We start from the raw sequence: 72,089 nt of genomic DNA on the forward strand, positions 1-72,089 counted from the left end.
CATCACTACCTGATGCTTTACACACTTCAAGCAAGGAAGGTCTCGAGAATCTAATATAAAGGCAATATAAAAATGCCTTTTGACACTTGGGCCTTTTCCAAAGTCCATGCATGGCCACCTCATCTTGCCACCACCTTTAGTGGGCTGGGAATTTACTCCAGATTTCTCTAAGAAGAAAGGAATACCTGCTACATGGATAAACAAGGACCGGGATTTTCCAGTTCTCCCCAACTACCCTCCCCTCCCCGAGACAAGCGGGTGGGGGGCACACAATGTGGCGGGAGCTGAAAAATCGCCAGTATGAAATGACGGTGGGAACGTGTGTTCCTGCCCATCATGGCAGGTCGCCATTCCCACCGGAGGCCGGGGTGAAGCCGTTTTGCCTACCGTTAATGGGAAGCAGATGAAACCCCCGGCCAAAACTGTTCCCACACCCACCACGTCCAATTATCCACGCTGCCAGTGGGATACCATGCGTCCGGAACACGTCTGCATCAACGCGGTATGGACATGTTGGACTCACCTGGGAGAAGGCCTGGAGCAGCTGGCGAAGATCGGAAGATGGAGGTTTCCAGCGACCGGGGACCCTGAAAGAGCACGTGCAGCAGCGGGTGGGTGGAGCATCTACCACGTGGGTGTTTGTGCTGCAGAAGCTTCCAGGGCGTGGGCCCTCGCGCCGCAGGCGATTGGCTGCATGAGGTACAGTCGGGCGGCGATGGTCTGTGCTGGGGTGGGGGATTAGGTGGGGAGGAGAGGAATGAAGAGATGGGGCAGGTATGGAAGCCAAGGAGGAGGGGGCGGGGCGGGGTGGTTGCGGCTGGCAGGGGAAAGAGACAGATGCTGCAGGGGTTGTGGAATGGGTGAGGTAGTATGGAGTGGGAGGGAGGGAGGGAGGGAAGGGCAGTGCTGCAGTGTGAGGGGGTTAGGGTTAGGAGGGGTATTTGGGTGTGAACGGGAATGGGGGGGTGTGCAGGTGTGAAACAGCATTGAGACTGTGAGGTATGAACGGGCATGGTGGGGAAGAGGGGAAGGGTTCGGAGGGAGGGGTCTGTGGTGTCAACTGATGAGTCCTGGGGACATGTTGAGGGAATTGTCGATAGGAAGGCATGGTGAGGGTTAAAGGTGGCAGTGGGAGCCGGTAGGGTGGGAGGGTGAGGGTCCTGTAAGGACGAGTGAAGGGACACTGAGCATTGTTAGAGGGGACACAGAAGTAAAACCGGATTCTGGGGGCAGGCAGGATGAGGGGGTGCTTGTCTCTTGTCACAGGGGTGTTCTCCTTGGGAAGGTAGGAGATGTGGACATTCATCTGCTCGGGACGGATGGTGATGCGGGAGGGTTGTAGGGTGACTAAGGTCACGCTAGGAGGCTCAATAGTTATGGGGGTTGAGGGTGTGGGTCACTGGGGGAGGTTGGAAGGTGTTGGACTCAGCCTGAAATGTCAGTAACTATCTAGAGCCTCACAGTGGAGATCTCAAGGTGCTGCATGGGAGTTGGGTCAGCAGAGGTGGGCAAAGCAGCAGGTCAGCTCAACTGGACAACTGAAATGGAATGCCAGCATGTATTACTGACAATGGATTTCAACAGATGAGCACATGAAGGAGACTTCTTGCACAAAGCTCGCAAGGGCCCTGGCAAAGATCCTTGCCTCCCTGAACATGCATGATTCCAGGGAACAAAGACCCAGCCAGGGGTGTCCCACCAAAGATGGGGAGGGTGTTGCACACAGGCTTAATGACTATGAAATGCATTTAAAAAAAGAAATTCTTTCATGGAATGTGAGCATCACTGGCAAGGCCTTGCATTTGTTGCCCATCCCTAATTGCCCTTGAAGTGAGTGGCTTGCTAGGCCAATTTAGAGGGCAGTTAAGTGTCAACCACATTGCTGTGGGTGTGGAGTCACATATAGGCTAGTCCAGGTAAGGATGGTAGATTTCCTTCCCTAAGGGCAGTCAAAGATATCTTCATGGTCACCATTACTGAGGCTAGTTTTCAATTCCAGATTTTGTTCTTATGTATTTTATTAGGTGAATTTAAATTCCACCAGCTGCCATGGTGGGATTTGAACCTGTGCCCCAAGAGCATTAGCCTGAGCTTCTAATTACTAGTCCAGTAACATTACCACTAAGCAGCCATCTCCCCCTTCAGCCACATCAGACCTCATTAAAGTGCAAGTGTACTCTATTTACAAAAGTGTAAGAACATTAGCAATTTGGTGCACCTGTGCAACCGCATGTGAAATCAAAAATTTTTAATCTTGCATTCCCTACCCCCTCCTGTCACAGCTTCTCCAGCATCTCGGGCAGGGCCAATCCCGGAGGCTCATCATGCGGCTCAGACGTCGCAGATGTCACTTTCCCAGCACTCCTCCAAGTGCTGGTGATCTTAGTTGACCCTGCCTCCTTGTGCCATGGACATGTGTTTACACGGTGACCACCAGAATGTGAGACACTTCCTACACTAGATTCTAATACCCACTGAGGTGTGTATCTCTGGGCTGGTGGAGGATGCAGGTGACTGCTGTAATAGCTCAACAGGCAAACATTCTTCCTCCTCCCCAGTGTTCTAGTCCTCTGTGGGATTCCCCTCTTCCTGCTGGCACCTGTAAGCAGAGAGAGGAGAGAGTAAGTGACTGCATGAGCTATTTCCAACAAGGAGGAACATATGACCCTTAGATTTCTATGTGACTACATTATGCATGGATCCTTGGACTGGATGGAGGCTGCCCACTGACCTCTCCATCTGCATAGCCTTGGTCCGGTTCCTCTCCTGGCAGCTCAGCTGCCCACTTCCCGAACTCTGTAAAGTTCCTCAATTCAGGCTGGCCCCCTCCTGTCTCCTGTCCTCTCTCCTGTTGTGTCTTAACTTTTCCAATGCAAAGGGAGAAGATGGAAAGAAGAGATAAAGACAATTTTATGCATAAAATAATGCATTTTATACAATGAATCTCATCCCTTTCTCGACTTCTTATCAACATAGTGCCTTCTCCATGTACTCTTCTAGCTTCCCCTGAAATCTATCTTTGTTACAGCCTCAATTACTTCATGTAAGCTCCAAATTCTCACCACTAAGAAAATTTTTTTTCCTGAATTTCTTATTGGATTTATTAGTAGCTATATAATATTTAAGGGCATTAGTTTTGGACTCCTCTACTAGTAGAATCAGTGCTCGATATGTACAAGTGATGCAGATCCCTTTCTATTTCAACACCATTTGTGAAGTCCTATGTACAGCACATTCTGCATTAATTTTAACTGCTATTGTTTGTCTATTTGCGTATTTTGTCCAATGCATTCTGTAATTTCTGGACTGCTTCCTCTGATTTCACTTTCACTCCCATCAATTTGGGCAATGACCAAAGCCAAAAAAACTGCTGAGCAATGTAGTCAAAAAAGTTGAATGTAAATATGGACTGCAGTGGCTCAAGAGGAAGACCCACATTTGTCTCAACCAGAGGCACAGATCAGGCGATATCAGCTCTGCTGCCAGTTGATGAAATTAAATATCAGGTGCTGCATAAAGCAGGTGGCCTATCTGATACTGCCAATTTTGCACCACTGCATAAGATGAATTACTACCCCAAGATTCCCAATCGATGTGTGTGGTCAGCATGTTGTTCATTATGCAAGTGCACAACTGCACTTTGGCAGACATTGAAGTCAGCAAGGTATTTATAGCTAAAGCAGGTCCATATTCCATGGCAGCTGAGGGGCAAGGTCATGCACGAGCCAGGAAAAGGAACCAGTAAATGCAAAGTGTTTTGGTTCCATCCTTTGATCTTTCCTTTGTTTCTTACCTTGAACTTGGCAAGACAACGGTTAATTTATTCCATTATCGCTTCCTTCTATCCAATTACATAACTCAAAGAAAGGGGAATGGAGGCCTTTTGCATTGTCACTGATTAATGTGACCAAGTTGAGTTGGGTTGTACTGTGCCCTATTTTCCTCTCCCCCCTCTCCCCCCACCCCCAGCCACTGCACTGCTTTCCATCTGCTGCTTGGCAGCACAATTGGAATTATTCCATTGCAGTCAAATTAATCACTACAAGGTCAATGTGTGGTTTGTGTGGTTGGAGTTCTCAGGTTGCCATAGGTCAATAGAACCAATGTAATGACAAGAGTTTTCTAAAATACCGTGTAGCATGACTAGTTCTCAATTAAAGTTGTTAGGAACTACTCAGATTGCCTTTGAAGAGTCAAATGCGCAGATTTTATTTTCAATTGGTTTACAGACAAATTAAAATGATGTATGACAGGACAAATATGCAGTTGTCATTAAAGGCGTACTCTCAGACTAGGGCTAGCTCAAATGGGTAGCTTGATATGAATCAATACCAGAGCAGGGCATTCATGCTGCACTTATCCTTTATTACTTGCCCACATACTTGCTTTAATGAGAATCAAAAGCAGATGACTGACTTTTATGCCTTGAGTCTGAGTTCACTAGTCGAGTATACTTGAATTGCACGCCTTCATGTACACTTGTTAGTCGATGCTTGCTTTCAATAATGGAGAGAGACTGACGTGAACAAACTGTGATAGTTTATTGCAACAGGAGGCAGAGCTCTAAATCCTTGCGTGCCCCTACAACTACCTCCAGCTCTAGACTTACAGTTAACCAGTAGCCCGCACTGTACATTGATTGGTCAATAGGGTCACATGGTTAGTCCACTTGCATTCTCTTAAAGGTACATGGCACTCCACTTTGCCACACTGACCCGCTTCTAAAGCTTCTCTAGATTATTGTAGCAAACAGATTTTCTCTCACTCTTTTTCTCTCTCTCATTTTCTCTCTCGTTTCTTCTTTCTAACATGTGACTTAGTCATTAAACTAGTTTGTAACAGATAGTTAATGGAGTAAAACTCAGAAATAATTGAAGATGAAGTTAGACGCTTGATGGAGGATGGCAAGTTCCTCTAGAAGGATGAACTAGGTGAGCAGAATGCCTTTTTTCATGAGTGCCTTTCTTTAGGGTTAGAGTCATTTTGCAATAGCCAATAGGAGGCCTGAATGGATCTAACCCCCGAACTGCATGGGTCCATTCCCTTTAACCGAACACCTCAGATAGCTTATTCCAGACAGGCCAAGCTCTCTGCCTAATGCATTCCATTTCTGTAAGACTAATTTGTCCAGATCTTCCCACATCAATGATGAAGTCCAGGACGGCCAAGCAGATCCAGTACCAAATCAAACCTCGGCCTGTTTGCTACCTTTATTCTATTGTCATCTCATGCTGAACTTTATGGTGTTGAGTCTTAGATCGAGTTTTGTTTTCTCAATGTATTTTACTAAAACTGCACTTTGCTTTATTGGACAAATCTGGACAAAGCTGGCCCTCTTACTAAATGAGATCCACAACTTAACGCTGACACCAGTTAGTTTAGTTGGCAATCTCGCTGGTTCAGAGTCCGAAGGTTGTGAGTTCACACCCCAATCAAAAACTTATTTGGACTAACTTTTCAGTGTAGTGTTGAAGGAATACTGCATTTTTGATATATGGTCTATCAGATAGACTGTACTTAGTTGTTCAGATGGTTAAAAACTTTGTAGCATCATGTGAAGAAACCTCTGCATACAAGTTTGTCCTAACTGCTCTCTTAGTATTTTTGGCAATCTTAAATTCATGCTCTCTAGTTACTGACTCACTTTTCAGTGGAAAGAGTGTTTCTCTGTTTACCTCATCAAAACATCTCATAGTTTTCCCCACAGTCTCCAAGGTATGCAAATATACAGGAAGAGAATGGATGCAGATCTCCTCTTATCCTTCTCTGGGCTAGTGAAAAGAGCTGTGGTTTCTCTCATCTCTCCTCATAGCTAAAGAATCCCATCCCTGGAATTTTAGATGAGGTGTTAAACCAAGGTCCCCTCTACTCTCCCAAGTGCTTGTAAATGATCGCATGGCACAATTTTGAACAAGAGTATCCCTGGTCCTGGTCAATATTAATTCCTCAATTAGCATCACTAAAAACAGATTATCTGATCTTTATCACATTGCAATTTCTTTAAACTGACTGTGAGCAAATGTGTTGCCCCATTTCCCACATTATAACAATGACTATGCTTCAAAAGTACTCTAATTGGCTGTAAGGGGCATTGGGACTTACTGATGTCATAAAAGGCGCTACAGATATGCAAGATATTTCTTTCTTTCATCTTAGTAAATCTCTTCTGTGCCTTCACTAATGTTGCTAAAGTTAATAGAAAAGCAAATTGGGTAGAGTGTAAAACAGGCTGCTGATTGACTGGCATCCACTTTGCGATGCAGACTAAGATGGCCATAATGTTCCCAGCCAGTCTACATTCATACCTTTTAATCCTTTTTTTATTCATTTGCTGGATGTGGGCTTCGCTGTCTGGGCCAGCAGTTATTGCCTATCCTTAAGTGTCTTTGAGAAGGTGGTGGTGAGTAGCCTTCTTGAACCGCTGTAGTCCATGTGGTGTAAGTACACCCAACAATGCTGTTAGGGAGGGAGTTCCAGGATTTTGACCCAGCGACACTGAAGGAACAGCGATAGATTTCCAAGTCAGGGTGTTGAGTGGCTTGGAGGAGAACTTCCAGGTGGTGGTGTTCCGGGGTATCTGCTGCCCTTGTCCTTCTAGATAATGATGGTCAAGGGTTTGGAAGGTGCTGCCTAAGGAGCCTTAGTGAATTCTTGCAGTGCAATTTCTAGATGATATACACTGCTGCCACTGTTCGTCAGTGGTGGAGGGAGTGAATGTTTGTGGAAGGGGTGCCACTCAATCGGGCTGCTTTGTCCCAGATGTTGTCAAGCTTCTTGAGTGTTGTTGGAGCTACACTCATCCAGGCAAGAGGAGAGTATTCCATCACACTCGTGACTTGTGCCTTGTAGATGGTGGACAGGCTTTGCGGTGTCAGGAAGTAAGTTACTCACTGCAACCTCTGACCTGCTCTTGTAGCCACAGTATTTATATGGCTAGTACAGTTCTGGTCAATAGTAACTCCCAGGATGTTGATAGTGGGGGATTCAGTGATGGCAATGCCATTGAATGTCAAGAGGCATTGGTTAGTTTCTCCCTTGTTGGAGATGGTCATTGCCTGGCACTTGTTTAGTACAAATGTTACTTGCCACTTGTCAGCCCAAGCCTGGATATGGTCCAGGTCTTGCTGCATTTGGACATGGACTGCTTCAGTTTTTGCGGTGTCACGAACAGTGCTGAACATTGTGCAATGATCAGCAAACATCCCCAATTCTGACCTTATGATAGAAGAAGGTCGTTGACAAAGCAGCTGAAGATGGTTGAGCCTAGGACACTACTCTGAGGGACTCCTGCAGTGATGTCCTGGAGCTGAGATGATTGACCTCCAACAACCACAACTATCTTCCTTTGTGCTAGGTATGACTGCAACCAGTGGAGCGTTTTCCCCCTCATTCCCGTTGACTCCAATTTTACTAGGGCTCCTTGATGCCATACTCGGTCAAATGCTGCTTTGATTGTGAAGCGAGTCACTCTCACCTCACCTCTGGAGTTCAGCTCTTTTGTCCACAGTTGAACCAAGGCTCAAATGAGGTCAAAAGCTGAGTGACCCTGGCAGAACCCAAACTGAGTGTTAGCGAGCAGGTTATTACTAAGCAAGTGCAACTTGATAGCACTGTTGAGATCCCTTCCATCACTTTACTGATGATGAAGAGTAGACTGATGGGGCAGTAATTGGCTGGGTTGGATTTGTCCTACTTTTTGTGCACAGGGCATACCTGAGCAATTTTCTAGGTTGGCGAGTAGATGCCAGTGTTGTAGCTGCACTAGAACAACTTGGCTAGGGGTGCGGCATCTTTAGTACTATTGCTGGAATATTGTCAGGGCCCACAGCCTTTGCAGTATTCAGTGCCTTCAGTCGTTTCTTGATATCACATGGAATGAATTGAATTGGCTGAAGACTGGAATCTGCAATGCTGGGGACCTCCCGAGGAGGCCAAGATGGATCATCCACTGGGCACTTCTGGCAGAAGATAGTTGTGAATGCTTCAGCCTTATCTTTTGCACATTTGCTTCTGCTCTATACTTTTCTTTCATCTTAATAGCCCTTAAATTCTCTTACACCTCTTCAATCTTACTTTAATTTTAATTTCTTTACTCATCAAATGAATTCCAGTGTTTGCTGCACTAATCCCTGTGCTTCTTATGGGAATGTTTGTATTCTGTTCTCATCATCTCTTGTTTGAAAATTTCCTGTCAAGTGTCTTAACTACCAATTTAGCTTCCTTCTAATCACATTGTGATTCTTTTTTCTTGTGTCAAGTGTTGTTATCTTTCATTTCTTTCTTTTTTACTTTTTATATCAAGCTTCACTGTGTTTAAAGGAATTGTGCTTATAGTACTGGGCTAGAAATCCAGAGCCTGTGAGTTCATAACCCCACTATTGCAAATAATGGCACTAAATTCAATAAATCTGGTCATTTCTGGGTTGATAACAAATGAAGTGACATTGAAGTCATTAAATCTCTATAAGAATCCATCTGGTTGACCAATACCCTTCAGGGGTGGAAAAGTGCCTCCATTCCTTGGACAAGCCGACGCCTGACCTGCAGTCCTCACTACCTTGTTGACTCCTAGGCCAGGATTTTCCGGCCCTGACGTGGCAGATCCTGCCGTGGGAGATTCGGCGGCCTAGCCAAAAGTCCATTGACTTTTGATGGGGCCAGACGATCCTGTGGGCGAGTGGGGCTGGAAAATCCCACCTCTAGTGTATAAGGACAACTAGGAATGGGCAATAAATGCTCCCTTGCCAACAATGCTCATATTCCACGGACAAAATTAAAAGGAATGTTATAGCCATTGTTAGGTAGATGTTTTCCTACCCCGGGTTTCCGCAATAGCTCCAAGATACTGTTGGAGGTGGTGCAAATGACTATCTTGCAACATGTAGGAGAGGTGGACTGTGAAGGACATACATTGGATAAGGACAGAATTATAATCAATGTTGCCCTGGCACTTAGCAATTCTATCATCTGTTCCAAGAATCATGACTGCAAGAACCAATTCTTTCTTTATTTTTTCCTGGGACATGGGCATCATTGGCAAGGCCAGCAATTTTTGCCCATCCCTAATTGTCCTTGAGTGGTTTGCTAGGCCATTTCAGGGGACAGTTAAATGTCAACCACATTGTTGTGAGTCTGGAGTCACATGTAGTGCTGAATGGGTAAAGATGGCAGATTTCCTTCCCTAAAGGGTATTAAAGAATCAGGTGGGTTTTCACAACAATTGATTATAGCTGTCATGGTTACCATTACTGAGATTAATTTTATGTTCCAGATTTTATTGATTGAATTTAAATTCCACCAACTGCCATGATGGGGTTTGAATGTATGTACCCAGAGCATTAGCTTAGGCTGCTGGATTACTACTCCAGTGATACTTCCAGTGACATTACCACTACACCACCATCCCCCCACTAATTAACACTGCGGGTTCCTCCTGCAAAAGTAAACAGTGTACAATGCCAGAGACTGCTAGGTTTCTGGGGGAGGTAAGGCTAGCATTCAGCATTTGATGCCACATGAAGACGAAGCAATGTTTGGTTCCCAATCTGACCTCCTGATTACATAGGGATGCCTTGGAGTCACTGTGCTTGCAGTCAAATGGAGTCGGAGATTTCCCATTCCTTTCCCCCTACCAATCTGACCACCTTTAATTTGCAACAAGGACACCTGATCCAAACTGTCCTCTTTAAAGATGGATTGAAGCTCAGAAGTGGCCTGTAAGGTAATTTACATTCTTTTCTTTTTGATTTATTTGTTGGCAAGTTGGAGTCCACAAGTAAGGGAGCCTGAGGTCAGGATTGTGGGGAGTGGGGCAGTAGGAGAAGAGATGGGGGTAGCAGGGTAAAGCAGGGCAAGTTCTCAGAAACTGAGAGATAGCCAACTGCCTCTCTCCCAAGGTTTTAAGGATCTTTGGGGGTAATTTTGACTTTAGCCAATAGTGTCAATATCAGATCAGCTGTTTGTTATACATCTCATATATATTATATAAGACTATGGAAATTCAAATCAGGAGAGATGTATAACAGGCAGCTGATACTATACCTCCTTTTTTCACACAGAAGTCAAAGTTATCCCCTTTCTGATTCTGTGTGGTTCTTTCTCTGGCTAATCACTGGCAACTAGAAACCACTTTCGATTGCCAGTGGAGAAACTTCAGTGGCTGGGTCCTCTCATGACAGAAGCGCAGAATAATATGAACTCCTGCAGAAGTTTTCATTTAATGGTTACAGCACAGAAGGTGGCTATTTGGCCCATTGAGTCCATACCAGCTCGCTTAGCTAGGCCTGCTAATCTGACTTTTCTCCATTGTCTTGCAATTTTTTTTTCCTTTTCAGGTGCTTATCCAATTCTCTTTTGAAAGTCACAATTGAATCTGCCTCCACCACACTCTCATATAGTGCATTCCAGATCCTGACCACTCAGTGCATAAAAAAAAATTTCAATCATGTAACTTCTGGTTCTTTTGCCAATCACCTTAAATCTGAGTCCTCAGGTTCTTGAACTTTCCACCAATGGGAGCAGTTTCTCTCCATCTACTCTCTCCAAGCCCCTCATGATTCTGAATACCTCTATCAAATTCCCTCTGAGCCTTCTCTTCTCTAAGGAGAACAGCCCCAGCTTCTCCAATGTAACTGAAGCCTCTCATCCCTGTAACTCTTTTCTATGAATTGGATGCAATACTCCAGTTAAGGCCTAACCAGTGTTTTGTGCAGGTTTATCACATTTTCCTTGTTTTTGTACTCTATGCCTCTATTTATAAAGCCCAGGATCCTCTATGCTATTTTAACTACTTCCCCAAACTACCTTGCTCCCTTCCATGATTCGCACACATATACCCCTAGGATTTCCTTGTTCCTACAACCCCTTTAGAACTATACCCTTTATTTTATATTGCCTCTCTGCATTCCTTCTTCTAAAATATATCACTTCACACCTCTCTGTATTAAAGTTCATCTGCCACATGTCTCCCCATGTCTATGTCCTTAAGACGTTTGTTGTTATGTTCTTCATAATTCACCATACTCCTAAATTTTGTGTCATCTTATCTGGACTTGGATGCCAAGGAGCCCATGACAAACCATCAGCCAGACCCACTCAGGATTCGGAACTATTAAAGAAAGGTCACCTGCGAGGTTCATGTTGTCCTGTGTCAGCTATCAAAGACACCAGACCCTCAGGTGGCCTGTAAATGAAGTTTAGAACAAGGCACAGAAAGGAAATCATGTGCTCACAAGATATGCACATGATGAGACAATAAACTGTACAATAAATCACTGGAATATTTGATGTAAGTACTGCTTCCCGCTTGGTTGTCTGAAAGGACAATGGGAAATAGGTAATATATTAATATTAATGCTCAGGATTAAAAGAAAGAACTTGCATCGATGCAACATCTTTCATAACTATATCCCAAAGAACTCCACAGTCAATGAAGTACTTTTAATTGTAATCACTATTGTGAATTATACAGCTAATTTGTGCTCACCGAGTGCCCACAAGCAACAATGAAATAAATGGGAAGATCATCTGCTTTTTGGTGTTGGTTGAAGGATGAATGTTGGCCAGGAAAGAAGGGAAAACTGCCCTTATGTTATTAAAATAGTGCCATGGGATCTTTTATGTTCGCCTGATAGGGCAGATGGGGCCTTGGTTTATTGGCTTATCCAAAAGACAGAAGCTCTAAAGTGCAAAACTCCCTTGATACTACACTGAAGTGTCAGCCTTGATTATGTGCTCGAATCTTTGGAAGGGGATATGAATCCATCTGCAATAAACTTGAAGAGTGCAGGACAGATTTCTTGTGAGAAACAATTAACTTTATTAGCAGACTTCAGAGGAGACTACATGCTTGTTCCCAGACCAAGGCTATAAAGCTCCTCACTTAAGATTCCCGTACTTGGAGCTGATTGGTCTTTAGAGTTACATGATCCCCCTAACAGTAAGAAATGGTTTACAATCATTACATTCCCCCCCCCCACCTTTACTTTTGTTTTACCCGCTTATTTGTAAAACATCTTAACCCATGTTATATAGATTTTTTTTCAAATACCTCCACAGGATATGGGCTTTGCTGGCTGGGCCAGCATTTATTGCCCATCCCTAGTTCCCCTTGAGAAGGTGGTGGTGAGCTGTGTTCTTGAACCGCTGCAGTCCATGTGGCATAGGTACACCCACAGTGCTGTTAGCAAGGGAGATCCAGGATTTTGACCCAGAGACAGTGAAGGAACGGTGATATATTTCCAAGTCAGGATGGTGAGTGACTTGGATGGGAACTTCCAGGTAATGGTGTTCCCATCTATCTGCTGCCCTTGTCCATCTAGATGGTAGTGGTGTGGGTTTGGAAGTTGCTGTCGAAGGAGCCTTCGTGAATTCCTGCAATGCATCTTGTAGATGGTACACACTGCTGCTACTGTGCGTTGGTGGTAGAGGGGGTGAATGTTTGTGGCTGTGGTACCGATTCAAGCAGGCTGCTTTGTCCTGGATGGTGTCAAGCTTCTTGAGTGTTGTGGGAGCTGCACTCATCCAGGCAAGTGAGAAGTATTCCATAACACTCCTGCCTTGTGCCTTGTAGATGGTGGACAGGCTTTGGGGAATCAGGAGGTGGGTTACTTGTCGCACTATTCCTAGCCTCTCACCTGCTCTTGTAGCCACAGTATTTAAATGGCTAGTCCCATTCAGATTCTGATCAATGGTGACCCCCAGGTTGTTGATAGTGGTATTTTAAGTGATGGTAATGCCATTGAACATCAAGGGGTGATGGCTGGATTCTCTCTTGTTGGAGGTGGTCATTGCCTGACATTTGTCTGGTGTGAATATTACTTGCCACTTGTCAGCCCAAGCCTGGACATTGTCCAGGTCTTACTGCATTTGGACATAGACTGCTTCAGTACCTGAGAAGTCTCAAATGGTGATGAACATTGTGCAATCATCAGCGAAATCCCCATTTCTGACCTTATGATGGAAGGACGGGCATTGATGAAGCAGCTGAAGATAGTTGGGCCGAGGACACTACCCTGAGGAACTCCTGCAGTGATGTCCTGGAGCTGAGATGACTGACCTCCAGCAACCATAACCATCTTCCTTTGTGCCAGGTATGACTCCACCCAGCGGAGAGTTTTCCCCCTGATTCCCATTGACTCCAGTTTTGCTAGGGCTTCTTGATGCCACACTTGGTCAAATGCTGCCTTAATGTCAAGGGCAGTGATTCTCACCTCACCTCAGGAGTTCAGCTCTTTTCTCCATGTAGAACCAAGGCTGTAATGAGGTCAGGAGCTGAGTAGCCCTGGTGGAACCCAAACTGGGTATCAGTGAGCAGGTTATTGCTAAGCAAGTGCCGCTTTATAGCACTGTTGTGGACCTCCTTCCACTACTCTACTGATGATCGAGAGTAGACTGATGGGGTAATTGGCTGGGTTGGATTTGTCCTCCTTTTCGTGTATTGGACATACCTTGGCAATTTTCCACATAGCCGGGCAGATGTCAGTATTGTAGCTGTACTGGAACTGCTTGGCTAGGGACGTGGCAAACTCTGGAGCACAAGTCTTTAGTACTATTGCTGGAATATTGTCAGAGCCCATAGCCTTTGCAGTATCCTGTGCCTTTTGGCTGTTTCTTGATATCACGTGGAATGAATTGAATTGGCTGAAAACTGGCATCTGTGGTGCTCGGGGCCTCCAGAGGAGGCTGAGATGGATCATCGTTCAGCACTCTGGCTGAAATTTGTAGCATATGCTTCAGCCTTATCTTTTGCAGTGATGTGCTGGGCTCCCCCATCATTGAGAATGGGGATATTTGTGGAGTCTCTTCCTCCAGTGAGTTGTTTAATTGTTCACCACCATTCACGACTGGATGTGGCAGGACTGCAGAGCTTAGATCTGATCCATTGGTTGTGGGATTGCTTAGCCCTGACTATCACTTGCTGCTTATGCTGTTTGGCATGCCAGTAGTCCTGTGTTATAGCTTCACCAGGTTGACACCTCATTTTTAGGTATGCCTGGTGCTGCTCCTCGCATGTTTTCCTGCATTCTTCAGTGAACTAGGGTTGATCCTCTGGCTTTATTGTAATGGTAGAGTGGGGATATGCCAGGCCATGAGGTTACAGGTTGTGTTCGAGTGCAATTCTGCTGCTGCTGGTGGTCCACAGCGCCTCATGGGTGCCCAGTCTTGAGTTGCTAGATCTGTTCGAAATCTATCCCATTTAGCATGGAGGTAGTGCCACACAACACGATGGAGGACCTCCTCAATGTGAAGGCGGAACATCGTCCCCACAACGTGAGTGGTGGACATGCCTCCCAATACTGTCATGGGCAGATGCACCTGCAGCAGGCAGGTTGGTGAGGATAAGGTCAAGTATGTTTTTCCCTCTTGTTGGTTCCCTCATCACCTGCCACAGACCAAGTCTAGCAGCTATATCCTTTAGGACTTGTCCAGTGCCTTCAGCTTGGTCAGTAGTGGTGCTACTGAGCCACTCTTGGTGATGGACATTGAAGTCCCCCACCCAGAGTACATTCTGCACCCTTGCCACCCTCAGTGCTTCCTGCAAGTGGTGTTCAACATGGAGTGATTCATCAGCTGAGGGGGGGCAGTACGTGGTAATCAACAAGGGGTTTCCTTGTGCATGTTTGACCTGATGCTGAGAACTCATGAGGTCCGGAGCCATTGTTGAGGACGCCCAGGGCAACTCCCTCTCAACTGTATACCACTGTGTGCCACCTCTGCTGTGCCTGTCCTACCGGTGGGACAGGGCATACCCAGGGATGGTGATGGTGGTGTCTGGGACATTATCAGTAAGGTATGATTCCATGAGGATGACTATGTCAGCCTGTTGCTTGACTAGTCTGTGAGAGAGCTCTCCCAATTTTGGCACCAGCTCCCAGATGTTAGTAAGGAGGACTTTGCAGGGTCGACAGGGCTGAGATTGCCAATGTCATTTCCAGTGCCTAGGTCAATGCTGGGTGTTCCGTCTGATTTCATTCTATTTTTGTGACTTTATAACAGTTTGTTACAACTGAGCGGCTGGCTAGGCCATTTCAGAGGGCATTTAAAAGTCAATCACATTGCTGTGGGTCTGGAGTCACATGTAGGCCGGACCAGGTAAGGACGACAGGTTTCCTTCCCTAAAGGACGTTAGTGGACCAGATGGATTTTTACAAAAATTGACAATGGTTTCATGATTATCATTAATTTTAGTTCCAGATTTTTAATGAATTCTAATTCCACCATCTGCCGTGGCAGGCTTCAAACCCAGATCGTTACCCTGGTTCTCTGGTGCAGCGATAATAGCACTTCGCCATCACCTCACTATATTACAACTATATACAGTTTATGCCATTATAAATTTAGTCTTCAAGGTGGTTTTCGAATTCGGGTAGAGGGACGCAACTCTGCAACTGGAGGTCGACTTGCACAGGAACTGCAGCTTCGGACACATTCCTAAACACTGGCAGTTAAAATTATTTACTTCAGCAGAGACATCAGGTATGTCTATTCTTTGTCGATCTGGCAACTCAGGTGTTGAAGTTTTGAATTTGATTTCAGGTGGATTAACTGGTTGTTGGAAAGTTTCTCGATTTCTGAGATGATCCACGTGTTTCCTAACCATCCTGTTTTCCAATTCTACCTGATAAAATAAAGGTCCAGTTTCAGAGGCGATTGTACCAAGGACCCATCTTGGTCCAGTTGCAAAATTTCATACAAAAACTGTCTCTCCCACAGTAAACTCCCAGCCTTTACTGTGAACGTCATGATGTACTTTCCGACTCCCCGGTTTCTCTCCACCTTCTCCTCTAAATTAGGGAATAATAGACTCAATCTCATATGAAGTTGGCACATCATCAACAATTCTGAAGGTGTTAAACGCATGAGGAGTTGTGTGATAGTTGAACAGGAATCTTGAAATTAGTGTCTCTAATGTTCCCTCTGATGGTTTCTTCATGCCTATTTTAAATGTTTGTACTGCTTTTTCTGACATGTTTAATTACATTTAGGTTCACGAATCTTTGGAATTCAGTGCTCGTGAAAGCTGTGCCATTGTCTGACACAATAACTTCAAGTAAACCATGAACACTGAAACTCTGGTGCAGTTTTTCAATAGTTGCAGACGAAGTAGGTGACCTCACTTCAAACATGTCCATCCATTTGGAATGTGCATCAATGTGCATGAGAAACATGGTACCTAGAAATGGACTTACATAGTCTATATGTAGTCTAACCCAGGGTCGACCAGACCACTCCCACTGTTGTAGTGGAGCTGAAATGGGCAATTTTTGCTGTTGCTGACACTGGAGACAGTGTGTCACCATTTTTTCTATATCACTGTCTATACCTGGCCACCAGATATAACTTTATGTGAACATCTTCATTTTTGAAATATCAGGATGCATACTGTGAAGTTCTTCTAATAATGGTTCTCTTCCTTGCACAGGGATAACTAATCTTGCTCCCCAAAATGAGATACCATCTTGACAATTCAGTTTGGATCTACATACAAAGAATGGTTTTAAATCTTCAGAAACTTGTGCATTTAGCCATCCTTTTCATGGACTGTTGCTAAAATTGGATCCCAATTCATCCAATCCTTTATCTGTCTCACGCAGACTGGTGAGGAGTCCAGGAAACTTAGTGCAAGTACTACCTCTTGAAGTACTAGAACATGTGTAATACTGTTGGGCAAAGGGAGACAACTGAGGGCATCTGCATTTCTTATAAGCACATTCGGACAGTGCATAAATGTGTACTTGTATCCCAATAAAATTAAAGCCCATTTTTGAATCCTAACAAGCTATCGGTGGGATTGCTTTATCTTCATTAAATGAACTTAACAGGGGTTTGTGGTTTGACACTATGGTGAAGTGTCGACCTTGTGAATATTGATGGAAATTCTTTACTCCAAATACGATAGCTAACCCCTCTTTTCAATTTGTGAACATCCTTTCTCAGCTGCAGAAAGGGTACAGATCCTTCCTCCATCTTGTGTGACAATACTGCTCCCATTCCGTAGGGAGATACATCACAAGTGAATATGAATTCCTTAGACGGGTCACAGTGCAACTTGTCATTGGCAGCAGACATGACAAGTGTAAAAGCTTCTTAACTTTAAGGGAGAGGTGATGCCTGGTGGTATTGTTGCTTGACTTGTAATCCAGAGACCCAGGGTAATGTTCTGGGGACCCAGGTTTGAATCCCACCATGGTAGTTAGTGGAATTTGAATTAAATAAAAAATCTGGAAATGAAAGACTAATGATGGACATGAAACCATTGTCGATTGTTGTAAGAACCCATCTGGTGTAAAAACCCATTTAGGGAATGAAATCTGCTATTACCTGGTCTAGTCAACATGTGATTCCAGACCCACAGCAATGTGGTTGACATGTAAATCCCCTCTAAAGTGGCCTAGCAAGCCACTCAGTTGCATCAAACTGCTACAAAATCTCAAAAATGGAATGAAACTGGATGGACCACCCACCACTGACCTAGGGTCTGGAAATGACAATGGCAAACTCAGCCATGTCGATCCTGCAAAGTCCCCCTTGTTAACATCTGGGGGCTAATGCCAAAATTGGGAGAGCTGTTTCACGGACTAATCACGGACATAGTCATACTCACAGAATCATATCTTACAGATAATGGCCCAGACACCACCATCACCATCCCTGAGTACGTCCTGTATCATCGGAAGGACAGACCCAACAGAGCTGGTGGCACAGCGGTATACAGCCGAAACGGAGTTGCCCTGAGAGTCCTCAACATTGAATCCAGACCCCATGAAGTCTCATGGCATCAGGTCAAACATGGGCAGGAAACCTCCTGCTGATTACCACGTACCACCCTCCTTCAGCTGATGAATCAGTGCTGCTCCATGTTGAACATCACTTGGAGGAAGCACTGAGGGTGGCAAGGGCACAGAATGTACACTGGGTGACTCTTCTGTTCTCTTCAATGTCAATCACCAAGAGTGGCTTGGTAGCACCATTAGTGACTAAGCTGAAGGCACTGGCCGAGTTCCAAATGACACAGCTGCTAGACTGGGTCTGTGCAGGTGATGAGGGGACCAACAAGAGGGAGAAACATGCTTGACCTCATCCTCACCAACCTGCCTGCCACAGATGCATCTGTCCATGAAAGTATTGGTAGGAGTGACCACTGCATAGTCATTGTGGAGATGATGTTCCGCCTTCACATTGAGGATACCCTCCATCATGTTGTGTGGCACCACCACCGTGCTAAATAGGATAGATTTTAAACAGATCTAGAAACTCAAGACTGGGCAGCCAAAAGACCATAAGACATAGGAACAGAAGTAGGCCATTTGGCCCATCGTGTCTGCTCCATCACTCAATGAGATCAAGGCTGATCTCACCATAACGCTCTGTGGGCTGTCAGCAGCAGCAGAATTGTACTTGAACACAATCTGTAACCTCATGGCCCAGCATATCCCCCACTCTACCATTACCATCAAGCCAGGGGATCAGCCCTGGTTCAATGAAAAGTGTAGGAGGCATGCGAGGAGCAGCACCAGACATACCTAAAAATGAGTTGTCAACCTGGTGAAGCTATAACACAGGACTATTTGCACACCAAACAGCATAAGCAGCAAGTAATAGACAGAGCTAAGCAATTCCACAGCCAACGGATCAAATCTCAGCTTTGCAGTCCTGACATCCAGTTCTGAATGGTGGTGGACAATTAAACAACTCACTGGAGGGGGAGGCTTCACAAATATCCCCATCCTCAATGATGAGGGAGCCCAGCACATCAGTGCAAAACGTAAGGCCGAAGCATTTGCAACAATCTTCAGCCAGAAGTGCCGAATGGATGATCTATCTCGGCCTTCTCTGGAGGTCCCCAGTCTTACAGATGCCAGCCCTCAGCCAATTCGATTCACTCCACTTGATATCAAGAAATGGCTGAAAGTACTGAATAGTGCAAAGGCTATGGTCCTGACAATATTCTGGCAGTAGTACTAAAAGCTTGTGCTCCAGAACTTGCCATGCCGCTAGCCAAGTTGTTCCAGTAAAGTTACAACACTGGCATCAACCTGGTTATGTGGAAAATTGCCCAGGTATGTCTTGTACACAAAAAACAGGACAAATCCAATCCAGCTAATCACTGCCCCATCAGTCTACTCTCGATCATCAATAAAGTAATGGAAGGGGTCAGCAACAGTGCTATCAAGTGGCACTTGCTTAGCAAAAGCCTGCTCACTGACGCACAGTTTTGGTTCCACCAGGGCCACTCAGCTCCTGACTCATTATGGCCTTGGTTCAAACATGGATAAAAGAGCTGAACTCCTGAGATGAGGTGAGAGTAACTGCCCTTGACATCAAGGCCGCATTTGTCTGAGGATGGCATCAAGGAGCCCTAGCAAAACTGGAGTCAATGGGAATTGGGGGAAAAACTCTCAGCTGATTGGAGTCATATATTGCACAAAGGAAGATGGTTGTGGTGGTTGGAGGTCAATCATCTCAGCTCCAGGATATCACTGCAGGAGTTCCTCAGGGTAGTGTCCTCGGCCCAACCATCTTCAGCTGCTTCATCAATGATCTTCCTTCCAACATAAGGTCAGAAGTGGGGATATTCGCTGAAGATTGCACAATGTTCAGCACCATTTATGACTCCTCAGATACTGAAGCAGTCCATGTCCAAATGCAGCAAGTTCTGGACTTGTGCTCTCAAGTGACAAGTAACATTCGCACCACACAAGTGCCAGGCAATGACCACCTCCAACAAGAGAGATTTTAACCATTGCCCCTTGAAGTTCAATATCATTCCCATCACTGAATGCCCCACTATCAACATCTTGGTGGTTACCATTGACCGGAAACTGAATTGATTGGCCATATAAAAACGTGTCAATAAGAGCAGGTCAGAGGCTGGGAATCCTGCGACAAGTAATTCACTTCCTGACTCCCCAAAGCCTGCCCACCATCTACAAGGCACAAGGCAGGAGTGTGATGGAATACTCCCCACTTACCTGGATGAGTGTAGCTCCCACAACACTCAAAAAGCTTGACACCATCCAGGACAAAGCAGCCCACTTGGCACCACATCCAAAAACCCGCACTCCCTCTACCACTAATGTATAGTCACAGCAATGTGTACCATCTACAAAATGTACTGCAGGAATTCACCAAAGCCCCTTAGACAGCACCTTCCAAACCCACGACCTTCACCATCTGGAAGGACAAGGGCAGATTGATGGGAACACCACCATCTGGAAGTTCCTCTCCAAGTCACTCACCATCCTGACTTGGAAATATATTGCCATTCCTTCACTGCCGCTGGGTCAAAATCCTGGAACTCCCTTCCTAACAGCACTGTGGTGTATCTACACCACATGGACTGCAGCAATTCAAGAAGGCAGCTCACCATCCCCTTCTCAAGAGCAACTAGGTATAGGCAATAAATGCTGACCAGGAAGCGAAGCCCACATCCCATGAATGAATTTTAAAAAACTAGAGATGGCTTCCTCTTGTTCTGCCTTCTAGGACCATCTGTGGTTCTTCTTCAATAATAAATGCAAAGGGGCTAATACTGTAGATAGATTAGGCAAAAATCGACAGTAATAGTTTACCATGCCCAAAAAAGACTTGAGCTCTGTGACATTAGTAGGAGAGGGCGCTTTCTTGATTGCCCTGACTTTCCCCTCTAATGGATGCAACCCTTGGGCAACCACTCAATTACCTAGGTATGCAACTTCCTTTGCTTGGAAGGTGCACTTTTCTTTTTTTTAAATGAACGCCAGCCTCTAAAAATCCCTTCAGAACCTCTTCCAGATTTGGCACATGCTCTGCTTCTGTGGATCCTGTAATTGGGACAGGAACCTGCTGCCGTGAATGGCTGCCTTCATCGAGTCCTGCACTGTTTAACAACATGCGCTTTTTTATGGCAATAGTGGCATTCTGCCTTCTTCAACCACTGCAGCTCATGTATCCTGAGAGTAGAACCTTTCTTTGAGTTTCCCCAAAGGTTTACCAACATCTTCCCCTTGTCTTCACTGTTGCATTTCTTTGCAGCACTGGTGGTCCGACAAAGAGGCAACATGAGAGGAGTGAGTGTTCTTTATCATCCACCTGCCACCCTGGCCCTTGCCCCTGCTGTTGAAATGGAGCCAAGACACTAGACTGATGAAGTATAAAGGCATCATGACAGCTCTCAGCATGTCGTGAATTCATATTCAGGAAGCTGTATCTGACATCACAAATAACTGCACATTTAGCTCATGGAGACCTCTGAGGTTCAGATAAATATTGTATTTTACATTTGGACCAGGCTATGCCACTTGGGTGCAATCAGTAGCCCTGACAACCATGGAAAACTCAACAATTTGATGGCCCTCTCAGTCATCTATGTGGGAGCACTGTCAAATTGTATAAATTGCTCTGGAAAAGAAGCATTGGTGACTTACATTACACAGGAGTGCATAACAAATTGGCTGATCTGATGGAGGTTCCCTGAGGTTCTCTGCATTGAGCTGGTGGCGTAAAGGATGAGGGCTGTCCATGCTCTGCATCTTAGCTGCAGACTGCCTGTAGCAGTGAAAGAGATTCCTCGAAAGCTTCATGAATTAAATGCAGACTCCTGCGACAGAGTTCCTGGGTAAGGCTTCGGGAAATGTGCTTAGGTCTATCTATCCTACTGGATGGCCATTTTTCAGTGGGATTAGGCTCTCACCTCATGCAACCTGATTAATATAGCTTCCCTTACAGCCTCCATCTGTTCCTCTTCCTTTAGCGTATCGATCATGTAAAGTGGGATTCCCATTGTGCGGCCTTCAAATGCTAGTTCAGGAATTCTTTAAATACAATGCTTTCTAAGGACAATGTAAAATGTAGGTGAAGAGTATAACAGTGATTTTTGCAGTGATTCTCAAGAGTCAAAGTCTCCGCCATCGATTTCAGTAAGCTGTGTCCCTTTAACAAAGAATTTCTGGTCTGATGAAGCTATCCTGTCACTGTGCACCTTTTAAACAGTGGTGTACATTCTCAAGGGGTGGAAGTCCCAGAATCTAGGATAGGGGCATCATTCTCTCCTAAACCCATCATTTGTGCAGCCACCAGTGTGATGGAGGACACTTTTTTGTCCCACATTGAAATTTGGATGGAATACCTGGCACAATGGAAGCTTGGTGGTGGGTGGCAGGGGTGCAGTTTTGGCTTGGTGGGCAAGGGAAAGGGGGCAGAGCAGCACAAGCAACTGAATGGATGTTCTTGATGGTAATGAGAAGAAAGAAAAACATTGCATGAGCACCTCACATATTTCTGGGGGCGAACGAGGCAGGGAGAGGGGGGTTAAAGAAATAGTTGGTTGTGGAGAATAGGACTCCTGAAAGAATTTTGAAATGCTTTGCTATTTTGGCCTCAGGAATGTTGCTGGTGGAATCTAAGCACTGCACTGCGCTGTATCTGATAATTTATTTTGCGTCTGTATGGATTTATGATCCTATATAAAATATTTGTATTTTATCCTGAAAGATATTATCTGTCAGCATAACATTCTGCCACCTGTAAAAGCGATTGAGAGAGTATAATGGGGATCTAGTACTGTACCTCAATCCATTCTACAAAAGGAGGGTTGTTAACTCTGTGACCCACTGACCCACTCACACTTCATCAGGTGTCAAAGTTTCAGCTCATACAATTCTCAGTCCTGCTTATTTGCTTTTGCTGCTGTTTGCACAATTAAAGAGTGTTGATGGAGTTAACTGCTCTCATTACTGCTCTCATTCTGCTGGAGTGGGTAGCCCTTGGGGAGGCCTTTACAATGAGATCCTCCCTCTCGCCAACCATACAGCAGACTTCCTGATTTCTCTTCCTGTCTTTTGGGCTGGGCATCATTTTGCCTTATGCGAACATGTCTTTTTTTTCTCTTGTGGGAAGCTTTAATTTGATGGGATTTGCAAAGAAAACTATTAAATGAGGAAGGAAGTTCCCACACTGAGTCAGTGGGTGATGCATTACCCGGCACAATATTCAGCCAAAACGACCCGGAAGGTCTAATGTTTGATTGCTGCTCTGTACTGAGTTAGCTGCTCGCAGTGGGACCAGCAGTGGAGGTGTTACAGTTGGCATCGATATCCTGGGCTGGAGAAAGGGAAAATAAAATCAGTGAGATTTCTTGTTCTTGATCTGCATCCAGTGACCTTCTATTGAAAAGTGTGCTTTTGTGCTTCGGTGATGGCAGGGGCGTGTTCATCTGCATTGCCTCCTGCAGTTGATTAGCTGGCTGACGTTCAATGAAGAATGGCCACCCCTGGGTGCAACAACAAGGGGTTTGGTGAGGGGGGCTGAGGGGAAGGGGTTGCTGCTAATGCCTCTGGAACTGTGCCTCAGGATGTTTCACTGCCTTCGGGGGGGAGGGGAGAAAACTGGAAAGAAAATGTGTGAGGAAGACAATTTGAAGAAACAATGTCAACTGGCATCTCCGATGCCTTAATGCACACCTCAAGCTTGGTTCAGGAGCTGACATATTGTAACCTCTGCAGACATAGGGGAGAGTTCCAGGTGATGGCACTGGCTGGATATATGCCATTTTTTCACACTGTGTTTGAAGAGAACGGCAAAATGTCTGTCTCCACTTTCATTTAGACCAGAAGTGAGAAGGGAAGCATGATGTTATGGTTGAACAATGGCATCCCATTGCCAGTGGCTTCATATATTATTTCTGTCAGCTATTTAGGCTTCACCTCATCGTCTTTTCTTCTTCCTTTACCCCTTCCATCTTTCTCCCTTCCTCGCAAACTGCCAGGAGATAAACAAAACAAAATGTGCCCTGCAAAACTGGAAAGAGAAAAAGAAAATGTTATAAATTCCTCTCGATGGCAAGCAGATACCAGTAGGATTACTGACTCTCCTGTTGCATGAATCACTAACGCTTCTGTTGAAAATGACAATAATGTGCATCATGAAGTGTTTTCTGTCCTTTAAAGAACATGGAATAGTAAAATTTTAATTTTTGCCTTTAATGTGCTACACACAGTGGTCTGGCACTTTTGGAATATATAGTATGAGAGAGAGCAAAAAAAACAACTTAGAAGTAGAGAAGGGAAACAAACAGACCCCTCCTAAACTTGACAGCAGTCGAGCCGGAATGTGAAACAGCTTGACATGCAATAAAAAATCACATGGGAAGCATTGGGCTGATTGGCACTGCAGACTGGAGAATATCATGCACTTTCCGTGCGAGTCCCTTCCCCGCAGCCTTCCAAGGCCCCCTTTGTTGACGGGATGGGGTGTTAGAACCCCCGTTGGCCCAACCTTTAAGGCACCGAGAGCTCGCACAGAACTCTGTGTCGATTCACTTACTTGCAGCTGCTTGGAAGCTCTCACCGCCAGCTCCTCCAGTTTTTTTGACACGACACCAAACAAAAAAATGACTTAAGCCAATTCAAACTGACATTAGATTACCACCTGCTTGGCCCATATGCTACTTGATTCGCCAGATGTTCCTGCTTGGCAGTAAGCCATGATAATGAGTCTTGCTTACAGTTACATAGCAGGAAGAAAACCCAGAGATGAAGGAACATATGGAACTGGGTGGCACAAGATGTTGAAACTTTGTCTTTTCACCTCACAGCTCAGGGCTTGAATCCAGACCAAACAGTTGAAATGCAGGTCTCCCTTTCTCTCTCTCTTTCTCCTTTTCTGACAGCTGTCAAAAACTTTAACTCAAATACTGTAAGTCTGTATAGTCTCACTCCAGTTCCCAAAGGAGATGATTCCACAGCACATGGCTGCCCTAAATCTGACATTATTTGGCTTCAACTCAACAATATTACTCAGAGAGGTCATAAGGATAGAGAGTGTGGGAATTAGAAATGTCAAACTAGTGCAGCATGGCAGGTTAGTCTGAGAGTGGGGGGAGTCGGGGAGGGAATGTGGGAAATTTTGTGGAGGGGAAAAGAGACATGCCAGCATTACCACAGAGATGGAAGTTCATGTGGATCCACTACCTCAAAGATTTGGGTTGATGGCTAGCAGGGTTGAGCGCTGGAGTTAGAGCTTGTCACTGGAGCATGCCTGCCTTGGTTGGCTGAAGTTCATCAACTTTCAACAGGGCCACTATTTGGAAGGTTGAACTGAAGTCAAGCATTTCACCTCCTGAGGGGGCAAAGGGAGAGGATGAAGGGATAACAAAGATACTGACATCATCTGTCTAGCCCTGTTTGAAACAGAACTCTCATGGACCAATTATAAAACAGCATCATCGGTATACATAGCACTGACTAAATGAAAAGAGGGAAAGACTTGCATTTATCTAGTGCTTTCCATGACCAGCGGATGTCTCAAAGTGTTATAAAGTCAACAAAGGGCTTTTGAAGTGTAATCACTGTTGTAATATAGGAGACATGGCAGCCAGATTATTGCAGACCAGTCTGTCTAGTCAGACTGGATTATCCCAGACTAGTGGCTAGAAGGAAAATTTTTGTATGCCCTGTTACCTGCATTTGCAATATAATCATTGAAATAATATATTGCTTACATAGCACAAGGTTATCTTTCTCTGAGGTCAAAAGACTTGCATCTACATAGCGCCTTTCACAATCTTAGAGTGCCCCAAAGCAATGTACAATAGTACTTTTGAAGAATAGCATCGATTGTAATGTGGGAAATATCTCAGCCAATTTTCACACAGCAAACTTCCACAAATAACAATGAGATAACAACCAGATAATCTGATTCAGTGATTCAATTGAGGAGTAAATTTTGGCTAGGACACCAGGGAGACTTCCCTGCTTGTCTTCAAAGTAGATTTTTTTATTCCTTCACAGGATGTGGACAGTGCTGGATACGCCAGCATTCATTGCTGATCCTGAGCATATAGCAATTGTGAAGGTGGTGGTGAGCCGCCTTCTTGCATTGCAGCAGCTCTGTAGTATAAGTACCCCCACAGCACTGTTAGGCAGGGAACTCCAGGATTTTTACCCAGCTATCTTGAAGGGACAATGATATCTTGGGAAATCAGGATGGTGTGTGACTTGGAGGGGAACTTGCAAATGTTGGTGTTCTCATGCACCTGCTATCTTGTTCTTTAAGGTGATAGAGGTCGCAGGTTAGAGAGATGGTGCACACTGCAGCCACAGTGCGTAGACAGTGGAGGCAGTGAATATTAAAGATGGTGGATGGGTGCCGATCAAGCGGGCTGCTTTGTCCTGGATGATGTCAAACTTCCTGATTGTTGTTGGAGCTACATTCATCCAGGCAAGTGGAGAGCATTCCATCACACTTCTGACTTGTGCCTTGTAGGCAGTGGACAGGCTTTGGGGAGTCAGGAGATGGGGCATTCACTGCAAAATACCCAATCTTAGACTTGCTGTTGTAGCGACTGTATTTATGTGGCTAGTCCATTTCTGTTTAGTGCCATCAGATCTCATATGTTCAGCTGACAGGGCAGGCTGGAACTCAGTTTAATATCTCACCTGAAAGAAAGCACTTCTGTCAGTGCAGCACTCCCTAAGTACTGTGCAAAGTGTCAGTCTAGATTTTGTGCTCAAGACTCTAGAGTGGGACTTAAATCTACAACTTTCTGAAAAAGGGATGAGCATGCTATCAACTATCTATAATCTATAAGAAACTAGCTAATGCAGCTTTTTATTTCTTTCATAGGCCAGTCTACTGGTTTCTGATAGGATTCTGAATGCTCTCTCTATCTCACCCAATGATCTATTTGTCATAAGTTAGCTTAGCAATGAGGTCAGGCAAGCTATTCAACCCTGGGAGGTGAGTGGGAATGAAAACCAAGTCCAATTCTGTGGTCAACCCACTGCTCTGGCTGAAATCAGAGCAGCCTATAGGATACCATGCTTGTTAAAGTAGTTTAATTTTACATTTATTGTATAGGGCTGTGTCCCCATAAAATAAGCATGGCGTAATGCTGAGTCAGCCATAGTCTGCATTCTCTCTTGGATGGAACCAGTGCATTGGGACACAAAGAAGTCAATAAAATAAGAATGTTACTATTCATATACATGGGTTTGGCACTTGGTATGACATGAACAGTAGGCCCTGGATGGTTGAGTAGCAAATATCGAAATAGTCTCATTCATCTGCCAGCTCCTTAAACAATGAACCCTTATTGGGCATTTACTTTGATAGTGATCCAAATTTCTTACTCTAAACAGTTGATTGCTATATTTCAGTATTAACATGAAGTGGACATTTGTGCAGGTTTTTTTTAACAGTACTAATTGATCTCCTGTGGTGTTGCTCAACAGTAATTGGCAAAAGAACCAAAGGGAAGATGAGGAGAATTTTTCTTTTACACTGTGGTTGCTATGATCTGGATGCATGGCCTGAAAGGACAGTGAAATGAAGTTTAACAGTAATTTTCAAAAGGGAATTGGCCATATACATATGTATATACCAGTGTGGTAGCTATTGTTTTATCTGATGTGTAATATATTTTTAAGAAGAATGTTATAAAGGAAGATCACATGATCTTAGTTTCCAATAATAGAGTAGCGTGGACTACCTCAGTAGTTAGTAGTGTAGTGATAGAGTTTGAAGTGTAAGCACATGTTTAGTTGCTGCTGAGAACCTTCGTAAATAAACTAAGAGTTTCTGCCTAAGAAGTGTCTGCTAATTAACTCTAGCAAAAGTACCAACTCGGTCACCACTCACAACAAGTGTGCGATGAGGATCCACAGGATCCAACAAACTGGCAATGAAGATAAAACAAGTTTAATAGAAGAAATCAAGAGAAACAAAATCAGCCCCATGCCTTGCACAGTACATGTAAGTAGACATTCCATTCAAATTGTCGAAGTAATTCCCTCACAGAATGCCGCAATTCAGAAGAATTGATCCTTTTGATCCAGCAATGGACGATTGGTCTAACTACGTTGAAAGTTTCATGTTCTTTTTCCAAGTGAACAAAATTATAGGGAAAAAAAGGTGGGTGATCCTCTTAAGTACATGTGAGAATAAAACACATGGCTTGATTCAAAGTTTGACGGCACCCAGTGCCCCAGATTTGAAAACTTTTGGTGAATTGATGGACCTTGTGAAGGGCCATTATCAACCAAAGCCCTCAGTAACGATGCAATGATTCAAGTTTAACTCGAGAAGTAGAGCCCTGGAGGAGACAGTTGCACATTGTGGTAAGTTTGAAGCAATTAATGGAACGCTATGAGTTTGGTGCATCTCTAAACAACATGCTCAGAGATCGATTAGTGTGCAGTGTGAATGAGGACATGATTCAGAAGCGATTGTTATCCAAAACAAACTTTGGATTTGAAGAAGGCACTGGAGATAGCACTGGCAATGCAAAGTGGAATAAAAGATTCTAAAGCCATACAGAGTGCATAAAATGGCGCTGTCATCCACAATGGATGGGAAGCCCCAGCCAAAAAGGACCCGAAAATGCAAGACTCTGCCGTGAAGTGGGAAACAGCCCCCGCTAGCAGGAAAATGGAAAAAAAATGACTTAGCAGAGAAACCAAGAAATAATTTCAATAGAGGTGAAAACAATCAGTCTTCTAATGATTGGCAGTTTAAAAAAATAGAATGCTTTTATTGTCCTAGAAATGGACACAAAATGAGGCAGTGCAAGGAAAGAGTCAAGCAGACTTTTAAACAAAAGCAAAAGCCCAGTGAGATCTACAATGTAGAAAAGCCTGAAGCAACAAATTTAAATATTTGCTCATTATTTAATTTGAAGGTCGGAAAGATAGAGTTAGAATGGAAGTGGACACAGGAGCTTCCACCACAGTAATTGGGGAACATACCTTCAGATATCTGAATAATAGGAAACATTAATTAAATTTTGGTTCAAACATGGACAAAAGAGCTGAATTCCAGAGGTGAGGTGAGAGTGACTGCCCTTGACATCAAGGCAGCATTTGACCAAGTGCGGCATCAAGGAGCCCTAGCAAAACTGGAGTCAATGGGAATCGGGGGAAAAGTCTCCGCTGGTTGGAGTCATACCGAGCACAGAGGAAGATGGTTGTGGTTGTTAGAGGTCGGTCATCTCAGCTCCAGGACATCACGGCAGGAGTTCTCTTGGGTAGTGTCCTAGACCCAGCCATCTTCAGCTGCTTCATCAATGACCTTCCATCCATCATAAGGTCAGAAGTTGGGATCTTCACTGATTATTGCACAATGTTCAACATCATTCACGACTCCTCAGATACTGAAGCAGTCCTTGTCCAAATGCAACAAGACCTGGACAATATCCAGGTTTGGGCTGATGAATGGCTAGTAACATTCGTACCACACAAGTGCCAGTTAATAACCATCTCCAACAAGAGAGAATATAACCAGCACCTCTTGACATTCAGTGGCATTACCATCATTCAATACCACATTATCAAATTGCTGGAGGTTACCATTGACGAGAAACTGAATTGGACTAGCGATATAAATGCTGTGGCTACAAGAGCAGGTCAGAGGCTTGGAATCTTGCTACGAGTAACTCACCTGACTTCCCAAAGCCTGTCCACCATCTACAAGGCACAAGTCAGGAACATGATGGAATACTCCCCGCTTGCCTGGATGAGTGCAGCTCCAACAACACTCAAGAAGCTTGACACCATCCACAACAAAGCAGCCCACTTGATTGGCACCCCATCTACAACATTCACCCCTTCCACCACCAACGCACAGTAACAGCAGTGTGTACCATCTACAAGATGCGCTGCAGAAACTCACCAAGGCTCCTTAGACAGCATCTTCCAAACCCAAGACCAGCTCTATCCAGAAGGACAAGGGCAGCAGATAGATGGGAACACCACCACCCGGAAGTGCCCATCCAAGCTGCTCACCATCCTGACTTGGAAATATTCCTCATTCCTACACTGTCACTGGGTCAAAATCCTGGAACTTCCTAATAGCAATGTGGGTGTACCTATATCACAGGGACTGCAGTAGTTGAAGAAGGCAGCTCACCACCCCTTCTCAAGGGCAGTTAGGGATGGGCAATAAATGCTGCCCTCGGCACCAATGCCTACATCTCATAAAAAAAACAAGATGTTGACTCTTAACAACTCTCTAAAGTGGTCTACAAGGCATTCAGTTGTATTAAAGCAGGACGCACAGTTTTTCATGAATGTCCACCATGGCCTTCTCAAGTCAACTAGAGTTTGGCAATATATGCTGGCTGTATCATCCAAGTCTACATCCTAAGAACAAATTTTTAAAAGCTCTCGGACTACCTCCTGCATTGTCTACAGTGCTATTTTGCATACACAACTGTAAGTCTTTAGCAAGAGAGGGATCATGATAGATAGAGCGATAGAGAGAGATAAATGGATAGATAAATCACTAGATATTGTTATATTTCTTGCTGAATAAAACTGCAATGTGAGTAGTTTGATTAACTGAAATAAAGAAATATTGGCCTGAATCTTCTGAGGAGAGGCACTCAGGCCAGAGGTCCACATTTCTGGCTGAGACTTCTGATCCTGGTGTTCCCCAGGAACGTGGAATGCACCTGAATGAAACAACTTTATCATAGCACTGGATCATCAGGGGAAGACTAGCCACACCCTTTTTTTAAGGCACTAGCTGCCTCATTCTGGTAAGTAAAGAGTTTAAATGTCCCAAAGCTTCTTTGAAAAGTCACAGAGAGCAGGTAAGTGTAAGGACATAAACGGGTCATGGGGGGAGTGAGGTAAGTGGCTAAGTGGGTAGGATGGGTAAGGTTATGGGATAAGGAGGTAGAGTGGGTAAGGTGTAGGGTGGATAAGGTTGGGGGTAAGGGGGTAGGGTGGGCAAGAAAAATGGGTAAGGTGATAGGGTGGGTGAGGTGGTAGGGTGGGTAAGGGGGTAGGGTGGCAGCTGGCTAAGATGGTGAGGTAAATGGATAAGGGGGTAGGGTGGGTAAGGGGGCAATGTGATAGGGTGAGTAAGGTAAGTGGGTAAGGAAGTAGGGTGCGTAAGGCAGTAAGGGGTCAGGTTGGGAGTCAGGGAGGTCAGGATGAGAATCGAGGAAGTTGAGGGGAGATTCGGTCGGGGGTCAGTTGTGAAGTTACCCAAGAGTCAGACCAGGATTTTTCTGAATAGCGTTTCCTGGGTAACTTTTCAGGTTAAGTATATCAGAACCATCCAAAGTGTCTGACACTAACTCAAGTGGTGGAGACTTTTTCGGAAGGTCCCAGGGAGCAGGAGAACTGCCAGCCAGAAGTTCAAACTTCCCAGCCAATTCCAAAGGAGTCATGCCCCTTAGCATATTTTGGTGAATATGTTAGATCTCCAACTAGCCGGAAAATGGAATATCTGGGCCAATAGGAAGAAATGTTTGTGCCTATTTGGTCCCTTATTATGTCTGAAATACAATGAGCAGAATCCTACCAGCCTTAGTTTTGGGGGAGTATTAGGACAATTTTCAGGTCAGGAACCCTAACATAAGAATAGCAGGCCTTCTGGTTTCTCTTTCTGAAAGATGACCAAGTAAGAGCCCACCTCTCAGAGGAGCTCAGCAGCCGTTTTCTTTTTAGTTGCAGCGTGCAGAGGAATGGATCGGAGACCTGGGAACGCTGCCCCACACTCGCCCCGCTGGGTCTCCCAATTTTACCTGGAGGTCAGCTGAGGGGTTGCAGCAAGGTGAACTCTTTCATGGATAGGAGGAGGACGACAACTTCTGCAACTAAGCATGAATGGATGCAAGTGATTGAGGAAGTGAGAAGTAACAGTGTGTGCCCTTCATCCTACAGAACATGTACCAAGAGGATCCAGGATCGCAGGAGGGCTTGATAGGTGAGTTGCATAACACTTTCAGGTGCCAAGCCCCACACTCTGACTTGCCCAGTGTTCTCCTGCAAAGCATTCCTCAGCTTCGACACAAGTTACAGCTCCACTCAATCTTCTCCTTGCAGGAACATCACATCCCCATCTAAGCAGCCAACACTCTCACACTTCCTCAGCCTGTTTCCTCTTACAAATATACCTCATAAATGGCTGCCTTCACTCCTCTGCATTCAAGCTGTAATTACTACTTATACCTCTCTGTTTTCTCACCTGGCTGTGAGGTAGAGACGCGTGGTTGTAGAGAGGCAAGAGAGTGGGCCTTTGGTGACTGGTATTTTGTTGACATCTGGTGTATGACGAGTAGTAGTACAAAGACTCATGGCCCTCTGAGAGAAAATATTTTTCCCCATCTCTGTCTTAAAAGAGCAATGTCTTATTTTTAAACAGTGACCCTCTAGTTCTAGGTTCTCCCACAGGAGGAAACATCCTTGCCATGCCCACCCTGTCAAGTTCCCTCAGGATATTATGTTTCAGCCAAATTGTCTCTTACTATCCTAAACTCCAGCGGATACAAACCTAGCGTGCCCAACCTTTCCTCAAAGACAACCCGTCCATTATAGGTATTAGTCTGGTCAGCTTTCTTTGAACTGCTTGCAATGCACTTACATCCTTCTTTAAATAAGGAGACCAATACTGTACACAGTTCTCCAGATGTGATCTCACCAATGTCCTGTATAACTAAAGCATAACCTCCCTTTTGTATTCATTCCCCTTGCAATAGATGAGAACATTCTATTAGCTTTCCTAATTATTTGCTTTACCTGCAAACTAACCTTTTTGCAACTCATGGACACAGGACACAGGTCTGTCTTCATCTCAGAGCTCTGCAATCTCTCACCATTTAGATAAATTGCTTTTTTATTCTTCCTGCCAAGAAGGACAATTTCACATTTTCCCATATCATACTCTATTTGCCAGATTTTTGCCCACTCACCTAACCTATCTATATCCTTTTGTAGCCTCCTCATGGCCTCTTCATAACTTACTTTCTTTGTTTCATCAGCAAATTTAGGAACCATACCTTCAGTTCCTTCATCCAAATAATCTATATAAATTGTAAAGAGTTGAGGCCCCAGCACTGACCCCTGTGGCACACCACTCATTACATCTTCCCAACTAGAAAATGACCTGTTTATGTCTACTCTCTGTTCCCTGTTAGCGGGCCAATCTTCTGTCCATACCAACATGATACCCCGGACAGCATGAGTTTTATCTTCCGCAATAACCTTTGATGTGGCATCTTATCAAGTACCTTCTGAAAATCCACTGGTTCCCCATTATCCACAGCACTTGTTACTTCTTCAAAGAATTCCAATAAATTGGTTGAATGTGATTCCCCTTTCACAAAACCATGTTGACTCTGTCTGATTACCTGAATGTATCTAAATGTCCTGCCATAGCATCTTTTATAATAGCTTCTAACATCCCTATGACAGATGTTAGACCAACTGGCCTATAGTTTTCTGCTTTCTGACTCCCTCCCTTTTTGAATAAAGGAGTGACATTCGTTATCTTCCAATCTAACGGAACCGTCCACGAATCTAGTGAATTTTGGAAAATTAAAATGAATGCATCAGCTACATTACTACCCACTTCTTTTTAGACCCTAGGATGAAATCCAGCAGGACCCAAGGACTTGTCAAGTTGCAGTTCTAATGACTTACTAAGTGCCACTTCCCTGAAGATTGTAATTTTCTTGAGTTCCTCCATCCCTTCTTGTTCCTTCTTTACAGCTATTTCTGCAATGTTACTTGTATCCTCAAATATGAAGACTGACACAAAATATATAAAAACATAGAAGATAGGAGAAGTAGGTCATTCGACCCTTTAAGCCTGCTCTATCATTCAATAAGATTGTGGCCTCTATATCAAAGCCATACTCCCACTCTCTTCCCATACCCCTTGACACCTTTAGTGTCTAGAAATCTATCTATTTCCTTCTTAAATATATTTAGTGACTTGGCCTCCATAACCTTCTGTGTTAGAGAATTCCATAGGTTCACTATCCTTTGAGTGAAGAAGATTCTCCTCATCTTAGTCCTAAATGGTTAATCCCATTTCCTGAAACTGTGACCCGAGCCAGAGGAAACATCATCCCTGCATCCAGTCTGTCCAGCCCTGTCAGAATTTTATACGTTTCAATGAGATCCCCTCTCATTCTTCTAAACTCCAGTGAATAAAGGCCTAGTCGACCCAATCTCACCTCATATGACAATCCTGCCATACCAGAAATCAGTCTGGTTAACTTTCACTGCACTCCCTATGTGGCAAGTATATCCTTTCTTTGTTAAGGCGACCAAAACTGCACGCAATACTCCAGGTGTGGCCTCACGAAGACCCTGTACAGCTGCAGGAAGGCATCCTTGCTCCTGTACTCAAGTCCTCTCACAATGAAGGCCAACATACCAATTGCCTTCTTAACTGCTAGCTGCTTGCTTTCAGTGATTGGTGTACAAGGACAACTAGGTCTCTTTGTACATCAACATTTCCCAATCTATCACCATTTAAATAATACTCTGCCATTCTGTTTTACCTACCAAAGTGGATAACGTCACACTTATCCATGTTAAACTGCATCTGCCATGTATTTGCCCACTCACTCAACTTGTCTAAATTGTCTTGAATCTCCTCAACATCCTCATCAGCACTCACATTCCGACTAAGTTTCATTTCATCAGAAAACTTGGAAATTTAACAGTTGGTTCCCTCATCCAAATCATTGATATATATATTGTGAATAGCTGGGGCCCAAGCATTTCTAGGAAGTTATTTGTGCCTTCATCCTGTTAGGAACTAGAGATGGTTTAAGTAAGTTATATTTGTATTTGTGGGTGTTAGGGGTGAGTTTTAGCTTTAAGTTTAAATTTAATTTATATTTCTGTATTGGTGTGTTAAGAAAAGGGGAACTTGATTTTTAGTTTCACTTTAAAAGATGCCTGCATTTTAATGAGGTTGATGGGGAGTTAAAACAAATACAAGGTAGAAAACACTGTGCTGTTGCCTAGCAACAGGAGGCCCACACAGAGACAGGGAAAAGCAAGACAACAGTTCTTTTAATTCAGTCAAAGCCAGGAGCCAGGAGAGGCTGGACACAGCAGAGGGAACTACAGAGAGAGCAGATTTCCCAGAAGAACAGAAGGTCCCAGGAACCAGGGGAGCAGTTCCTAAAGGAAAAAAAGAAAGTCCCAAGAAGACTTTCTAGTCAAAGGAAGAATAGGAATCTGGAAAAGGTCCTGTTATGTGAAGTTAAGAGTGTGGAGCAGAGGAAAGCTCCTAGCTTAAAGGGAGAGAATTGCAGAATGCAGACTTAAAGCAAAATGGGTTTGTGAGAAGCCAGAAGGTCCAAGGAGACAGCCAAAGGTTGCTTGCTCCTTACTACGGGCCTGTGAAGCAGTGATGTTCTGTTGGCATGGCTGTGGGTCTGAGAGAGAGTGCATGGAAGAAAGTTTGAATGCATGTTGCGACCCAGGTGGAGGAACATCAGAAGGAGACTTCGAAACCCTGGAGGTGGAACCTTGGGGAAGATATCTGAGAGAGTGTTTTTGGGGAGAAGATTCCAAAGCAGGTGCTCTGAGAGTAGAGATTGGAAACCCTCATGTGAAAGACAGAGTTCGGTGAGACCGATTGACTCATGGTGTGATAAGCATATTGGCGGAGTTGATGAGAGATCTGTAGCATCTGTTTGGAATGGCATCTATCAATTGGTTTCAGAGTATGGTGTGCCTGACCACAGGTCACCTATTGGTTTACATGGATTGTGTCCTTATTGAGAACATGAGAGTATAAGATAGCTTTTGTAACTTGTGTTATCCTTACAAATCTGTATATATCTGTAAAGCTATAGTTGTGGGTGAAGGAGTATTGTGATAGAGTTCATCTTTTCTTGTTTAATGAATGTTTCATTCTTTTATTAAAAATTCAGCAGCTGACACCTGTGATTCTGTTCAGTAGCCACCCTCCATGTTTCTACACAAAAAAATAAAAGTTAGGATCTATCAAGCCGGGTTCCACCTTGGGATCTATAGTCAAGTAGTAGCATCAGCTAGGATAATAATACTCTGTGAAGACAGAACTAAAGTAGTTGTTTAACTGCTCTGCCATTTCCTTGTTCTCTATTATAAATTCTTCCATTTTGGACTGTAAGGGACTTACATTTTTCTTCACTAATCTTTTTCTTTTTACATATTAGTTCTTTTTACATTTTACACAATGGTTCAATTCAATTATTTTCCATTATTAATTCCACAGACTCAGTTTTATCGGACTAATGCTCACTTTGTTAACTTTTCTTTCTTAAATATCTGTAGAAACTCTTACTATTTGCCTTTATATTCCTAGCTAGCTTTCTCTCATACTCTAATTTTCCCTCCTTATTAATATCTTAGTCATTCTTTGCTGTCCAATCTTCTGACCTACCACCCATCTTTGTGCAATTATATGCTTTTTATTCAGGTTTGATGCTATCTTTCACTTTTTACTTAACTTGGATGGTGGGTCCTCCCCTTGGATTTTTTTCTTTCTCATTGCAATGTATCTATTCTGTGTATTCTGAGATATCCCCTTAAATGTCCGCCACTGCATTCCTATTGGCCTATCTCTTAACCTTATTTGCCAATTCACTTTCGCTAGCTCTGTTTTCGTGCCCTCATATTTGCCCTTATTTAAGTTTAAAACATTAGTCTTTGACCCATTCTTCTCTCCCTCAAACTGAATGTAAAATTCAATGATATTATGATCACTGCTACCTAGGGGTGTGTTCACTATGAAGTCATTTATTAATCTTATCTCATTGGTCAATGCCAGGTCTAATATAGCCTGCTCTCTAGCTGGTGCCAGAATATGCGGTTCTAAGAAGCTATCCCAAAAACCTTCTATACAATTCTTCATGTAGGTTACCTTTGCCCATCTGATTTTTCCAGTCTATAATCCCCCATGATAATTGCTGTACCCTTTTGACAAGCTCCCATTATTTCTTCTTTGATACCCCGTCCTACCATGTAGTTACTGTTAGGGGGCCTGCATACCACTTCCACAAGTCACTTCTTGCCTTTCTCATTCCTCATCTCTATCCAAACCCCTTCTGCATCCTGGTTTCCTGAACTTAGATCATCCTTCTCTATTGTGCTAATACCATCTTTAACTAATAGAGCCACTTGTCCACCTTTTCCTAGCTTCCTGTCCTTCTTAAATATCAAATACCCTTCAATATTCAGGTCCAATCTATGTCATCTTGCAGCCATGCCTCTGTAATGCTCTGTAATGGTCAACAGACATAAAACAAACTTCAAATTGAACACTGTAGCAGGAGTTTCATTTCTTTTGAACACTGAACATTGGTGAAAACCAGACTTCCTTCAGTCAACGTTTCCATGGTCCAGGAGGTATTCAACTGAAGGTCAAGGTACAGTTGACTACTAAACTCCAGTACAAAGGAGGAGAAATTATAGGAACTTCGTATGTGATCCACAACCAAGAATGTTCACTGTTAAGCCAAAAAGCTTGCACAGACTCATCTATAAAGTTAATGAATTGGAAAACCTGGAGAAAACCAGACAGAAGATTTCCCATGAACAGCAAGAGAAGGAACTATACAAACATGACCAAGGCAAATGACAAATAACAGCAGATACATTGTCATGCATTCCTGTTGAGTAGCCTGAATAGGAGGACATAAATCTCATTGCGGATGTAAAGTCATATACCTCATTGATTACAAAATTCCTACCAGCAATGATACAGAGGCTGAATGAAATCCAACAAACACATAAAGCAGACAAAACGTGCTATAATTAAGAATATTACAAAAATAGAAGGTCATAATATGTTCCAAATAATCTAATTATGAAACAATACTTTGAGCAGTGCAGACATCTCAGTGTCTTGCATGGCTTGTTAATTTATAATGTGAGGTTGATCATACCCGGAGTCCTCAGACTTAAGATCCTTCAAAGAATATACAAGGGACACCTAGGCATTAAAAAGTTTCACATTAGAGTGCAGAATTCAGTCTGGTGGCCAGTGATCTCAAAATCACTAAAGGAAGTGATTTTGAGCGGCATCACCTGTGCAATCCATCACCAAGAGCAAAAGGAACCATTGATGGTGTCCTCATTCTCATCCGAATCCTGGAAATATCTCAGAATGGACCTTTCAGAGCTCAAAAGGAAGACATTCGTCATAGTTGTTGACTATTACTCCAGATGGATTGGGATTACTCGTCTTTGTGGTACAACCCCAGAAGCAGTAAATAATTCACTAAAATAATTTTTTGTCACACATGGCATTCCAGATCTTGTCATACCAGACAATGGCCCACAGTTTGTGAATGAAGAGCTCAAGAAATTTACAGAAGACTATGGATTTGCCCACACAACTAGTTCACCCAGGACCCACAAGCAAATGGAAAGACTGAAAGAGGAGTAAGAATGGTCAACGCTTTGTTGAAAAAGAATGATGATATCAACTTGGCACTGTTGAGCTACCATTCCACACCACTTCAAAATGGTTTGGCTCCATCAGAACTTCTGATGGGAAGAAGACTATGGACTTAACTTTCTGTTCTTCCACATAGACTCATACCATGTCTAAAATCAACTGATACAGAGAAATTAAGGGAGAAGGAGGGTGAATATCATGCAAATCAGACCAGAAACTACATGATTTACCAGAACTCCAACCAGGTGCATCAGTCTGCATTAGAGACCAGAACCGAGAAGGATAAATACTGGAAAAGATACAAAGTCTGAGGTCTTATCTTGTAAAAACTGAGAATGGAATAGTGAGAAGAAATAGAAGCACACTTATCTCTACAGGAAGAAGACCATCAATGAAATAGATTAACTACCCATATGATCAGGAAGACAACCTGAACAGAGAAGTCTTTGATGATTCACTTACTACTCTACAGAGTTTGAGTGAAAACATGGTGAATTTGAACCCTATACAATCTCCCAGAGGGGTGAAAACAAGGTTAGGTAGATTGGGTGAAATCACCAAAATGCTTATCTCTGTGAACCAGAGATGAAGGCAAACACTTTGTGGGAGATGTAGAATAATGTAAATAATATAATTATTGGAGTCAGAGAGTTGGGGGCAGATGTAGTATAGAAGGTTAATGTTAAATATATAGTCTACAACATCGGTGATGTAAGATCATATAACAACAGAGCATGGAGAGAGATAGTTGTACGTAGAATCTCATGCTAAGTCTGTATTGTATATAGTTAATTGTACATAGTTAGTATAATATTCAATAAAAGGTAAAGTTTACCAACAGTCTTGCCGCCAGAAGTATCTGTAAATCATGAACAGCCCCATCCAAAACCCACAACTATTATAACAGAATTGGTGACACATACCCATCCTGGTCCACTGGGAAGATGGTCTAACATAATGAGGATGCCAACGTCAGCTGTGGCCTCCTGATACAGCTTGAATCACCTGAACCTTTGGTCCTGCCTCATGTCAGGATGACTGGTCCTCTGACTGTAGAGGGGGATGTCACTTCCTTCCAGCTACATCTCAATGGCCATCCCCTCTGCTTTATGGAGAGACATGTGGGTGAGGGGAAGGGAGCTAATGCTCAAAAACTTAGAAGTTTTTCTGAGAAAGCCGGGGTCAGGCATGCAAGTCAGGATTCAAGCCCCCGCAGCTGGGGGGGTGGGGGGGGAGTGGTATTCCAGTGGCGGAGACTTAGGCACCGGATGGATATTGCTGGAGAGCCTTGGTGTGAAGAAGAACTGCAGGTATTCTTGCTTAGCTGAAGCACATAGCACTGATAAGACCCCTGCCCTAGACCCTCAGCAGAGAGGAATAGTTTACTTGCATGAGCTGCTCCCATGCTTGTTTGAAGGCTGGCAGCAGGGAAGTGTAGCTAAAGATTGGTGAAGTGCTGTTCCAGTGCCTTCCAAAGAGCTGGCAATCACCTATCACACAGTGAAAGCATCCTCTGACAGAAGGAATGCCTCTCACCTGGCCATTTCTGCAGCTCTTCTTCACACCAAGGCTCTCCAGCAATATCTATCCTGTGCCTAAGTCTCTGCCACTAGAATATCACTCCCCCCAACTGCAGGGGCATGAATCCTGACTTGCATGCCTGATCCCAGCTTTCTCAGAAAAACTTATGAGTTTTTGAGGGTGCTTCAGTATTAATGCAACCTCTGCAGCACTTCACCCTCTCTGGCAAAATTCAGCTCATGCTATCTAAAGGAATCTCTGCAGCCAAGCTTATTTCACCAGGACCTCCCAGTCCCACAATCTGTATACAACCAGGGGAACACGAGCACCAAAATCATGGGAAACATCACCCACCTCCAAGTTCTCTTCCAAGCCGGAAACCATCCAGTCTTGAAGCATCATACTGCCACTCATTCAAGGTTCAAATCCAGCAATTTCCTAACACTATCACAGAATCACAGAAGAACTATCAGCAGGAGGACCAAATCATTTCAAAGAGAAGGCCCACCAGCACGTTCTCAGGACAACAAGGGGCGGACAGTATGAATCTGACTTTATCAGCTTCACCTGCATTCCAAGAATGAATGATTTGGACTTAGGGACAGAAAGAATATAGCCTTTGTTTGCATATGACACCAAATTGGGAGGGAGGGAGTGCAAATAATAGAGAAATGGGCAAATTGTGACAGGAAAGAAGCATGTCTATCTCTGGCATATTAGATCCTTTATTACTGATCATAGCACACACACGGTAAAACCTGATTGCTGCCAGTTATTTCTGCAAATTGCATAGAGGATAACATATGTTGAAGGCATAATTGTGTGTGTCTACAGCTTGTTCCTGCTGCAGAAAAGATAGTTTGATTTGCTGATGTTCTAAGGAGTTCAAAGCTCCTCATGTCATTGTGTCCAGCAATTGCCCGATAGTTGACCAGATAACTGTTAACCTGAGTTTGATCAAAGTAGCTTGAAGCAGATATCATTCCATATAATTACTAGAACCTGAGTGTCTGGTCATCTAAGTATGGTTATTAGAAATGCCGTTTTTCATATCCTTTGTTCTAGTCCATCTTCAAAGGAATTGGAGCTATAACTTGTCTGTATTGTAGATGGTCTGAAGCCAGCAGAGTCATGGGGTTAGTCAGAGGATTCCATGGAAACAGATGGTTATGCCTGAACTAAAGAATCCGTGTTTTATGTTGAGGGTTAGTGCTGGAGCTGTACCTTTGTTGCATCTGACATTTCGAGATTAGTAATTGTTGTAAAAAACACAACTGGTTTGCTAATGCCTTTTAGAAAAGAAACCAGTTGTCCTTATCTGGTCAGTCCCACACCAATGTCATTGACTCTTAACTGCCAACTAAAGTGGCATTGGAAAGCACTAAAGGTGTCAGAACAATAGGGTTTGGCTTGCAAACAATGCCTATATTGTAATGATGAGTAATAATTAAAATAAACTGAAGGTTTGTTATATAAACAGTTTTTTAGCTGAATGACAATCATTTACCTGCTCTTTTGAAGCACCTAGCGACATTTTCTTATGTTAAAGGTAATATGTGAAAGAAAATGCTGTTGTTTATGCTCAGTATACTTGTCCAGACATTTACAGCTGATCGAGGCTGTGATAGTTGAGGTCTCTGACACTCGGAGGACTGCTGGAGACCAGGCCTATACTGAGCCTCATGTAGATGATGAGAAGAGACAGGCAGGAGAACATCTGGCATAGATGCCAGAGGCCGTGTGCAGGCATGAATGAAAGATGGAGGAGCCTGTCAAGTTCTGTATGCTGTTGTGGCTCCGGCATGCGAGCACTTGGCTGCCTCCATGGAAAGGGTGGCAACCACCTTGGAGAGCCAGCAAACAGAACACGCAGTGGCTGCCAGATATGCACTCGCAGCTGCATTCCAGCACTCTAGCCATGCGTGCAGTATAGTCGTGGGTAGGCGAGAGGCAAGGGGGGCTGGGGCACCTTGACCTCCCTCCAGGCGCTCTTTCTCCTCAAGGAGTCAGGGAGGTGCCATTGTGTACCCACACGAAGGAGGAGCACCAGAAAGTTGTCGGGGGGCTTCACCCCAGGACACTCGAAGAGTGCCTTGCCGCCCACCTCCCCTCTGTTAGTTAGCCCATCATCTCCACCAGGTCAGGTCGAGGAAGGTACACCTGCACCTGTCCAAAAGACCCTCAGCAGGCCAGAGCCCTTTAGGCCTCAGGTCAGGAGAGGACACCCACCAACATCATTAGAGTCAACAGGGCATAGCAGTCAGCAGGCTGCCTCCACCTCAGCTTCGAATGTCAGAGCTGTACCTAGACGTAGCAATAGAAAAAGAAAGATTAAGCAATTATAATGGCACAAAGGTGACACAGATATTTGATCACAGTACACATGAAATACGCTTGTAAATATATGTTTAATTTCACTTTATTCATTTATGTTGTATTTTCTTTACGTTGCTGGTTGTTTAATGGTTACATGCATCTGAGGTTTATTCCTGATCAGTCTTAGATGATGTGGGCCTGTGGATATAACATTTATTGTGTCAAATCATCAATCTGTCTGAGCAGTGTCTGCTGCCAAGTTATTGCATGCCATGCTGTGTCCGCATGACAGAGTTCTTTGCAAGGCATTGTCCCCATTTGGAGAACATGTCAGTGAGACATGTGTGACTCCCTGCCAAATTACAAGTGCATGTGGCTTCCAATATATCTTGCATATGGGCTTGCGTGTGCCAAGGGCCTGCAGCATTTTCCCTTCCAGGTGCGAGAGATAACAGGAATGTGCACTGTTCTGATACTGCTGGCACTGATGCTGTGGTTTTGTCTGAGCAGTATATCAAGCGCCAGTCGGATGTGTTTTATTTCAGGCTGGCACATATAGAGAATTGCAATACCAACAGTGTTCAGGTGAAAACATCAATTTTAATGCAGCCACCAAAAGTACAATACAATGAAACAAGGATGTCCAAGCCCACGAAAGAACCCTAGGCTCCCAGCCACCAGAGGTTGATAACTCATAGTGGCACAGAGATGTTGCAGTGCCTCACTCAACCTGAAATCTGGTGGCAATAAGATTGTCACAGACCTGCCTGCCACATCACACAATCACTCTGCCATCTTCCACTGCATCCGCATAATCCACTCCCTCATCGGCCGCATCCACTTCCTCCTCGTCAGAAGAGACATCTGGATCCTCCAGCTCCCCTTCTGAAAATTCCTCCCCCCTTTGCCAAGTAAGGTTGTGCAAAGCACAGCAGACCACAGCAATCCTGGAAACTTGTTCTGGCACACCTTGCAGTGCTCCACCTGAGCAGACCAAGCAGCAGAACCTCATCTTTATGCGGTCCAATAGTTTGCCCTATTGTTGCCTTTGTTGAGGTATAGGTGGCATTGTGCCTCTCCTCCGCTGCATTTTGCTGGTTCTGCACTAGTGTCAGGTCTTCGGAGGATATCCCCTGTCACCCAAGAGCCATCAATGCAATTGATGAGGGGAAGCAAACACTTGTGGCAGCTGTGAGTTAGCGAGGATGTACAAATCATGAGGGCTCCCTGGATAGCATGCATACCTGAAGGATTTGTTTCCGGTAATCATAAACCAGCTGCACATTGAAAGAGTGACAACCCTTCGGTTTATGAAGGCTGCTGGCTGTTTCAAGGGAACTCTCAGAGCCACGTGTGTGCAGCCAATTGTCCCTTGGACATGTGGCAATCCAGCAATGGCACCAAATCCCACAGCTCTGGCTGCCTGGCTCTCAGTGTCTGTTACAAATCTAACAAATTCATTTTCTCTTCTGAACAGGACATTGGTGACTTCTTTCATGCATTTGTGAGTGGCTGGCTGTGATATTCCACACATGTTCCACTGTAGAGCCCTGGAAAGACCCACTGGTGCAGAAGTTCAATGCCGCAGTGATGCTACCGGCGTTGGGTTTCCTCCCAGTCGTCGTGGACACAGGTCTCCCTGGAGGAGCTGGCATGTGTGAGTGACAGCGTCCTGCGACACCCTCAGCCACCTCCGACATTGCATGCAGTATATTCGGTTACATGCCAATGCTCGACGTCACACTGGCATGTGACATCATCATTCAACTTCGCAAAGTTACCCTCGGGTCTCAGGACCTTGGAAATAACCTTCCTCATATGATCCTTGCTCTCCACAATCTTTCTGGATCTACGGTCTTCTGACAGCAAAGCTCCCCTGTCTCCCACGAGTGATCGTAGGACTGCTACCTACCTCCTTCCCTCCCTTCTCCCCTTCCTCAGTCAGTAGGAGTTGTCCTTCAGTGTGTCCTCGCCTCCTTCTCCTGACCTTGCTGGGATTTTGGTTGAATGAGACCCATGGGTTAGGCAGTAAGGCTACTATGTTTGGAAGTTGACCATAGGGATGGGAACATACCTGACCATAGTTCTAATCCCTTTAACTCATGATTATTAGTCAGCTAACTGTGCTCACCATTAACTCCACCTACCCAAAGTGACCATCCTCCTACTTCGAAGGATTGCACGTGACCATGGCATTGGACCTGCCACCTTACCGCATTCCCCTCCCCCTCCCACTGTGACTGTTCCTTCCTCTACCCAGCACCCTTAGTCCTGGAACTCCCTCCCCAACAGCACTGTGGGTGTACCTTCACCACAGGGACTGCAGCGGTTCAAGAAGGCAACTCACCACCACCTTCTCAAGGGCAATTAGGGAGGGGCAATAAATGCTGGCCCAGCCAGCGAAGCCCACATCCCGTGAATGAATAAAAGAAGTTCAACCCCCAGGACCCACTGTAGGCAGTCCCTTTAGGACCATCAATTGTAGACCAGCCCTGCCCAGACACATACCCGTCACTAAAGCATGATCACACCTTTGACGCTAGACCCTTTCATCCTCCACACGCCCCTAGACCATCACCTTCCCTCCCTCCCTCCCTCTCTCCCTGCCTCGGACAGCATCCCTCCCTGTCTTGGACAGTTCTGCCCCACGCCCCTTAGACTGCAGTCTCCATCCCTTCCTCTCTACCTTGGACAGCTCTGCCTTCCTCCCTCCTTCCCTTTCTCCCTCCCTGTCTCGTTATCTTTTGACTGCAGCATCCCCCGACCTCAGTCATCACCTGTCATGTAACAACACTCCCCAAAGTGGAAGAACCAGCAGCTACTCACTCCAACTCCAGCAAGTCTTGAGAAACTTCTTCAGCCAGAGAGGACTCGATGGGCTGAATGACCTAATTTCTGCTCCTATGTCTTATAGTCTTATGGCCACAGTCTATTTCCTAGCCTGCTGCACATCACTTGTATGCAGTTGTAAATCTGAAGGCATGTATTTCTCATTTGCCAATAATTTAGTTGGAAAGGTGTAATTAATACCAGTGAGATTGCCTTTTAATCAGCATGCATGACATGCAGATGCATGCAAAGGGGCTTTCCGACACTTGCCAGGGTGCTGAGCCTGCATTCAAACTTCTGAGAGCTTAATACCTCAGTTACAGCGCCATTGAGACGCTGATGTTTGGTCTCCCACACAACTACCTTCTCCTGCACGACTTGATTCATCCACTCAGGGGAAGCACAAGGTTCCACCCTAGATTTCAGGAAGTACTTAATTGACTGCAGAGCACTTTGGGATGTCCTGAAATTGTGCAAGGCACTATATAAATATCAGTTCCTTCTTTCTTTTCCTGTAACTACTTTAACGCATCAAGGCTAATATTAGACTAATACCTGGAATGGGCGGGTTGTTTTATGTGGAAAGGTTGGATAGGCTCGGCTTGTATCCACTGGGGCTTAGAAGAGGAAGAGACGACTTGATTGAAACATTTAGGAACCTAAGGGGTCCTGACAGGGTGGATGTGGAGAGGATGTTTCCTCTTGTGGGAGAATCTATATCTAGGAGTCACTGTTTAAAAATAAGGGATCACCCATTTAAGACAGAGATGAGAAGAATTTTTTTCTCTCAGAGGATCGTGAGTCTTTGGAACTCTCTTCCTTAAAAGGTGATGGAAGTAGTCTTCGAATATTTTTAAGGCTGAGCTAGATAGATTTTTGATGAGCAAGGAGGTGAAAGGTTATCAGGGGTAGGTATGAATATGGAGTTGAATAGAGAAGGATATGTGTTAAATATGCTCAACCATTGAGCATGCACAGCTCTCTGAAGTAGAAAATTCCAAAGATTCACTACTTTTAAAGTGAAGAAATTTTTCCTCATCTCAGTGCTAAATGGTTGAACCCTTAATCTGAGACTCAGAACCCCCTGTCTAGACTCCACAGCCAGGGCAAACTTCCCCTCAGCATCTATCCTGTGAAGCCCCTGAAGAATTTAATGTTTCAATAAGATCATCTCGTTTTCTCCTAAACTCTAGTGTTTATAGCGCTAATCTACTCAATCTCTCCTTGTAGGACTATCTCCTCATCCCAGGAACATTTGCTGCATTCTTTCTAAGGCAAGTATTGATACCTTACGTACATTGGCTGTCCTTTGATTCAAGGACGATGTCTAATCAGTGTCGTGAGTTTCTGCCATGCGTCTTCATGTGACTGAACAGGCCGATTCTTGACCCTGAGATCTTTGGACACTTGGGACAGGATGCTTTCAACCGTCTGGATACAGTGTCCAGTCCATCGTAGTTGAATTTGCAGAGGTTTTGTCTGAATGTTTGTGGAGCTGGCTTCCCTCTGGACATATCAGAGGGCCCCCATCCCTGGTTATATCCCCAACCTGGTTGCCCTCCCACCATGGCCTCTCAAACCGCAGCCTCCACCCCTTTGCTCTCTTCCCAGGGCCTGCTAGTTTAGCACACAGAGAGACCCCCAAACACTTACTCAAGTTCTGATCCAATGCTGCACGCCTCTGTCCTGAAGTGTTGGAGAGCTGGCGACCTCTGATTGGCTGGCAGCTCTAAGTTGGGTCTTCCTAATCCAGAAGGGCAGAATTCTCACCTCCAGCCTATTCATGGCTAAGAAAGATGCAATTGTCTTGAGTGGGAGGTCCTTCAAAATCTGGACAAGTAGCGAGTAAGACTGTGTAATAGCCCCCTTTGCAAACTAAATGACAGTGGCTATCCACCTGATCAAAAATTAAATGTCCTCTGGTGTTAGTATTAAACACAACCTGAATTCCCCACCCTCCCTGGCTAAAAACACAGGTGGAAAGCCTGTTAAGGGAAACACCAGCTGTCCTGCAGCTTGGCCATTAATAGGCTGGAGGCAAGACTTCTGCCCTTCTGGATGGGGACGTCCCAGCTCAGATAGCTGCCCGCTGTGAAAACGCTTAACTTTCATGCAAAGCTAAACTGACGGCCATAGGCATACATGAACCAAAGTTTGCAGATGACTGCAGTGTCATTGCCCACCCTGCACCAGTTTTACAAGCCACTCTCGATTTCTTCAATTCTATATACAAGAAACTCGGCATGTCCTTGAATGTTGCCAAATCAAAATTCATATATCAACCCACACCTGGTCAGTCAAATATTCCACCTCCTATATATCATTTTAAACTCACACACTCAAGTCCATCACACATTTACTGGCATCTCAGTCACTGCCAGCTCAAGGGACATCACCACCCATTCTCACACACGTACCCTCAATGAGCATCTGGCCTCATTTCCTGGAGACTGCCTCCTCAGCCCTCACCATCTTGAGGCCACTTGCACAGATCAACATGTGTCCCCACACATACGCTGGAATATTCTCCTTCCCCAGTACACTCCTCACCCTGCAGGCTCTTCCCGTGCCTGAGGCCATTCTCCCCCTTCCCAAAGTAAGACTTTACTCTGCAGCCGTTGAAAAGCCACCCCACATGGCTGATCTGGTAGGTAGAGACCTGCTGTGAGCCTTTATAAAAGTGTTGTGGTGCTGTCTGTGAAGCCTGATACTGATGATTGTGAGTGCTGACCAAAGCAAGGTTGGCAAACAAACCTCCAAGTCCTGAGCGAAGTGCAGCCTGCCAGGTGCATGCCTTCTATATGCTGTTGTGAAACACAACGGCATGTTTTCCCGTTGGTGTGGGTGAACGATCCAGCGGGGGGGGGGGGAGCTATGAGTCTGGCGGCCTGGCCTCAATAATATGTTGATGTATTACAATGAGGTTCCTGACATCTGATGCCAGGGAACGCGGTCCGCTGGCGGAGCAGACGATCGCAAACTGGTTTCACGACTTCATGAAGCTGATTTTTGGTTTTCTTGTCATATTGTCTGCTCACACCACAAACATGCCCGATGCCAGCAGGCATGGAAAATCTCAGCGCTGGACTGTGTATCAATAACACATAAGAGAGATTCCATCAGCAATGCCTCCAGCACATCCTTCGGATTCAACAGCAAAGCCATCGAACAAACATCAAATATACCTTAGATAAAGAAGCCAAACGGTATGAAGTACTCCATTTGTGGTCTTGCTAAGGCCTTGTACATTTGAAGTAAGACTTCTTGGGGTTGACACTAATCTATTCCAGCAGCGCAAAATCAACTCAGAGCAAATCAACAGCCAATTTTTCATTGTGCCAGTTTTTATGTTCCATTTATTTGGAAAATATTGCCAAGATTTTAATTTGAAACAAAGTAAAAGTGACAGTGAGATTAGAAACAGGATTTAACACAGCCCCGCCTATGGTTTTGAAGTCAGGTGGGATCATTAAATCCAGCAGTCAGCCTGCCCTTGGCCTTCCCACCTGCCCTGCCGCCATTTAAATTATACCAGTGTCAGGCCTGGAGTTATGCCACCCACACCCCTTCGGGTCAATTGATGCCCACTTAAGGGCGTCACCCTACTGTTGCTAGGATTTAACCAGCGAGACCCACGCCGAGCACCCAGCTGAGCAGGCTGGTGGTTGGCAGGGTGGTGGTCCCTCCTTAATGGGCACCCTGGGCCCATTTGACGGTGCCCACCCCTGGTTTTATCCCTGACCTAGATGGTTTCCCACCATGGCCTATCAAACCCCTGCCCCCACCCATTTGTCCTCTTCCCAGGGCCTGCCAGTTTAGCACCCAGGGAGACCCCCAAACACTTACTCAAGTTCTGATCCAATGCGGCATGCCACTTTCCTGAAGTGCTAGAGAGCTGACAGCCTCTAATTGGCTGGCAGATCTCTGAGGTGGGTCTTTCTGATCCAAAGGGCAAAATTCTCACCTCCAGCCTGTTGATGGCCAAGATGCAGGACAGTCAGTGTTTTTCTTGGCAGGCTTCCCATCTGACTTTGTAGTCAGTCAGAGGGTTGGGGTATCTCCTCGCATAATTCACTCCTAGGAAACAAGACTCCAAAAAGAGTTTGAACTATTTTAACAATAAAAACAGAAAATGCTGGGAAAACTCAGCAGGTCCGGCAGCATCTGTGGAGAGAGAAACAGAGTTAATATTTCGAGTCCATATGACTTCTCCAGAGCTAGGAGAATTATTGTTCTGTGAACTTAAGTGTAAAGAAGATGGGGTGCAGTGAAAGCTAGACTAACCATTCAGCATGAAGCTGTTTCATGTTACTGGAATAGATGAATTTCACTCTACATTAATCTTAAGCTCTAATCCCTTTGCAATAAAAACTAACATACCATTTGATTTCCTGATTGCTTCCTATACCTGCATGTTAACTTTCTGTGAGTTGTGTACAAGGACACCCGGATCCCACTGAGTTTTCCAGTCTCTAACAATCTAAAAGGTGTTCTGCTTTTCTACTTTCTCTTCTAAAGTGGATAACTTCACAATTCTCCACATTACATTCCATTTGCCATGTTCTTGCCCAGTTAGTTAACATATCCTTTTGCAGCCTCTTGGTGTCCTCTTCACAGCTTACTTTCCCATCTAACTTTGTATTGTCAGCAAGCTTGGTTACATTACACTTGCATCCCCTCATCTAAGTATAGCTATAGGTTTTAAATGTTTGAAGTCCAGGCACTGATCCTTACGGTACTCTACTAGTTACAGCCTAACAATCTGAAAAGGACCCATTTATTCCTGCTGTTTTTTGTCTGTTAACCAATCCTCAATCCATGCTAAAATAGTACCCCCAAACTCATGAGCCCGAATTTTGTATAACATCCTTTTCAATAGCACCTTAAGGAATGCTTTTTGAAAATCCACATATACTACATCCAATGGTTCTTTCTTATCTAACCTGATAATTACAACTTCAAAGAACTCTAACAAATATGTCAAACATGATTTCCCTCTCAATTCCATGTTGGCTCTGCCCAATCATATTATGATTCTCTAAGTGTCTTGATACCACTTTCTTCATAATAGACTCTAGCATTTTCTCTACCACTGATGTTAGGTTAAGTGGACTATAGCTTCCTGTTTTCTTTGTCTCTCCTTTTTGGAGAGAATGTAGTCTATCAGGTCGAGTCAATTTGTCAACTTTTAGATCTATTAATTTCTCAAGGACTTAATACATTAATTTCTATGTTAATACTAATTTCTTTAAGTTCCACATTCTCACTAGACCCTTCATTCTCTACTATTTCTAAGATGTTTTCTGCATCTTCTACCATGAAGGGAGACACAAAGTATTTGTTCCATGTCTCCACTATTTGCTTATTCCCCATTATAATGTTTCCTGTATCTGCTTCTAATCACTCATGCTCATTTTCAATAATTCTTTCCTATTTACATACCTATAGAAGCTTTTAAAATCTGTTTCTAGGTCTCCTTCTAGTTTAGTCATATTCCCTTTTCTCTTTCTTTATTGATTTCTTGGTCATCCTTTGTTCAATTCTAGAATTCCCCAATCCTCAAACTCAATACTCTTTTTGATAAAACTATAAGCCTCGTCCTTTAATCCACCTTTATCTTCTCTTGATAGCCATGGTTGAACCACTTTCCACGTGAGGTGCTTATTCATTAAAGGAATGTATATTCATTGTGAATTATGAATTAAATCTTTCAATTTTTTTCATTGCTTATCCACTATCTAGTTTCCCAATCTAACCTAGCCAATTCACCCTACATAATTAACTATGATCAGATTCTCCCACTTGAATGGCCTCCTGTACCACGGTGCCATGGTCAGTTTGCTGATCTGCCCAGCTGACATTACCCTCATCTGGGGAGAATGGGCAGCATTTCACGTAGATGAAGTGGGGTCTTTCAGGGAGGCCCACAGCATTAAATGCCAATAGCTGGACAGAGATGAGCCTTCTGGGATTAAGGACCCCGGGACACAGAAGACCCACCCACTGAGAGCTGCCAGCCAATCAAAGACCAGCAGCTCTTCATTGCTCATGAGCGCCACTGGGGAGGCAGTGGCTGCTGCTGGTATGGCACTGACTTGAGGCCGAGGATCATCGAGTGCCCCAGGGTGATGTTGGTAGGAGGATTCTGGGGAGGAGTCACGGAGAAGGGGGTTCAGCGGCAAAGGCAATGGGGTAGCTCTCAACAGGTCCCCATCTACCCAATGCCAAGTCCCTCGATCAGACACTGAGTACTTCTGAATGACAAACCCCCCCCACCTCCCAAAACTGCCAATTCAGGCCCTTAACGGGGCAATTAATTCCCCTATAAAGGCCTCATGCCAGTGACAGGCAGGGGAAATGCTATGCAGGAATCCCAAAAAGTAAACCCTGAAAAGATTGTTCACAGGCTTCTGGGGGTGAGGGGGTGTCCCTCCTCCCTGGCCCCTGCCACCAAACTCATCATGGGAGGGTGGTATTAAATTCCATCCAATGTTTCCACTTGTGGGAGAATCCAAAATTAGAGGTCATAAATAAAAGATAGCTAATAATAAATCCAATAGGGAATTAAAGAAACATTTATTTACTCAGGGAGTGGTTTTAATGTGGAAGAGGCTGAGGAAAATGGCTTAGATCCTTTCAAATGGAAACTACATGAGTACATGACAGTAAAGGTTATAGAATGATACGTTAGAAGGTTGAGATGAGGTAGATGAAATGGGAGGAGACTTGTGTGAAACATTAGCACCAGCATAAACTAGTTGGGTCAAATGACTTGTTTCGGGGCCTTATATTCTTGTAACAAATCACTGGGGATAGTGCGCTGTAATATCAAGCCCCACTGTTCCCTAAGCCATGACAAATGTGAAAAGTTTGATCAAACTACTAGATTGCCCCAATTCTACCTACTGCTTAATTTAGATTAAAAGAATACGAGCACCAGGTTTATAAACTTAATAAGTAAATAACTGTTTATTGAACAAATTGTCTTTAATTAGTGACAAAAGAAAGAAATATGAATGCTAACTTCTAACACTGCAACTTAAACTCCTTAAATCCCTATATACACACACCAACACACACACACAAACAGACAAACACATAAGACACATAATACTTGCCTTCCTTTCAGTCTCTCACTTTCTAGCCTTTTCAAATTTATGGGGTGATGGAAAAAAGGTTTAGTTTTATGGATCAGCTTATAATTGACAGCCATTACTGCTGCCTGACTAGCAGTTGCAACTCTTTGGCCTTCAGCGTGAGTTCTTATCACAGAAGGTAGCGAGTTTTTAAATTCTTCCAAGAGAATGGTCTCACTGAGAACTTCATAGGCAGTTTCAACTCCTAATGCTTGTATCTACCTGTCAAAATTATTTTGCTTAATCCTTTCAAATTGAATGTAGGTTTGCCCAGGTTGTCTCCTTAAATTTCAAAACTTTTGTCTATATGGACCAACTCATATGCACTCAAAGTGGCCTTTTTCATCACATCATAATCCCTAGAAACCTCCTCTGACAGTGAAGCATAAATTTTTTGTACTCTACCTGTCAATTTGCTCTGCATGGGCAATTTCTAGTTTTCCTTTGGCTAGTTCATCCATTTAGCTATCTTCTCAAATGTAACAAAGAATGCTTCAACATCCCTTTCCTTAACTTTTGGAAGAGCTTGCACAAATTTAAACATCTCCCTACTGGGCTCTGATCTGCCTCACCTACAAGTGTCTCTTTTTTAACTGCCAGCATTCTAAGCTGGGACTCTCTCTGTCTCTCTCTTTTTCTCTTTCCTCCATACCTACCTTCACCATTTCTACTTCCCTTTCTTGTTTTCTTTCTATCTCCTGCTTTTCTGCCTAGTCCCTTTGAAATGCTTTCTCTTTTTCCTTTTCTTAGTCTTTCTCTGCCCTTTCTGTCTGGTCCCTTTGGAATGCCCTTTCTCTTTCCTTTTCTGCTGCCTCTAGTTCCATTTTTTTTATTTTCAACTGAATTTGAGCCCATTCCAATGAACCATCCCTTGAAGAACTCAGTCTCTCGGGTATTTCTTCCAGTTTTAAATGCTGTGCTATCTCTTCAATTATCTCTGCTTTCCTAGCTTTGGCAGGCAATCCTACTCTTAGTTTACATGCCAATTCGATTAACCTGGCTTTTGGGATCCCTTCTAAAATCAGCAGGACATCTTGCAGGAAAGCTTTTGCAGTTTTCAGTGCCATCTTATTCTTGACAGTACAAACCTGGTGTTTCCTTTTAGCTTTTATGACTTACTAAATCTACACCCAAATCGTCATTGTCTATTGTTCCAAAATATGCTGGACCGAGCCCCCAGACTTTGTCACAATTCACTGGGGTTTGTGTGCTGTAATATCAAGTCCCAATGTTCCCTGAGTTGCAACAAATGTGAAAAGTTTGATCAAATCACTAAATTGCCCCAATTCTACCTAACTGTTTAACTTAAGTTTACAGAATATGAGCACCAGACTTGTAAACTTAATAAGTAAACAACAGTTTATTGAAAAAATTGTCTTTAACTAGTGGCAAAAGAAAAAAATATGAACTGCTAACTTCTAACACTACAACTTAAACTCTACCCCCTTCTTAAATCCTTGTATGCACATTCACACACACACACACACGACACATAAGACACACAAAACATGGATTTTAAGGGTAGGATAAAACAGATCAATCACACCAATTCAGAGTGCAGGGTTGGATGGGTTAGTTTTGATCGATGTCTTCCAAATTCCTTTCAGTTCTTGTTGATGACACGAGCTGGTCTTCCCGCACTTTCAGTATTTAGTTTACTGGTTGAGCACTTGTCTTCCAATGTCTCTAATAGTGGTTTTCCCCTTTGCCTTTTGACAAGAGTTTTCAGAGACAGAGCAGGTTATAGAGATATGAGGAGAAAAGCTAACTAGCCATTGTTATTGAATTTCTGGAATTGTCCACACACAGGAGAAAGAGGTTTTAGGTCTTGTTCCTTCCAGGTTAGGAGCTATTCTGCTGCACTCACACAAAACCTGGACACCTGGTCAGGAGCCAATTAAAATGCTGTTTTCAGGCAGCTCCCTTGGTCCAGGACTCCTTTCCGGCACTATCCTGTCTTTCATGGCACACTCTGTTTCAGGACTGCTACATTGTATATATCACTCACCCTGTTCCATTGGCATGTCTTTCTACTACAGTCATTGTAATTTCACCTCAATCCAACAGGAAATAAAAAGATATATTCTTTACAGCAGTCCAACAGAAATAAAAATATATGTTCCTTGCATTCTAAATTAGCATCATATGGCGCTTCGAGAATTGGATATTTGGGGGAATGGGCGATTGAAAAGTATTGCATTTTCTGATAAATAAACTGTCCAATCTTTCCTGATTCTTGGTCAGCTGTCCTTGCAAGAAGTGTTTGCCTAGCCTCGATAAAACCACCTTTGTTGCATGAATTACAGCAGTTGAAAGAAATCAGATGAATTGCAATAATGCATGCATATCTGTAGTGTTCAGTTCTTCAATAAGCATTGTTACTATCAAATATCAGGTAGATAAAACTTTTGATTTTCAACTTGGGCACAGGGTATGCCCAATTCTGCTGTTCATTGCGTGCAATGTTTGCCTTTACATTTTACGTAGCCCGATGCCTGCATTGAAAATGCATCATTGTGCACCTCATGAGGACGGCAATCAGGTCTAAATTATGCCAGAAGTTTCAAGATAATGATCTTGATCTCCAGAGGTTTTGTAATGTTACACAAGCTCTGGGTTTGGCTGCTTGCCAGCTCTGGAATTCATTATTTTTTGTTTCAGCTTGCTCTACGGGCAGCCTGGCAGTGCACCATGCCGGTATTTAGCACACTGCGATCAGAGAATGTAGGACTCAACATCCCCTGCATACTCAACTCCAAATTTCAGCTGAATCACCTGAGGAGTCAAGGAACAGAGGACAGATCTTACCCTAGAGAAAGGGGTGAACAGCAGAGGGCAGACTTTTCCCGATAGAGGAACAGCAGATCCCATGTACCATGAACTGGAAACGGAAACAGAGATCATTTGTGTCAGTTCTCCCCATCCTTCCCATCCCCTTGGCCTAAGATTCCAGGGGCTTCCCCAATTCACCATTGCTGGACTTGTGCCTGTTCCAGTAACAAGTACAGACCCAGTACACAAACAGGAAAGAGGTAGAAGTCCAGAAACCAAAGGATGCAGGGAAGTCCTAAATTTAATAGATTTAAATGTGGATTTTTCCTTTGCTCATGACTGAGTCTGTTGTGGATTAATTGACAGAGATTAATTGTTATCAAAGACTCATAGAAACCTACAGCACAGAAGGAGGCTATTTTTCTCATCGTGTTTGTACTGGTTCTTTAAAAGAGCTGTCATATGTAGTCCTTCATCCTTGCAGTTTGTCCATAGCCCTGTTAATTCTCTATTCTCAAGTACCTGTCAAACTCTCTTTTAAAATTATTTTTGGAACTGAGCTTCCAGTGCCTTTTCAAGTAAGGCATGCCAGAATTTGACAGCTTCCTGAGTGAAAACTATTTCTTCTCATCTCCCCAAGAGATCTTTTGCCATTATTTTCAATTCATGACCTCGATGGCCCACTCACCAGAGGGAAGACTTTTTCTTTATCTACTCTTTCTAAACCTCTCACCTCTTTAAAGTCTCTATTAAATCATTGCCTGACCTTCTCTGTTCCAAGGAAAACAGTCCTAACTTTTCCAATCTTTCCTCATGACTGAAATCTCCATCAGGGATACCATCCTGGTAAACCTCCTCTGTACCTTTTCTAATATCTTTCCATCTTTCCTTTGCCAGAATCATTCTAACATGGCTCCATCAACTAGCCAACAGAATATACCCAAAGGCACAATGTGGCTTCTGAGCAGGCAGATCCACGGTAGATATGCTCTTCTCCCTACGTCAGCTTCAAGAGAAGTGGAGAGAAGAGCAAACATCACTTTTGTGGATTTGACACTGTGAACAGGATGGGGCTCTACCAGATATGAGAGAAAATTGGCTATCCTCCCAAACTTGACAGTCTCATATGCTCCTTCCATGATAACAGACATGGCACCATTCAGCAACAGCTTCATCTAGTGACAGTTTTGAGATCAAGAATGGTGTGAAACAGGGCTTGGTCTTAGACCCTACTCTGTTTTATACCTTTTTCCCTGTTCTCCTGACCTATGCTTTCCCTGCCGACATGGAAGGTGTGCCTCCATACATGATCAGACAGGAAACTTTTCAGCCTATCAAGACTGCAAGCCAGGATAAAAGTGCAGCATGTCCTGATCAGGGAACCTCTGAATGCTGATGATGCTGCATTAGATGCCCAGAAAGAAGACCAGCTCCAAAGGCTCATTGATCATGAGTCCCATGCCTGCGTCACGTTCTCCCTCATCATCAGTATCACAAAAACTGTAGTTATGGGATAGGGTGTTATGTTTCCACCTGTGATCAGACACAACAACACACCACTGGAAGCCGTCAACAAATTCTGCTACATTGGATCCAAGGTGACAGACAACCTGTCTATTGCCGAAAATCTCAGCACACGCATTGGAAAGGCAGCCACCAACTAACATAATGGGCATGGAAAAACAATAAACTGACCTGCAATGCCAAAATGTTTATCTACAAGGACCATATCCACAGCATATTGCTGTATGGGAGCAAAGCCTGGACAACCTACACCTACCCAGGAAAAAGGCTCAGCAGCTTCCATCTCTGGTGTCTATGACGCATCCTCAGCACCATATGGAAAGACAAAGCCACCAATGAAATGATCCTTTCTAGGGCAAACATGCCATGTATGCTAGCATTAATCAAGCAAAGAAGGCTTCGCTGTCATGGGAATGCACATAGGATGGAAGATGGCCATGGATATGTTATACGGTGATGTAGCCCATGCCAAGAGGCCAGCAGGGTGCCCAAAGCTCTGATTCAAGGATTGTGTCAAAAGTGACATTAAAGCCCTCAACACAAATCACAACAAGTGGGAAACTCTAGCTGACGATCGATGCAAATGGCAACACCAGCTGTGGGCAGGAATTCATTGCCACAAAGATATGTGATTTCAAAAGCTCCAAAGCAGATGCCAGCCCTGCAATTCCAGCCCGTGGATTTAGAAGAGATCATCCAGCACCACCAGCAATGAACAACTTCATGTGTGGTATTTGTGGAAGGCTTTGCCTTTTCTGAATTGGCTTGTTCAACCATCAAAAGAAGTACAATAGACTCTCCTCTGACCTCGTCAATGTTCTGAGGCTGCATTCCCATCATTCCTCGCAGATGTCAATCACATATTTCCTGAAATGAGGTTCCAAGAATCGTCTGCAATACTCCAGTTGAAGCCGAACCAATGAGTTATAAAGACCTAATATGGCCTCTTCACTTTATTCATTCCTCAATTAATGAGCCAAAGTCATCAACTTGCCACATTAGCAACTTGCCCTGCTATCTTTAAGCATTTGTGTATGTGGGCACTAAGGTCTCTCTGCTCATCTAAACTTTTTAAAATCATGCCATATCCTCCCAAAGTGCACCACTGCACTTCTCCGTTATGTTTAGTCAACAACTCAGGCTGGTAGAAGGTGAACTTAGTGATCATTTGTTGTCTAGCAATTCCTATATTCTTATGTAATTTACGAGCAACTGTCACAAACTTACAACATCCTAAAGTATTCAGAAACAATGAAGTCCTTATAGAAATGTAGACACTGTTGTAATGTTGGGAAATACAACATCCAATTTTAGGCTCAACTGGGTACCACAATAAGATAATTGATGCGAGAATCTTCATTCGGTTAAGGGATAGGTTTGACAAGGACGTTAGAGAGAACTCTGTTTTGAATAGTGCTATAGGATAATTTACATACAACTCTGTTTCTCTGAGTATTGTTCTTTTATTTTCATCTTCCATCAGCTGCTAACCTCTTCCTCTGTCCAAAACCGTAAACCCTTAATCTGCCGTCCCCACCACTTAAGACATCAATATTTAAAATGCACGGACATTTGTACGTGGCAGAACATGATAGCCAGTGATCACCAATAACCACTTATATTAGTGTCAATTTAAGTTGCCAGTTATAGCGTTTTAAGTGATCCATTTATTTTAGTCAGAAACAGCTGGGCTTACTCGATCACAGCTCGTTAAAGCGCACTGAATCCAAGAACAAACATAAGTAAGTAAATAAGTAAACAACACCTTATTAATGTTCAATTACCTTTTGTGTACTTAAGCCCTTCTAAGTAGTGTGGGGTTACAGTTTGTGCTAACCACTGACTGCAGTTTAAATAAAGCTGCAGGTCAAAGTGGAGTGGAAATGACTGGGTAAAAGTTCTATACAGAAAGATGCTTCTTGTTATATCATTGATCACTGTAATAGTGGGAGTTAGAGTCACAATATGAGATTTATGAAACTTAAGGGGGCTGTGACAAAATGAAGCATCGTTGGCCTGGAGGAAAAGCAAAATAATGCAGATGCTTGAGATCTGAAACATTACAAACACATGGCGTTATTTTTATCTCATTTTCAGTCACAAGTAGGTTGATAGCTGGTGGCAAAATAGCATATGGTTTGGTCCCTTCCAGTTATCCCTGGATCCAGTCATGATCCTATTTTCAAGGGAGGTAGCTGGTGAGACAGGAAATTCCTATCAACCAATTTTCCCCTCTGAAACAGTTGAGAATCTCAGGAATATGTTCACTTGGCCAGCCTTCCAAATCCCACTCTTCATAAGCTTGACATCCAAAATTCTGTTACTGTATCTTAACCCACACCCTGACATGATCATGCTCACATTGGCTTCCATTAGCTTCTCGTCCCCATGGTGTCTGACTTAAAATTCTCATCCTTGTGTTTAAATCTCTCCATAGCCCCAACTCTCCCTATCTCTGGAACCTCCTTCAACCTGGCAATACCTCTGCTCCTCCAATTCTAGTTTCTGCTGCAAACCCTTTCTTTCATCCCTTTAGCTGCCCAGACTCCATGCAATGCAATTCCCTTTTAAATCCCACCTTCCCCAAATCTTCACCTCTCTCTTCCCTCCATTAAGATCCTTCTTAAAACCCATCTCTTTAATCAAGTTTTGGTCACCAGTTCCATTGTTTCCTGGTTTAGGTTCGTGTCCTTTTTTGACTATTATGCTGTGAAAACTTTTGTGGCATTTTTCTTTATTAATGGCACTTAAGATTCTTAATATGTTGATCTGATCTGGCCTTTCTTATCTCTGGCCTTACTTATCTCTGTAACCTCCTCAGACCCAATCCTCTGAGAACTCTGACATTTCATTGCTGTTGTGAGTTTGGGTTTCTCTAACTCCTGCCTTTTGTGCATCCCTCACTTCATTACCCTACCACTGGGAGCTGGTCCTTCAGCCATCATAGTCTTAAACTATGGAATTCCCTCCTTAAATTTCTCTGCTTCACCCTTTCCTCCTTTAAGACGATCCTTGAAACCTACCTCCTTGATGAAGATTTTGATCTTGTGCCTTAATAGCTCTTTCTTTGGCTTAGTGTCAAGTTAAGTCTGATCCATGGAGTGTTGTATGTGATGTTCGGCTGGCTATTCACCATTGCAGCTGCCATGTTTTCTTTTATTGAATTAGGCAACAATTCACCTGTTTGACACCACCCAACAAGTCAAAGGATGAGGACAAGGGAAATCTTTTGCAGGACCAGGTTACGACATCTTGTAGAAACCCTCACTCAGCAGCAGACATCCGTTATAATTATGGTTCAAACAGAACTCTTTTGAAGCAGACCTGTGGAGTTCCTAAGCAATGATTCAGATTCCTAGATAAGTCAGATGGTTACCAAGGCTCCATCGTGGGTCAGAGCCTAGAATTTTATGTGTTCTTCCCCACCATGCCACCCAATGTTATGCACCCCTCACCCCTCCACCTGTCAGCCCAGTCCAAGGTTGGGGGGGGGTCCTAAAATTCTGGTCACTGGATCATTACAGCACAGGAGGAATCCATTCAGCCCATCAAGTCCATGCCAGCTCTCTGTAGAGTATTTCAGTCAGTCCCATATTCACAGCCTATCCCCATAACCCTGCGAATTTATTTCCTTCAAATGCACATCCAATTTCCTTTGGAAATCATTGATCATCTCCGCTTCCAAAGAGTTTAAGTCATTATCACTCCTTGTGTAAAAATACTTCATCCACACATTCCCCTGTATCTCTTGTCCAAAACATTAAATCATGCCTCTAGTCCTTATACCATCAGCTACTGAGTACAGCTTTTTTTTGTCTATCTTGTCTAAACCTTTCATAATCTTGTACACCTCTGTCAAATCTCTCCCCAACCTCTTTTGCTCCAAGGAGAACAACTCCAGCTTCATCAACCTAACTTTGTAATTAAATCCTAAATTCCTGGAACCATTCTGGTAAATCGCCTCTGCATACTGTCAAGGACTTTCACATCTTTCCCAAACCGTGGTGACTAGAATTGGATGCAATACTCATTGGTGGCCTAACCAGAGCTTTATAAGGGTTCAGCATAACTTCCCTGCTTTTGTACTCAATACCTCTATTCATAAACCCAAGATTCCATATGTTTTGCTAACTGCTTTCTCAATATGTCCTGTTACCTTCAAAAATTTATGCATATGAATCTCCACACTCTTTAGGACTGTGCCAATAAGTCTATATATCCTCTTTATATCCCTTCTGCCAAAATGCATCACCTCACACTCATCTATATTAAATTCCATTGGCTATTTGTCTCCCTATTTTGCTAGCCTATGTATGCACAGCTGCAGTCAGTGGGTATCATCCTTTCTGTTTGCCACACTTCCAAGTTTGGTTATCATCAGCAAATTTGAAATTTTACTCTGAATTCCAATATCTAAGTAATTTATATATATCAAAAATGCAATGGTCCAGCAATGACCCTTAGGGAACACTACTTTCTACCATCCACCAATCTGACAAACAACCATTTACAAAAATTCGTTGTTTTCTGTCCTTAAGCCAATTTTTTTACTCAAGCTGACACTAACCCTTCTATTCCATGAGCCTCAATTTTGTTAACCAACCTTTTATGTGGTACTTTGTCAAACACTTCCTTAAAAATCCATATAGGCAACATCCATTGCTTTTTCTTCATCATCCTTCTCTGTTGTTGTATCAAAAAATTCAATTAGATTGTACCTTAAACAGGCATAACAGATCCCTGGTACTAATTGACAAACAGGGGACTTCTCCCCAGTGTTATGGTTGATAATTATCCCCCAATCAACTTCATTAAAACAAATTATCTGATCACAATCTTATGGTAATTGTGGGACTTTGCTGGGCATACATTATCTGCCATGTTTTGCTACCTAAGAACACTGACTTCGCTACAAAAGTAGTTCATTGGCTGTAAAGCCCTTTTGGACATCCGGAGTTCATGAAAAGGCAAGTTTTTCATCTTCTTCTTGCACAAGGGGAAGAAGAATACTCAGCCGGTGCTGCCACACTGCCCTGGAACCCCACTCCCATCCCCACCACCGCAGCCCGCCGCCACCATGGTTCAATAGCCTACCAGCACTCAATGCCTTCATTCATACATAAACCACTTAAGACCATAGGACCATTAGACATGGGAGCAGTAGTAGGCCTTTTGGCCCATTGAGTCTGCTCCGCCATTCAATGGGATCATGGCTGACCTGATAATTCTCAACTCCACTTTCATGCCTTTTCCCCATAATCCTTGATTCCCTGACTGATTAAAAATCTATCTATCTCAGCCTTGAATATACTTAACGTCCCAGCCTCGATAGCCCTCTGGAGTAAAGAATTCCACAGATACTTCTTCCACAATGGGTGAGACACTGGGTATTATTTGTTTTGCTGCTCATAGAGCTGTGCCCCAGCAGGAGCCGCTGCTTTAGGAGTGGAGCTGGGAAGGCATAAGAGAGAGAGGCTGGGAGGTGCTGTGCAAGTGGGAGGCAAAGAAGCACGTGGAGAAAATAAAACGGCGCGAGGAAGAACATGCTGTGGTTGGAGAATTTGAGGTGGATGCCAACTGACATAGTTCAGGTTTCCCACATCCTAAAGCAAACTGCAGTAACCCTGGTTTAACCAGCAAAGGTTTACTCTGAATCTTGACCTCTCAGCACACAGCAATTCCAGGTGACAAATAGGTTCCAGGTTTCCTATGGCAACGCCTCCAGTGCAACTCTTCATTAAACCTCCACTTGTGTTGCTTTGGATGAAAGAGTTAACAAAACTCCCAAACCACCTTCCCTTGGAGTGAGTATTTTAGCTGACGTTTTTTTAACAGTACCTAGTTTCAATGCAGTGGCTGAAGCCCAAGCTCGCAGGATGCTGTAGGCAATGTTCCGTATATAATTACCCAGTAGGGGGGTTGGGCAGCTGCTCAGCTTATGCAGATGTGGAAGAAACACCAGTTGACCACGTTCGTGCAGGACCAATCTTGGCAGAGCAAAGTCTGTTTGTCCTTTAATAAGGTGTTTCCTCTCAATGCAACGAATAAGAGAGACTGGGAATTAAATTCCCAGAGAAATCAGGCCAATATTTCAGCGTACTTTATGAGAAAACTTAAAATGTCAATTGAAACCAGTCTGGAATCAGATTCCTTCCAGTCAATGGCAGCTATAAGATGCAGGTTGCAGTTTCTCAATATTTTTGATTAGTTTCATTTATACTTTTGTGGTGAATTTTTATGTTCATTGGAAGTGTGAGATCTAAGTGCTGGAGAATAGAACTCTTTACCATTTTTAATGCCCAATTATGCCCAATGTTTACCTTATCAGCACTGCTTTGAAAATGACCCTCTTGTTCCTCTGTGTCCCAAACAAGTCTGCCCCAATGGTCTTCCTCCTTCTTGCATCATCATCATCATCATGTTGGAGAGGAAGATTCATTGCAAAAGTGTCCTGCTCACTGTTCTTCACAGGATCTCAAAAGTGTTGAAGCTTCCTGCCAAATCTGGCTGGCTACAGAGGTTTTCCTCTATTCACTCTGCTTACAATGCCCACCCACTCTTGGCCATGCCAAGTGTAAATGTTGGCTCAGGTGTGATGCTTATGTATTTGCCAGATATCCTTCCAGCCCTGCCTTTGGTACCACCTTAAATGGAAAGGCAGTGGAGCAACTATGATGGTAGAGCAGAGGAATGGACAAGAATAGATCCACTGTAAACGATCCACCCCATCTTCTCCCAACATTTGCTGTGTGCTGGTTATGTGCAGCTGAGCCCATATAGATTCAAAGATAAATTTGGACCTGCCACATTTTAAAAACCTTTAGTCCCTTTAAACTTGGTCAGATCCATTTCACTAGATGCTACAATGACCCACTGTGACGAGGTTTTGGTGGGGGTCATTTAATTGGGTGGAAATGTGGGACCCCACCACCTTCCTGCCTCCAACCAGATTAAGTCATTGGCAGGAAGGCCAAATGCCCTGCCACCAATTGAGGCCCTTAAGTGAGCAATTAATGCCCACCACCACTGGTATTAACCCAGCAATGAGTGGGAAGACCCTCCATATTGGGACCATGAGAAGCAGACTCTTGGGGGTAGGAAGGGAGGGGTCTCCCAACACCTGATCAAAGAACCTAACATCAGAAAGGGGGGTGGTGCTGAAAGCCGCTCCCCTGCCCTTGCTGCCATCACCTCCCCTCATGTGACCCCACCTTATAACCTCCCTCCCACCATCACTCACCTCTGGCTTCCAATCCATCGTCAATACTAGACCTTGATTGGTCAGCAGTGATGGCCTGCCATGTGCCAGCGTGGAACAAGATGCAATGAGCCTTCCCAAAAATAGGAGACAGGGGTTCTCGCCGACTGTCCAGCCAGTGGCCATCAACTCCGCAAGATTCAACCCACTGTATCACCACAAGAGGCTTTGCCTGCCTCACCTGGTGGAGACTAAAATGTTCCAATTGGCCTTCTTGGTCCAAACTGGTCTAATTCTCATTTTGTTCCCCATTGTGGTCAGCAACGTTTTATATTATGCGACAGCACTGTAAACACAACTGCTGCATATTAAATTGGAGAATGGAGATCAAGTTTCCCACCAGTTGGCTATGGCATAACAACAACTCATATTTGTATAGCATCCTTAACACAGTAAAACGTGCCAAGGTGCATTAGAAGAATGGATTCGGGCAAAAATTGTCACAAAGCCTAAAAAGGAGACATTAGGATGGGTCAAAAAAAGTAGGTTTTAGGATCTTAAAGCAGGAGAGAATGGTGAAGAGTCCGAGAGGGAGGGAATTCCAGAGCTTTGTGCCAGGATGGTTATAAGCATAAATGTCAATTGGGGAATTGGGGGAGGGGCTGGGTGGGGGGGTGCTCAAGAGGCCAGAGTAGGAGGAACACAGTGTTCTCAAGGGGTTATAGGGCTGCATGAGGGTACAGAGATGGGGAGAACCTCAAATATTTAATGCCTATTGGACCTGGGCCACATTCTTTGTACCATCAAAAATGCAGGAAGAGACTGCCAGCAAAACAGGGAGAAAAGTGGGCCCACAGCCTTTTGCAGAAACTGTCCTGATTTTGAGTCACGTCACTTTCCCAGAATTAATGTAGTTGTTTTTCTTCCTGTAGCTGAACTGGGAAAGCCTGGTAAGGATGGGCACGGAGGGTATCAAATTATATTAACGCTATAATCAATGGTTTCCTCTGAAGTCAGCCAGACTCTGGTTGTGTTGGTTTTGACATGCCTGGGAAGGGTATGGAGAGGAAATGGGTGGGTTTCCCCCTTGTGCAATTACTGGCCCCTGAGGAGCAATGCCTGAGAGCAGAGAGAGAGAGAGAGAGTTTTCCTGAAAGGCTCTGAGCTTATAGACTGCCTGGTTGTGGCAAGAGTGTTTTATGATCTGTGGTAACTGAAGGGGATTGAAAGTCAAAGGGTGGGAAAAAGAAAATCTCAAAAAGAAACATGTTCTATCAGGTTGGGTATCAAGCTTTGGAAAAAAGGAAACTAATATTAAAGCAACATTATTATGCATTCAGTAAACTGCTTCTCTTAAAGGGGCAACATGTTCATGAGAAGTAAGTTGGCAAATCTTTTTTCTAGACTGTGTTGTGGTTCAAATCACTCCATCATGAGGAAAAAGGCACAAAGCTCTCTTCCATCCCAAACCTCACTTGACACTGTCCCACCACGTACTCCCATCCCAAATACAGCCGAGGTTAGATTCAGATTAAACATCCCACTACACTACCTCAGCAAGCGCTGCTAGATCTGGTTGTAGCACAGGTTAGCTGCAGAGTTTAACTGTCTTGCCCCAGCCTTGGCTCAGTGATGGTACTCTCACTGAATAAGAAGACTGTGGGCTCCCGCCCCACTTAAGGATTTTGACCACATAATTAAGATTGCCACTAGAGTGTTGTACTGTGGAAGTGTTGACCATTACCAGTTCCATCTTTTGGATGAGGTGCTAAATTGAGGCCATGTCTGTTTGGTCAGGTGAACACAAGGATATACTTAAAGAAGGGCAAGGAAGATTTTCTGGTGCCTCAGTGTCTCATAGTCAAGACAACCAAAGTGAGATTTATAAAGTGTTAACATCAGAAGCGCCTGATGTTTATGTAACTCTGACACAATGTCACATGGCCAAGTAACAGAGATCTGGAAAGAGAAGTCCAACTTTGTGCAGAATTCCTGAGATGTATATACAGCTATAAATAAATGATAATGGTTTTTGCAGACTGCAGTATTGAGTAGCTTACTTAAGCAAAGTAGACAAACCCCAAAAAACCTCACTTAGATCCTGAACATGACAGAACAAGACTGATCCTCTCATTATTTCATTGCTGTGTTTCCGGGATCTTGTAATGTGCAAATCTCAAAGCCAAGTTGCTTTTCCTTCTGACTGAACTTGTTGCGAGCTATGGTGGTAGAAGCTGATTCAGAGTGAGTCGATGGCTAGACCCCAGATTTTCTGAGGCCTCACTGGAGTTCTTGCTGGAAGGGATCAGAACAAGAAAGAAGCTCACTTTCTAGTTGGTTACAGGAGAAACACTAAAAGCCAAGTCATCAGGCATAGAGAGACATGGCAGAAATGGTCAGCTCCAGGAGCAGTGAGCCCAGGGCCTGGATTCAGTGCAATAAGCACTTCAAGACATAAGGGTTTCAAAAAACAAAATAACCCTTAGTATCAATCTTCAAGATTTGCAGAGTTTAAGAAGACTATCTTCACTGCAGGTTCAATCAGGTTCAAGTTCAACTTGTCTGGATGAGTGCAGCTCCAACAACACTCAAGAAGCTCAACACCATCCAGGACAAAGTAGCCTGCTTGACTGGTACCCCATCCACAAACATTCGCTCCCTCTGCCACCGACGCACAGTTGCAGCAGGTATACCATCTACAAGACGCACTACAGCAACTCACAAATGCTCCTTTAATGGCACCTTCCAAAACCAAGATCTCTACCACCTAGAAGGACAAGGGCAGCAAATGCATGGGAACACCATCATCTGCAAGTTCCTCTCCCAGCCGCACACCATCCTGACTTAGAACTATATTGCCGTTCCTTCACTGTCGCTGTGTCAAAATCCTGGAACTCCCTTCCTAATAGCACTGTGGGCATTCCTACGACATACAGACCGCAGTGGTTCAAGAAGGAATCTCACTACCACCTTCTCAATGGTAATTAGTTATGGGCAATAAATGCTGGCCGAGGCAGAGATGCCCACATCCCATGAAGGATGTACAGCTATCCAAGATTGCATGATAAGATTCCTTTCCTCTCTCCCCAGCCACTCAATAAATTTCTCTTTCACAACCTTCGTCAATCAGCATAAAAGCATGCTAGACCATTTCTCATTTATTCTAAACACACAAGCACCTCTTCCTTTCTCACTTCAGACCAGCTGCATTCACATCTTACATGGTAACTTTGGCAGGGAGGTGATGCTGTAGTGTTATCATCACTGCAGTAGTAATCCAAAGACCCAGAGTAATGCCCTGGGGACCCAGGTTCAAAACTTGCCATGACATTCAATAAAAATCTAGAATTAAAAATCTAATGATAACCATGATTGTCGCTTGTTGCAACAAAAAAACTATCTGATTCACCAATGCCATTTAGGGAAGGAAATGTGCTGTCCTCAACTGGTCTGGCCTACATGTGGCTCTAGACCCTTAAATGCCCTCTGAAATGGCTTAGAAAGCCACATAGTTGTATCAAAACAATACAAAGCCTCAAAAAAGGAATGAAACCAGATGAACCACCCAGCAATGACCTAGGCATGGAAATAACAATGGCAATCACAGCCCTGTTGACCCTGCAAAGTCCTCCTTACTAACATCTGGGGGCTAGGGCCAAAATTGGGAGAGCTGTCTCACAGACTAGTCAAATGACAGCCTGACATAGTCATCCTCACAGAATCATTCCTGATAATGTCCCAGACATTGCCATCCCTGGGTATGCCCCGTCCCACCAACAACAGAGGTGGTGACACAGTGGTATATAGGAGGGAGTTGCCCTGGGAGTCCTCAACATTGACTCAGGACTCCATGAAGTCTCATGGTATCAGGTCAAACAGGGGCAAGGAAATCTCCTGCTGATTACCACGTACTGCCCTCCCACAGTTGATGAATCAGTGGTCCTCCATGTTGAACATCACTTGGAGGAAGCACTGAGGGTAGCAAGGGTGCAGAATGTACTCTGGGTGGGGGACATCATTCTCTACCATTACCATCAAGCCAGGGGATCAACCCTGGTTCAATGAAGAATGCAGGAGGGCATGCCAGGAGCATCACCAGACATACCTAAAAATGAAGTGTTGACCTGGTGAAGCCACAACATAGCCACAACACAGGACTGCTTGAGTGCCAAACAGCATAAACAGCAAGTGATAGACAGAGCTTAGCAATCCCACAACCACCGGATCAGATCTAAACTCTGCAGTCCTACCTCATCCAGTTGTGAATGGTGGTGAACAATTAAACAACTCACTGGAGGAGGAGGCTCTACAAATATCTCCATCCTCAATGGTGGGGTAGTCCAGCACATCAATGTAAAAGATAAGGCTGAAGATTTGCAACAATCTTCAGCCAGAAGTGCAAGTGGATGACTCATCTCAGCCTCCTCCGGAAGTCCCCAGTATTACAGATGCCAGTCCTCAGCCAATTCAATTCGGTCCACATGATTTCAAGAAACAGCTGAAAGAACTGAATAGTGGCTTTGGGCCTGACAATATTCTGGCAATAGCACAGAAGACTTGTACTCCAGAGCTTCCAGCGCACCTAGCCAAACTGTTCCAGTACAGCTACAACACTGATATCTACTCGGCTATGTGGAAAATTGCTCAGGTATGTCCCGTACACAAACAGCAGGACAAATTACTGCCCCATCAGTCTACTGTCAATCATCAGAAAAGTAATGGGAGGGGGTCATCAACACTGCTATCAAACGACACTTGCTTAGCAATAACCTGCTCAATAATGCTTAGTTTGGGTTCCACCAGGGCCACTCAGCTCTTGACCTTATTACAGCCTCGGTTCAAACATGGAAAAAAGAGCTGAACTCCTGATATGAGGTAGGAGTGACTGCCCTTGACATCAGGGCTGCATTTGACTGAGTGTGGCATCAAGGAGCCCTAGCAAAACTGGAGCCAGTGGGAATCAGGGGGAAAACACTCGACTGGTTGGAGTGATATCTAGCACAAAGGAAGATTGTTGTGGTTGTTGGAGGTCAGTCATCTCAGCTCCAGGGCATCACTGCATGAGTTCATCAGGATAGTGTCCTAGGCCCAACTATCTTCAGCTGCTTCATCAATGACCTTCCTTCCATCATAAAGTCAGAAGTGGGGATGTTCTCTGATGATTGCACAATGTTCAGCATCATTCACAATTCCTCAGATACTGAAGCAGCCCATGTCCAAATGCAGCAAAACCTGGACAATATCCAGGCTTAGGAGAACAAGTGGCAAGTAACATTTGCGCCACACAAAAGTCAGGCAATGACCATCTCCAACAAGAGAGAATCCAACCATTTCCCCTTGACATTCAATGGCATTACCATCACCGAATCCCCCACTGTCAACATCCTGGGGGTTACCATTGACCAGAAATTGAAATGGACTAGCCATATAAATACTGAGGCTACAAGAGCAGGTCAGAGGCTAGGAATCATGCGGCGAGTAATGTACCTCCTGACTTCCAAAAGCCTGTCCACCATCTACAAGGCAAAAATCAGGAGTGTGATGGAATGCTCTCCACCTGCCTGGATGAGTGCAGCACCCACAACACTCAGGAAGCCGGACACCATCCAGGACAAAACAGCCCATTTGATTGGCACCACACCCACAAACATTCACTCTCTCCACCACCGACACACAGTAGCAGCAGTGTGTACCATTTACAAGATGCACTGCAGGAATTCACCAAGGCTCCTTCGACAGTACTTTCCAAACCCATGCCCACTACCATCTGGAAGGGCAACGGCAGCCACTAGATGGGAACATCACCACCTGGAAGTTCCCCTCCAAGTCACACACCATCCTGACTTGGAAATATATCGCCGTTCCTTCACTGTCACTGGGTCAAAATCCTGGAACCCCCTTCCTAACAGCACTGTGGGTGTACCTACACCACATGGACTGCAGCAATTCAAGAAGGCAGCTCACCATTACCTTCTCAAGGGCAGCTAGGGATGGGCAACAACTGCTGGCCTAGCCAGCGAAGCCCACATCCTGTGAATTAATTAAAAATAATATTTCACCAACTTCGCTCATGGCACCTTCCTACAAACATGTGCTTTCCATTCATTCCTCTTCTTTCTAATTGCCTTTTGCTTGTTCTTCCTTTCAGCATCTGCTCATCAGGCAAAAGCGCCACACATCTGCATGTTGCTTTGTAGGAGACATTCACCAACTCTTGCTCCTCTTACTCTGCCAAACAAGACGGTAGGGACAGCAGCAAGACCTTACATAATTCTAAGGATGTGGGTTTTGCTGCAAGGCCACCCTTTTGTTGTCCTTCCCTAGTTGCTCTTGAGATGGTGGTCATGAATCTTCCTGAAAAGTTACAGACCCTATGGTCAATGTTTTCCTGTAACAGAAAGGAGTTCCAGGACTTTGAACCCAACAGGAGTGAAGGAGTGAACAAGATGGGCAAGAATTTCAACTCCATTGAAGCTTAGTGTCCTTTCGTTGGGGCATGATGCGTCATTAGTTGCTTCTGATGTGGCAAGCCCTCTTGAGAAGGGCATTTCTGTAGGCATCCCCAGCATAGATGTGAAATCTCAGAAGGAGTGCTATCCTGATGTCAGATGGCCCTACCAATGATTTGATGCCAGAATACCTAAACTGGACTGCGCAGGTCCAGGCAACAAATCCGCAGGTCACTCTACAAAGAGCTAGCACTGAGCTGCAACTTGGACCCTGCACTAATATTATTTAAAGGCTCAGGCACTTAACTTGCAGGTAAGGTGATTTTGAAGAACTTCTGCCTACTGCAAAGTGTCAGGAAGTACTCTCGAGTGTTTTACAACGTGCTGTGGTGAGGCCTGGGATTTTCCAGAGTTTTGCTGCACCCACACAGGGATGACAGATCAAATGGTGACCTGTTCAGATAAAGGCTGTTACAGATATGGTGATAGCAGAGACTGTGCCTGTGGGTTTACAGCATGACAGGAAGGTAGAGCAAAGGTTAGATCTGCATGATGGCCTCTTCCAAATTGGAGGACCACCTCTGGCAGGCCAGCTAACACATCCAGCACCTCACTGTACATGCCATCAGCACTCTCCTGTATGTCATACCATCGGCATCCTCATATGAGACTCCTGTAGCAGATCTTGTCTGCCACCTACCATCCTTTACCCCTGGCCTGACTCTGGCCCACTTGTGCCTAGTGACTCACCAGGTGCTGATGCCGACTCTATACTTGCCTCCAAGATATGTGTAGTGCCAGTTTCTGAGCTAAAAGCAAAATACTGCAGATGCTGGAGGTCTGAAATAAAAACAAAAAGTGTTGCCAAAACCCAGCAGCCTGGCAGCATTTGTGGAGAGTGAAACAGAGTTCATGTTTTGAGTCCAATATGACTCTTCTTCGGGAACAAACTTCTGAGCTGATGGCTACAAACAATAGGGTGTCTTCATCAGTGTTGTGCTGTTGCTCTCTCTTTTTCTCCTGGGGTTGCTGTAATTGGGCAAATGGAAGTTCTTCGCGGTCTGAAAGCAGAAGGGGAGGGTTGCCTTGGGGAAAGTGGGGCCACATCATCAGCAGCTTGCTCAACATGCCAAACAGGGGGATGAGGGTGTGCTGGGATTTGGGAAGAGGCAAAAGGTAGCTTCAATCTTCTCTGTGACCCTAGATGCCACTGACTCTGTTTCAGCCAGCCACATGATGCTGAGCATTACACCCTCCAGTTGGTTCTGCTCTGCTCCCTTATATGTACCAACTTATCCTGAAAAAAGGAGGGCACAATGTCATTGATAATATGGTATTATTATCGAAACGTCAACTCTTTTCTTCTCCGCCGATGCTGCCAGACCTGCTGAGTTTTTCCAGGTAATTCTGTTTTTGTTTTGGATTTCCAGCATCCGCAGTTTTTTTGTTTTTATCTCTGTGTTTAATTGCCACTGCTCTTCAAGAAATGCCTACCTCCTTGAAGAAGTTCTGTTCCTCTCTGCGACAAGATTTCCGTATCTCTCTGTTGCCTTGTTCACCTTCATTGCTTTCCATTTCCCTCCTAGTGTTTGACAAGGTGTTTACTAAAACCCGCTTTCACAGCCATATCTCCTTTATCAGTGACTGTCTCCGTCTCCGACTTACCCCACGTGGATTTCAACTGAAATTCCACCCCTCATGTTTCGAACCCACCCAGGATTACAGGTATCTCCGGGACATAAAACGTTTCTCGGACTGCTGTTCCCGTCACATTCTGAAATCCACTCTCAGTGCCATGCGCCGCCATATGAACACGCTCGACCTCTCCCTCCAGCAGCACCGCCGTACCCTTTTTCAAAGCTGCGCGTGCCCCCAGTTTCATTTTATCCTTCGGCTCATCCGACGCCTCAACAAGAAACTTTTTCTCTTTCTCTCAAGTGCTAAGGAACGCAAGCTCCAACAACTCATCGACACCAACACCCATCTAGGACCCTCCACCCCTGCCTGTCCCTCCGTCCCCACCCTTTCTTCCAGTCCCAACCCCAGCCGTGTATTCACTATACCCCCTGACCTTCCCCTCTCCGATGCTGAACGTTCAGTGCTCAGCAAAGGACTTAATTTCATACCCCTACGCCCTCACCTCAATGAATTTCGGGCTCGGCATGA

This window comes from Carcharodon carcharias, chromosome 6 (assembly GCF_017639515.1).
Source record: "Carcharodon carcharias isolate sCarCar2 chromosome 6, sCarCar2.pri, whole genome shotgun sequence".
NCBI lineage: Eukaryota > Metazoa > Chordata > Chondrichthyes > Lamniformes > Lamnidae > Carcharodon > Carcharodon carcharias.